The following is a 72,089-nucleotide window of genomic DNA, read 5'->3' as shown; positions in this document are numbered from 1 at the left end:
TGGTTTATAGAATGTTTAGTAGCATCCCTACCTTCTAGTTTTTTCCTGGCTCCTTGGGGGTCTCTTAGAAGGTTAAAGGGGCAGGAAGAAGCTCTGGGCTACAGTACTGTTCTACAAACATATCTCTACAACAATGTTGGGGCTGTTCTTTCTGGGTGAAGGGAGAGCCTTTGGGCAGAGAGGGGCTGAGATGACATGACTGGGTTTATCTCTTGGGACTGGGCATGGAAGCTGCCTTACTCCTGATATTGTGCCCCACAAATTCCTGGGCATGATTATGAAATGCAGATGGATTTATGAGAAGTAACAAGAAAATTCCTTAAAATCTCTCTTGATCTTAGAACAATGCAGACCAACTACTTACTTCATTTATGCTAATGTTCTAGAAATCCACAGAATAGAAAGATAAATACGTGATAAAGTTTTGTACGGTATCCTACAAGAAAAGGGTATTAATACTAACAAGTATTAAATGTATGGGGTTTTTTTTCTCTCACTCTCTTATTTAGTGAGGAAAAAGCCAGCTACTTCGTAATGTAGACCAGGACAGAAAATTATCTCAGAATTCTTTAGGGAGTATTGAAAAGTTTTGTTGGAACCCCTGAGTGTGGCCCTGGTGGCCCAGGGAGAGATATGGTACCAAACATTTTGTTGTTTAAGGGTTATAAGAAAATCTACGCCACCCTTTGTGGCAAAGACCAAAACCTGACGTGGGTTAGTACCTCTGAAGACAGCAGTTCAAAAAAATCTGAATAGTAAGAATTCAATCCTAGAATCCCAAACATGGAGCACAGGTTAGCTTAACACAGAAGAAAGAGAATCCCTGGCATGCCTGGGTGGTTCAGTTGATTAAGCGACTGCCTTCTGCTCAGGTCAGGATCCTAGAGTCCTGGGATTAAGTCTGCATCCAAACTGGGCTCCTTGCTCAGTAGGGAGCCTGCTTCTCCCTCTGCCTACAGCTCTCCCTATGCATGGTCTCGCGCTCTCTCTCTCTGACAAATAAATAAAATCTTAGAAAGAAAAAAGAAAGAAGGAAGGAAGAAAGAAAGAAAGAGAATCCTTCCAAGAACCTCTTCGGGGATTTGTATTCTCATTGCAGGACAGTGGCCATGTATCCATGAGATTGTGTAGCAGTAAACCTCATAACACTCCATGAGTCATCAAAAAGCAATAGCAAAGCCGGACTAAATTGATCAAATTCCAGTATGACATTCAAAGACAGCTAACAATTCGCACACCCTTTAGGTTGAGTATGCCCCTGAGACATCTGGCTAATTCTGGAGTGAAGCACAGAAAGTATCCCAAGGAAGATCATTGACTGATGACTGATATGGCAAGGAGGGCCCCAAAGGTGATGCTGAAAGTCAAACTGCTAAATCTCAAGGGACAATCCCAGCAAATTTTGGAAGGGGAATGGTTGTGGCAATAGCTTGGATATCTGCTGGTAGATCTGGCTTTATTCTTCAAATAAAGGATTAGATGCCTTCCTAAACAAGATTACAGGGAAGAAGAAAATAGTAATTCCTAGGTCTTTTCCTTTTAAAACTTTATTTATTTATTTGACAGAGAGAGAGAGACAGTGAGAGAGGGAACCCAAGCAGGGGGAGTGGGAGAGGGAGAAGCAGGCTTCCCGCCAAACAGGGAGCGCGATGCGGGGCTCCATCCCAGGACCCCGGGATAATGACCTGAGTCAAAGGCAGCCAGCCAGGCGCCCCCCGTTATTCCTAGATCTTATTAGTAATGAAATTGCTCATAGTGTTCTCATATTGTCTTTTTAATCTAGGCTATTTCAGCACATTTGTTCCCATTTCTAGCCAATTATTTATTTTCTTTTCTCATTATTAATATCACAAAGGTTTATCTAATTTGTATTTTTTGAAAGAAAAGTTTTTAGTTTTAGTGACTCACTCTATGGTGTCTTTTTGTATTTCACTTATTTCTGCTTATATATATATATTTTTTTTTAAGATATTATTTATTTATTTGACAGACAGAGTTCACAAGTAGGCAGAGAGGCAGACGGGGGAAGGGGGAAGCAGGCTCCCCGCCTAGCAGAGAGCCCAATGCAGGGCTCGATCCCAGGACCCTGGGATCATGACCTGAGCTGAAAGCAGAGGCTTTAACCCACTGAGCCACCAGGCACCCCTTCTGCTTATATTTTTATTCTTTTTATTTTCTTTGGCTTTATTCTGTCAATCTTTTCCTAATTTACTGAGATAAACATTTAGCTCATTAATTTTCAGGCTCTACCCATTTCTTAAATAAGCATGCAAGGCTATAAATTTTCCTTGGAGAAACATTTTCATTGTATACCTCAAGTTTTGATATATAGTATTTCATTATCATTTCGTTTAAGCATTCATTAAGTTCTAATTCAATTTATTCTTTGACATATTAGTTTACTTATAAGTATGTTTTCAACTTCCAAATATATAGAATTTCTAACCTATCTTCTTGTTATTTACTTCTAACTTAATTGCATTGTTCTCAGAGAATGTGTTCTATAATTCCTGTTCTTTAATATTTGTTTAGATTCGCTTTATGACTTATGTGAATCCTGTGTGCTGAAGAAGGATATGTGTCTAGGATGCCTGGGTCACTCAGTCAGTTAAACATCTGCCTTTGGCTCAGGTCATGATCCCAGGGTCCTGGGACTGAACCCCGAATCCATCCGGCTCCCTGCTCAGTGGGGAGCCTGCTTCTCCCTCTGCTTTTCCACTCCCCCTGCTTGTGCTGTCTCTCTTTCTCTCTCTGACAAATAAATAAATAAATAAACTCTACGGGGGGGGGGGGGGGGGAGAAGGATATGTATTCTTTAAGTGTTGGATACGGAATCAGAATCTGGAAGGATGAGATACTCCAGCTTCTCAAACTTGTCTTTCCTGATCTCCGTGGCATGACCTGCTTATAGTATCCTGCTGCTTCTCAGACCATCCTTTTCTCTCTTTTACATTGGCTTCTCTTCCTTCATTTTACCTACAGACTTTCTTTTTCTTCTTCTTTTTTTAAAGATCTTATTTATTCATTTGAGATAGCGAGAGAGAGCATGAGCAGGGGGAGAGGTAGAGGGAGAAGCCGACTCCCTGCTGAGCCAGGAGCCCGATACAGGACTTGACCCTGGGAGGATGACCTGAGCCAAAGGTAGATGCTTAACCATCTGAGCCTCCCAGGCGCCCCTACCCATAAATTTTCTAATCCTTAGTTCTATGTCTCATCTTTTCTTTGTTTTTGTTTGTTTGTTTGTTTGTCTGTTTTTACTCTCCTCTCTAGAAGATCCAATTCATATTGTCTTCAGATTCCATCTGTGTCATCATGGGTTACAAAGTAGCCTAATCCTGACCTTTCACCTGAGTTCCAGAAACATACTTGCAACTGCCAACTGGACAGCTCCAGCTGGCTGTTCTATGTCCTGGATTGCAAGATTTTCACTCTTGCCTGTATTCTTGCCCTTGCTAAGAAGACTTGCCACCCCTCTCCCTTACTGCCTGTATCCAGTGAAGCATCAAGTCCTGTCCATTCTCCTCAGGCTCCTGTCCTGCATGAGGCTCCTCCTTGGCATTACCACTGCAGCTTTTCTAATCCCAACACCCAATCTGTCTTGCCTGAACATTGCTGCTAGAGGAACTTTTAAAAAGTGCTTCCTTGGGCACCTGGGTGGCTCAGTCTTTAAGTGTCTGCCTTCAGCTCGGGTCATGATCCCTGGGTCGTGGGACTGAGTCCCGAGTCAGACTCCCTGCTCAGTGCAGAGCCCATTTCTCCCTCTTCCATTTCTCTTGCTTGTGCTCGTGTTCCCGCTCTCGTTGTGTCTTTCTCTGTCAAATAAATAAAATCTTTAAAAAAAAAGTGCTTTCTTGTTCTAAATTCTCTACTGACTCCCTGTTTTCTACCCACAGGACATAAGTGTGCCCCAGCTTGCTTTTCAGTTTTATCTCTTAACTCCAAACCACCACCCAATACACTGAACCCCTACAACACTATGCTTCTCGTAGATTCTGAAACTGCATAGGATGTTGATGTCTTTGAGCCCTTGGAAGTGGTTCCACCTAGAAACGTTGAATGCTCTTTTCTCTCTTTCCTCACACCCTAAGCTTGATATCCAGGAAAACAAATGTATGCATACACGGGCACGCACACACACACACTTAGAAAGACCTACTCATATGTAAGCAAGCAAGATTGGACTGATGGGGAAAGTATTTTAAAGTTTATTGTTCTGCAGATATTGACAATTAGGGACTAATATAATTTAGTTGGAGGAGAGTGGGTGAGTAGGGAGAAGTCAGGGAGTGGTTAATAATACCTTTACTAGCAAATCGTCCCCCTCTCTTCATTTTCTCTTCTGCTGACTTGTTAGGAAATTTTCTTAAGTCCCCATGAAATGATAACATGTTCATTTCCACTTCTCCTCAAACACCTACTTACCCTGGCATTTAGATGATTGGATGACCTTATCTCCCAATCCACTTTCATGTTACTTTCTCTTGGGATTGGTTGCCTGGTAACTCTGATACCAGGATTGCCTTCCTAATAATTATGCTTTTTGTATTCTCCAGTAATTATCTCCTGCTGAGCTTTCTTGTGGTTTACATTTTATTTCTAGATCTAAAATGTGTGGACCTAAAAAAATAATAGTATTTTCTTAGGACCACGTATGGAGTATATTTACGTAATAACCCTTACCAAACACTGTTGGTGGGAAGAACATTTCTGGGCTCATTTTCCATTTCCTGCCAGATAAAGTGCCCCTGCCCTTCACAGATCTCTGTCCTGGTGAGTATGGATTTACGTGAACCTGACATATAATGTGAGATAATTCTTAACCTTCCTGTGGGTGCTCAAGTGTAAGCGTCGATGTCGTTTCATAGATCCATATTAAAAGAAGATTTTAAAAAATTGACTTTAAAAACAGAAAAAATGTTTGAAATGACAGACTTTGTATATGTGCTGCCGAAGCGAGCACTGAAATGACAGACTTTGTTATACAGTGCCTTTTCTTGTGTCACCTGTCCGTGACATGAGTTCTTCCTAAACTATATTACCTGAAGAGTATCAGTGCATATACCATTTGGACATACGGTATATCCATGTAAAATGTAAAACCATATCACACATGTGCTAACATTCAGGGCTTTGGATTGTATTTTACTTTGTTGTTTTTTAAGGATTAATGTGAGATTTATTTGGACAGCCATGCATATAGTCATCATTACCACACTTAATATGAGGTGTTAAATATTTGATCCAATTTTCTTTCCTGAATGAATTTTTCTTTCCTATCTCAGTCAGTTTTGAAAACAATAGTAGAAGAAGAGCGGCCAAATTCCAAACTGAACTCCACAAAATGAGGTTTTGGGAGTGGGTCTGAAATTGGGGTAGATATTTGCTGATTTTGTGTGAATCGAGGAAGGATCTTCAGTGGGCCCTTGGTTGTTGAGGTCGTTGTACCAGAGCAGGTAGTCTTGTTTAAGTTGGGACCTCAGGCCAACCATGGCCTTGTGCCTTCCATAGTTTCCTGAGAGTCATCCTATTTACCTGAGTGGAGCATGTGGGGCAGGTGGCCAGGTGCAAGTGTTTGTCAGGACTTTGCATTTTAATATGTCATCCACTAACCTGAGAATATCTGTCTGATTCATGGACAGGTCACTCAAAGAAACAATTGGTCTTTTCAGCATTTATTCATCTATCCATTTTTGTTTATTCATTCGCTTGTCAGTTGTAGATGGACACAGAAGGGCCCTGTGAACCAATACTGTAATACAAAGTGAAAAGTGAGGCAACACAGGTTATTATAGGTTTGTAGAAGAAAAGTCAACTGCAAAGCTGTGCAATGATGGGGGAGGGTTTCTATTCTCAACATGTTTAAATTTGTGATTTTAGATGAATAAGACATAGTTGTACACATGTATACACTCAGAGATGAAACAAGTCATTCACAATTAATTTTTACTGCAAATTCTATTACCTTCTCTTGGCAGAAAACTGTATTTACATATAAGAGCTGGTCAGATCCCAAAAGCTAGATTAGAAATCACAATGAAATCTGTGGCATTTTGATATAGAATAGAAATAAATTTGATGCTGTTGTGTCGTTAAATTGAAATAAATGGTATTAAAAGATCACACTTGTGTGTATAAATTCAATAAAAATACTTTTCTTTAACCAAGCATAGGGAACGTAGGTAGAAAGAACTTACAAACATAGGATCTTTAAATTATTTGATTATGTCAATATTGCTTATTATCAATGCAAAGTATTAAAAATACCTGACTGGACTCTAAGAATCCCCTAAGTACAAAAACTTGATCCTGGCTTAATAGTTCTTGATAGAACTAAATTTACAATATCACTACTGCATGATAGTTCCATACAATTTGTTCAACCATACTCCGTAAGATACAGCTGTGGTAAATGTAAAGGAATAAATAAACTAGAATTGGTAATGACTATTACCTTGGTCATTCAAGTCACCCAAGCTAATATAATTCTAGGCATAAAAGCTAGTTTAACTAAAACATAACACAGTTAAAATACAACGGAATTGGAGAAAATATCAGCAAAAATAGAAATAATAGTTAATATTTACATATGAAGCACTTACAATATGTCAGGCACTGTACTAAGCACTTTAAAAAGGTCACTGCAATGGGCCCTCCCAACAAACTCATGCGCAGTGACTATTAAATCTCCAACTCACAGAACCGGAGGGTAGAATGATGGCCTCCAGGAGCTGAGGGAAATGGGGAGATGTTGGTCGAAGGGTCTATAAAATTTCAGTTGTGAGACAGATAAGTTCTGGGGATCCACTGTACAGCGTGATGGATTGTAGTTAATAATATTGTACTATATACTTGGAATTTGCTAAGAGAGTAGATCTAAAATGTCTTCACTACACAAACAAACCCACACACACACACAAAGATAACTGTGAGGTGATATGTGTGTTCACTTGATTGTGTAAACATCTCACAATGTATACATATATTAAATCATTACGTTTTACAATATAAATACATATAGTTTTTATTTGTCAATCATACTTCTGTAAAGCTGGGAGGAAAGATTGCTGACTTACTTATGATAGAACAGAAGCTAAAGGAAGGTGAGCAAGTCACTCAAACTCACAGTGATGAGTGGTGGAGCCCAAGCTCCAGGTACTTTTCCTCTCTCCTATTTTGTTCTTCTGCCTTAATGTATTGAACATAACAACTAAAATTTGATCTAGTATCAAAAGATGAGTATGATGGCTCCTAGAAGAGGAATGGGCATGCGCACTTTGCTTAGCCAGAGAAATCACTGGTGCAAAGACACAGAAGTGGAAGGGATTTCGTTCAAAGGAGAGCAGGGATATTATGCCTTGAGCATATAATATGATGATGCTAGAAAATGAGACCGAAAGAGATTTAACTTGCTTTGGAGTTGTTTTGCTTGTTTGGTTTCTGCTTAGGAGTTTTGATTTGATCCTAAAGGCACTGGCTAGTCAATGGAGGCTTGTATTTGATAATGGAAACTCAGATGTCAATGAGGAGGGAGAATTGGATACATACTAAGCATCAGTCCCTAATAATCCAGTCAAGAGGTGACGCTGTACTAATCTATGGCAGGAACTATGAAAGTAATAAAGATACGGACCTTGCAGGGGTAAGAGAAATTTGCTCTTCTCCTCCCCCAGGGCAAGAGACACGAGCACTTCAATCGACTATTGGCTATGTGCAAAAATGGAAACGGTCAGCAAAGGAATGCTGTCCTGAGTTTTTCACACATCAGTAATGTTTCCCACTGTGGGTTCTTCTTTACCAGTCCAGATGGGGAGTCATCATTTGTGGACTTCGGAGGAAAAGGTAATTATAAAATTCATTAGGCTTCCCGAATAAAGAAGTGTAATGTCTTCCAAGAAAATAATTAAAGTACCATGGGCAAAGAGCCTCATCTGTGTAATTTAAAGCAATGTAGTGGGTCATTGTTTAGTGTCTCAAATCTAGGCTACACGGAGCTAATTCATAATCATACTCCATCTGGCCAAAATTAGTCACATTATTCTGTAGGCCAAGCAAAAATACTGCTTTTGTTTTAGAGGTTTCAATATTCTATCTAATGTTGTCTAATGTGCATCTGGATCATCCATTCTCTTTTTCTCAATGTATTTGAATCTTGCTAGAGCGAAAAAAAATAGAATCTATAACATGTAGAATAAATAGGTCTTGTTTCAAGAGCCCAGAGCCGTTAGTAGAAGGAGTTTGGATGGAATATTCTTATACCTATTTAAAAGAAAAGGAACCCAAACAGATGTGGGCCAAACTGCCAGGTGTTGTAGTGGTCAATCGGGATGACACACTAAAATGAGAATAACAAGCAAACCTTATTTACTTACTGCAACAGTACAAACAAGAGGGAAAAGAGAAGGGCACCAGGGCACTAGTGTTCCATTTCTCCCCATGGCATGGCACCAGGCAGGGATCAAATGGAAGCACAGATGGGGGATATCATCTCACTGCCAAGGAACCCTGAGCAAAAACCCTTGCTTTTTTATGGACTTGCGGGGCCGCAGGAAGGAAGAGGGGAAAGGGCTTGGTGTGAAAAGGTCCTGAGTCCAAGTGGAGAAAACTGCCTTGGCCAAGGTCTTGGTGGAAGTGCTTGATAAGTCTCTCAACACCACCCCCCCCCCCCCGCCCCGTCCCCCGCTGCCATATAGAGGCCTCCAATAGAGGTGCCTATAGGCTGGGAATGCTGATATGCATATGAGTATGGCTGGCTCAAAAAGGGCCTGAGTCCTTGACTGCAACGCCCTCCAGAAGTACTGGCTGTGCACCAAATCTGGTATGGGGAGGGCAGCTTCCCCTGGGGAGCCTACCGGGCAAAGCCTTGTTATTGCCTGTGGTCAGACCTGACAGATCACACATGGGATTTTTGGCCTGGAGCCACAGTTCTCACAGGGAATCCAGGCGATCTGGTAGTAAATCGAGGTGGACTCAGCTGTCCAGCACACCGGTCTGCCAAAAGCCATAAATTGTGAATAGAGGGCATCAAGGAAATTTTCTGGTCTAATGTCATGCAATCACTAAAAGTTTTCAGCAGTCTTGATCTTATATATCTGGGAATCCTAAGACCAAAGATTAGACCCGGGGCTTAGAGGAGAAACTGGCATTTTCCTTCTTAGTTCCCAGCTCCACTGGCTTCTCACTCATCTGTAAAACCGACTTGGAGAAGAGAAGGGAAGGGAAAAGGAGTGGTGCTCTGAAAATGTTTGCCCTTCCTCAGCGCTCTGAGCACTCACTTTGTCAGGCTTCATCGCGGGAGAAGGCGACATCAGCGGCTACCGTGTAATTTCAGAACACCAGCAAGTCCCCCCATCTGGGCTGGAGGCAAGTTATATCTCAGATGTGTCTTAAATTTGTTCCCTCATTTCCACTCTCGCTGCCTCTCACTTAGAATATTATTATAGACCTCTGAGTACTGTCCCTACTTTTGGCTTATTTTTCCCACTGGAATATCTAGGAAGTAATAAAGGACTCAGAACCGAAGCCTCTTTGGAAGTTACTTCCGTAGAGGTGATCGTTGAAGCCCATGGGCATGAACAAGCTCTCCTAGACAGCGATGTAGGATTAAGAAACAACCACCAAACTCTTCCACTAATGAATTAAGGAAAGAGCACATGCCCAGTTTTTTCATTTATTCAATAAATAATTATCAAGAATATTTATTTTTATGCTGTTGCTACATGCTGGGGATTAAGAAATTCTTCCCAGGACATAATGAAGGCAATGGGGTGGAGTTTTCAGCAAAGCCTAATAGGCCAGATGAACAGGTTTTTCTGGATGGGGCAGAAAGGGGAAAAGGCGGGGGAGAAGGTAGGAGAAAGGAAGGGAAATGGAAAAATGTTGACATGAAGAAACACCCTGCCATATTCAAAGTTTTGCAAACATTTCCCTCTGGATATTGGGGCTTAAGGGGATAATGAGTAAGATGAATGAGTATGAGATACAGCAAGAAGCAAATTGCAGTGCAGTAACTGGAGGGCTCATATTCCACTGGAGAAATATATTAATTTATTTATTTGAGAGAACGAGAGTGCAGGAACGGGGTGGGGGGATGGACAGAGAGGGAGGGAGAAGTGGACTCCGTGATGAGCAGGGAGCCCCCCCACGGGCTGCCAGCTGATCCCAAGACCCTGAGATCATGACCTGAGCCGAAGTCAAATGCTTAACTGACTGAGCCACCCAGGCGCCCTGAGGATTTTCTTTAAAAGTTTTATTTATCTGAGAGAGAGAGAGAGAACACGAGTGCACATGAGTTGGGGGAGCGGCAGAGGGAGAGAGAAAAAGAGAGAGAAGCAGACTTCCAGCTGAGTGCAGAGGCCTGTGTGGTGCAGGGCTCAATCTCACAACTGAGACCGAGATTATGAGTAGAGCAGAAATCAAGAGTCAGGTGCTTAACTGACTGAGCCACCCAGATGTCCCAGAGAACTTTTTACTTAGAGTAATGAAAAGGTCAGATGCTGGCAGTTACATGAAAGACAGGTTGTAGGGTATAGTGACTGGAGACACTTCAGCCTACAGTCTAAGTGAAAAAGAACATGGGTCTGAGTAGGGAAAAGAGCAATGGCATCAAGAGGATGGACATTGGGAGGGTATGTGTTGTGGTGAGCGCTATGAATTGTGTGAAACTGATGAATCACAGACCTGTACCCCTGAAACAAATAATACATTATATGTTAACAATTAAGAAATAAAATAATAAAGAAAATTAAAAAGAGGAAGGAATGGATGTGATGGACATCCAGTAGAATTTAAAGGACTTAGTGGCTGAAAGGTTTTGGGAGTGAGGCAGTCCAAGGTGACTCCCAGTTATTTGACTTGAATGAATGGGTGGATATCATTCATATCTCTTTTGGGCCATTAAAATAGCCTCCTTATTGATCATCGGTCTTTACCCTTTCCAGTTTATCCTTAACATTCCCATCAGGTGATATTTCTAAAATACAATTTATATATATCCTATCACTTAAAATTTCTTGTTGCTACCTATAAGTCTGCAAAAGAAAATCTGTGCAGCTTACTTTGGGGTTCTTGGCAGAGAACAGTGCAGCCTCACTAAAAACACCTATTTTTTATAGCATACATCATAAGGACAGAACACTATACAATTATTCCTAGAGTACCTTGGAGAGCAGTTCCCAAACCCATATGTATTTTGATTACTTTCTGGAAAGACAATGACTGACGGTCAAAATATCGAGCCCCCCATATTCTTGACAAGTTGTCTTCTGTTACGGTAGGGTCCCAGACACACCAAGAATATAATTGCCTTTTCTTACCAACTATGGATCTGGCCCCAAACCAACATAAACACCACCTAGCACAGGCAGCTCCCAAAACTCTAGATGAAACACAGATGAAGGGACTTCTTTGGCTCCATACTCCTAGACCTATTCTCTAGTCATTACTCACAAATAGTTGTCATCTTAGAAACAAAGAACAACTAAAAGTGACCCAAGGAAAAGAAGCTTCTCCATGTCCCTAAATCTCTCTGATTTTATGGGCCAGAAATTTTACACTGGCAGCTGCTAGGCCAAATTCTATTTGCAAACATCTTTTGCCAGCCAACACACTGATGGTTTAAAAAGTGGTTTAAAAAAATAGTAAAATGGTTTTAAAAAAATAGTGATATCCTTATCCCTTCCCTACTGTCAAAACGTGAAAAATGAATTTGCAGTAGGGGTGGGGGCGCTCAGTACATTTTGGCATTCCCCAATCAATAGGAACTAGAATAGTATTCCTCTTTGGATGGAGTATTTGGCTTCCAATTCATCACCCCTGGCCCAGTTCCCTCATGTGGGTTAGGCCTCTTGATCACTGATGCGCATACAAATCACCTGGGAAATGTTGTTAAAATTCAGATTTTTGATTCAAGAGTTCTTGGGTGAGGCCCAAGATCTGTTCTCAGGTAATGCTAACACTGCTGGTCCAGAAGCTACTTTGGTGACAAGGAACTAGGTAGGTAACATGGTACCCATGTGCTCTCCTTTGGAGCCAACAGTCTGGTTTTGGATTCTAGTTCATCCACTTACTAATTGAGCCACTCCGAGAGAATTTCCTGCATTAAGGAGGGCTCAGCTTCCTCATTTAAAAAAGGATGCTAATAATAGTCCTTAATTCAAAGGAGTTTAGAAAAGATTAAGTGAGTCATTGTACATGACAGGCCTCAAAAGAGTGCGTGACACACAATAAGAAATAAATCAATGTTAATTATTATGATTCATTTTTGAAGTTATCACGAGACATTCCCTCCCTTAAAATTATGGAATGGTTTTCCAGTGGCCTCGGCTTGAATTCCAGACTCCTTCACATGGATTATAATGCCCTTCATGACCTGGCCCTTATTTTCCTCTCCATCCTCATCTCTCTACTTTTTGTTCCTAGCGAGACATTTAATCTCTGTCATCTTGATCCCACTGCCCTAGGAGTTCTCTTTACCTAGAATACTCTTCTGTTTCTTTATCCAGCCAACACCTAAAAGCCCTTCAACATTTAGTTGAATCGACTCAAGTTACTTGAGTTGGAATTCTTCCCAGACCCTTCCCATCACCACTGTGAGTTATAACGATAGCTCTCTTATGGGTCCCCACAGCATTGAGGGCCCATCTCTGCCACAACACTTCCGACATTATATTGTAATAGTCAGGTTGTCTGTCTCTCTTCTTTGGGGAAACTCCTGTGGTTATAAGCTTTCAATTAATGTCCACTGTGGAGTTAATGGATGAGCAAATGACTAAATACATTCTTGGTGCTATTGTAGAGCTCTGTTGGCCCAAATGCTTTTATGAGGCCTCTTAGTTCATGGGTCACAGATCTTTGACCTTTAGGGATCCAGACAGGCTACAGCCCCACCCCCTCCCTTCCCAGGGATGCACACATACGCACCACTGCCATGACCCCACCAAGTAACTGGTAACATAACAGCCCTAGACATTGCAGTAGTTCTTGCATTTTCAGATTCAAGAATACAGCCAATCGAGGTATGGATGTGGGGCTCAATCATCAGCTAAGCTACTAACCCAAAACAGTGATTTTAAACCTACATTCAACAGACTCAATTCAAATGCTAGGTGCTTTGCTTAAACCATATTCACTTAACCTTTTTAACTCATTTTCTGGCCTCTGAGACCTCTTACAATCTTGCTCCAACCAGGTCTTCTCCAACCAGGTCTCACTGCCCTCACTGTACTCCAGCCACACTAGCCTACTTTTGGTTCCTGAGGTATCCAGCTACCGTCTGTAGGATCTTCACAGCAGCTCGTTCCTTGACCTGAGATGCACACTCCTCCCAGCCGCCACTCCTATACACACATACAGACTCCAGACTGTCTCTGCCTCCTTTTCACCTCCAGAATGCAAGCTCCTTAAGGCCCAAACTTTGTTTCTTGTTTTAATTTTTTTTCCCACTGCTCTATTTCTAACACTTAGTGCCATAGGAAGAGCTCAATAGATACTTGTTGAATGGTGAGTGAATTAACACTTCCTGTAAGATCACTCTTTAACCTTGACGACACCCCCCCATGCTCACCCATTTAAGGGCAGCCTCCCCCGCCCTGCCCCACTTTAATTCTAGATGAGCTTCCTACTGGGTTTGTTTGTTTTTATGACATCTATTACTGATTATAAATATTTTAATTCACCTTTTTCTTCTCCTTGTATTATCTCCAACAGACTCTAAGAGGGAAGCAACGATATTAATTTTGTTCAGTGTCTGGCACCTAGTACTTAGTTGATAAATATTTTTTCTTTATAATTGTTCGGTGAAAATTAACTGGCCAAAGATGAATAGTGGCACTATTATTTCATTTTATTTGTCTGACATACAAAATCCTGCAAAAGTTTCAGGGCTGTTGTAGCTTTAAAATAGGAAGAAACCACTAGTATTAACTTAAGAAAGTCAGAATGGGGCAAAGCCTTAGATGTTATTAGACCCATTTTCCTTGCTCTACAGATAAGTAAATCCGGACACAGGAAAGGGAACAAACTGCACAGCTAGTTAGGAAGAAGACTGGAAATAGAACCTAGGATTTCCCATTGTACATGATTCATTCATCAATGAGGAATAATTTAAGTCTTGACTTATGTGCTCAAGATGAAGGTAGGCAGGCTTATGCAGTGGTGCTTAGCCCTGGCTGCATGCTGCAATCACCTGGAGAGCTTTAAAGAGTACTGATGGCTGAGACCCAACCCCAGAGATTTTCATGTAATTGGGTTAAAAATCCTGATGCCCAGGCTACAGTCCTAATCAATTAAATCAGAATTTCTGGGGATGGGACCTGAGCATCATCATTTTTAAAGATCCCCACATGACGCCAGCATATAGCCAGGATTGAGAAACACAGTTCAAGAGGAAGAAAGGGATGTACATATTTTGATTCATTTGAAAACGGAACTCAAGACCCTTGGCTAATATCAGTCTAATTTCTTGACCAGGTTTTCTTCCCTAATTATCACCTTGGCAAGTCATTTGTAAAGAGCCATCCTCAACTTATCAGAATAGAGCCAACTGTTCTTGCAGGTCTAGATCAGTTAATTTTGTAGATAAGGACTTTTGAGATGATTTTCATAGTCAAGTTCACAGTAATTCAAGGTAGACAGGAGGCAGGGTTGATTTCTTTGTGATACTCTCTACCCAGAAGAAATTTCCAATGGTTAAGAGGACAAAACATATAAACGTATAGGAAGAAAACAGCTACTACATAAAACAAAAACAAACAAACAAAATCTTATAAAAGGGAAGCTTACAGATATTTTAACACTTATTCAAAGTGTTAGTCATGGAAATAGGAATGTTTTTAAAACCTCAGATTATGTTTATTTCAAAGGGATTTAAACCACTTACTAGACTACCATCTTTTTCTTTCAAGTTCATTATGTTATTCTAAAATGTTTCCAGACTCTGGGAGGTTTGACTGCCAGATCTGATCACTCTGGTGACATCTTCAGGTGCTCTGCAGCGAAAATAGGCAGGACACCGGAAACTTTTCAGTAGGTCCATTCAAAGGCAGAGGGAGGTAAAAGACAAGTCCAGGTTGCTACTTTTTAGGATCAGATTTTTCCATTTATAAAGTAGTACTTGGGCTTGTTCAGGAAAAACTGCACTCACTTCTATTATGCTCATGAAGAGTTCACTTGTAGCCAGTTTCTGGACGTGGTGGTAGTAGTTAGACCAATTACACAAAGACCGCATTTTGATAATCATGGATTGTCAACAAATGACTCACAGTTTTGGTATCTGCAGCTGGTTAAGAAAATTCTGTGAAGACACTGTCACCTTGGCTCACGCCTTCTCATTGTAGGCAATGGAAACTGGTGGGGGTATAAAAAAGTCTTACTCTCTTTAGTCATAAAACACAGCTATACATGCAGTCCATAAAAAAATAAATAATATATCAGCCCTGTTAAAATTTCACAGAGACCACATATTATATGATTGCTTATATATGAAGGGTCCAAAAAGGCAGATCTATAGAATTAAAAAGTACACTACTGATTGTCCAGGACTGGGAGAAATGAAGGTGGAGGGCTAGGGGTAACAACTAGTGGGCACAGGGTTTATGTTGGGGTTGACAAAATGTTCTAATATGGATTGAAGTGATAGTTGCACTCTGAATATTCCAAAAACCATTGATTTGTATCCTTTAAATGGGTAATTGTGTGGTATGTGAATCATATCACAATGAAGTTGTTAAAAAACACTTTCCTCCTTTAAAAAAAAAAACCATGGGGGTGGTGACTACAGGAAAAAAAAAACCATCTAAAGAGGTGCCTTAAGGGGCCAACAATGGGTAAAAGAAAAGGGGGGTAGAAACTGCCTTCAGTCTCATTCCCAGCCCAAACATCAGCCACGATAGTTCATTTCATTAGCCTGAGCAGTTCCTTATTTGATCTTACCAATGCCAGGTAGTAACCCACATCTCAACCAATGGGTAGAGTCTGGAACTAGTTCTGCTGGCCAGAGTCTCTAATACCAGTTGGGCTGAGGAAAGGGGTTGGGGGAGGTATGCCTTATGCGGATCAGGTGTCATGGTTGCCTTGCAGGGGTCATATTAGAAACTCTTTCCTAAGAACTGAGATGCTTAAGACCACGAGAGGCTCCCTGAGAACTTGGCTCTTGAACTCGTGTCGCAGGGTGAAATTCTCAAGGATTTAACCTCTGAGGTGGTTAACAAACATGGCTTTTATGAGCGGATACTCTCAGAATCAACTCCTGTGGAAAAGAGAGGAAGGAAGCAGGAGTCCGTTGAGGGAAAAGTTGAGCTGTGATGCTGGCCTGGAAATGGGCTCAGCCAGCCCCAGGAGAAGCTCTGGAACTGAGACAGCCCTCCAGAGTTGTCCCAACAACTGAACTTCAGCCCTTCATTCCTGAAGGGATATCTGGAGGGTACATCAGAGCATTCATTGCACTCAACATCTTCTAAGAGTCAGAAGAACTCCAGCAGCGGCTCATGAGATATCCTGGTTGTGGCGACTAAGGCAGACTACAGAAAATGACCGCCAAGAGGAATCCATTCTTTCAGTCACAGAATCATAGAGAATGAATTTGTATAGCATCATAACGTATACACAATTAACATTAGCTAATATCACAAACTTATATTGATATTGACAAAATGCACAAACCAACGATCATCAAGGAAGCCACATCTGTCAATGTGGATATTTAGTAAATGCTGCCAATAATGTGCATTTCAATACCATGCATCGGTCGGTTGTGTTATCTCGCATGTAGTATCAGGTAAGATACACCATATCTGTAAGTCAGATTGCCACATGATAATATAAAAAACCATATAAATATGTTTAGCTTTTTCATATATGTATTTAAGAATGTACTCAGTAAGATTTCCCATGTTCTGTCAGATGTAGTTTTGTGAAACCCTGCTCTTATCAAAAGCTACTCCTCTTCCTAAGCCTTCCATGCTGTGCTCCTACTAGGTCTTTCTGGCTGTGATTGCTCTCCTTCTAGAGACCCCTATATTTAGAAGGCATGAAGAACCCAGACTGTTTGAAGAAGAGCTTTGGAGAGACTGTGAATTCCCTAGAATTGAATGAGAAGTGTGTGTGTCATGTTCTCTGTACATTTTTCCAGGACAAGAGTCCGTAACTCCCATAAGATTCTCAATGTGGCCATTCCTTTGAGTTTATTAATCATTCCATCTTCCATGATGCTCTTTCTACTGTTTTATTATATTCGCTGTGTATATTTGTGTTCCATCACATGTTAGGAACCAGATGAATTCCCATATCTCTTCTCTTCTGAAGTTCCTCCTTAAAAAAAAAACAAACTTGCTATGGGTCCTTTTTGAACAGATAACCTCTTAGCTGAAGGCTTATATTAATATTTGGCGCCTGATAGTGAATATATCCTAAGTAGGTCCATTTCTAACACATCCAAGAAGCTCCCTAGAGTGGTTGGTATGACTTCAAGATGAGAGCTTGTTCAGGGAGTTCCTTTCTTTGCCTCAATTTCCACTTATACTCCCTGTTCTGCTCTGAAGAGAAATCCACTGGGCCTGGGAAATACAAGCAAAAAAAAAAAAAAGGCATTGAATTGTCTTTTTGGTATAGTTACCATTTATGAGCACTTATCAAGTGTCAGGCAGTGGGCTAAGTGTTATATAAATAATTTCATTTAACTCATATAACAAGCCTAAAGTTGGATGTTACTGTTTTTCTCATTTTACGGAGGAGGAAACAGAGGTTGAGCAAGGTTAGAATGCTCAAAGCCACACAGATGGTGAGTAGTGGAGGCACATTTGACTCCCAAGCTGATTAACTCCAAGGCTCACCCTCTTGACCACTAATATTGACTGTCCCAAACCATGAAGGCTGCCTTTCTTTTTTTTTTTTAAAGATTTTATTTATTTATTTGACAGAGAGAGATCACAAGTAGGCAGAGAGGCAGACAGAGAGAGAAGGAAGCAGGCTCCCTGCTGAGCAGAGAGCCCGATGCGGGACTCGATCCCAGGACGCTGGGATCATGACCTGAGCCGAAGGCAGAGGCTTAAACCACTGAGCCACCCAGGCGCCCCGAAGGCTGCCTTTCTAACCTTGTTCACTGGAGGGGAGGAATGGATATACGTGTGCGTGTGTATATGTATATATATGTATATATGTATATGGGTGTATATAAAAAGTTACAAAGCTTAATTAATAATTACAAAAGGAATGCCATTTAACCACCACCTAGGCCAAGAAATAGAACATCGTGTCTCTTCTTATCCCTTCTTCTCATCCCAACTTCCGCCCTCCTCACTGAAGGTAACCACAATCTTGACTTTTATGATAATAGCTTCCTTGCTTTTCTTTATATTTTTACCACCTAACGATGCATACCTAAACATAATTGATTGGGTCTGCCTTTTGGGGGGGAGGTTATATGCATGAGCTCATACCATATCTCTTTTCATATCTTCAGTTTTCATTGACTCAACTTTATGTTTTTGATTGATCTAAATGCTTATAGTTGTATTTTGCTCACTTTTATTCCTGAATAGTGTTCAGTTGGGGTTATATGCCACAGTTTATTCTTTCTGTCGTCAGGAAACCTTTAGATTGTTTTCGTTTTGAGGCTATTTTAAATAATGCTGCTATGGACACTCTTGAAGCCGAGGTCTGGGGCACGTGTGCATGCATTCCTGTAGGATTTAAAGCTCCAGGTGGAATGCGGAGTCATGGGGTATACATGAATTCAACTTTAGAAGAAAATGCCAAACTTACTGGGGCACCTGGGTGGTTCAGTGGGTTAAGCCTCTGCCTTCCGTTCAGGTCATGATCTCAGGATCCTGGGATCGAGCCCCGCATCAGGCTCTCTGCTCAGAAGGGAATCTGCTTCCCTCCCCACCTCTCTGCCGGCCTCTCTGCCTACTTGTGATCTCTCTCTCTCTCAAATAAATAAATAAATAAATTTTTTTAAAAAAAGTGACTTATTACTCTACACTCTCACCTGCACAGTATGAGATTTCCCATTGCTCCCCATGATTATTTAAAAAACAGACTGCAACTTTGCTCCTTGTCTTCTTTAGGGAAGAATCTCAAGTCTTTGCAGCTGCCGCCGGTCTCTCTTACACAGTGTTCCCAGCGCCGCTTTGGTTATTGAACTTCCATTTTCCAGCCACATTTCCTTTTTCTACTTATATTCTGTCTTTTGGAAAAGATAATACTTCTGAATTCTTATCAGAAACAAATTCAGGGGAACTCATAGGAAGAACAGGAAAAAAGACCAATAATGGAAATCTCTCAGAAAGATATTCTGTATCAGTTTAGCTATGCTACACAAATGTCCCAGAAACAGGAATAATTGTCCTTTTTCCAGGTTATTAGAAATCCAGTCCCAAGTTTAAGGAGTGTTTCCCACAGATGCTACATTACGATTAGTAATGAAGATTTAGCAGGTTTAGTTTGTGAGAGGATTAAGTAAGCCTCAAGGATGAAAGGATTTTTGTCTGATGTTTAGAACAGAGTCCAGCACATAGTAGGTGTTCAATGAATATTTGTTGGTTGTTCAATGTAAGACTCATGTGTCAAATGTCATTCCTAAATATCTCAACAAGAAACCCAGAGACTATAATGGTTCTTGAATCTGTAAGGAATGGAACTTTCTTTTTTTTTAAAAGATTTTATTTATCCATTTGACAGACAAAGATCACAAGCAGGCAGAGAGGCAGGCAGAGAGAGGAAGGGAAGCAGGCTCCCTGCTGAGCAGACAGCCTGATGCAGGGCTCGATCCCAGGACTCTGAGATCATGACTTGAGCCAAAAGCAGAGGCTTTAACCCACTGAGCCACCCAGACGCCCCAGGAATGGAAACTTTTGACCGTTACCATAGTCAGCATTTCAACACTCCTGAATCAAGCACTTGGCTCACTCTCTTTTCTTTAGGCTACATGCATTGGACTGAGCATGTGACGAGATGGAAAGTCCCAATGATGGACTTGCCAAGGTGTAGATCAAGAGAGAACTTCAGGATCTTTCAATTTCCAATTACATGTTGATATCACCGACTGTAGTCGATCTTACCTTAAGAGAGCTGCAGTATACAAAAATGATATTTTGTGTTATTACTCATAATTCATTTAATATATATAGAATGTAACATTTATGCCAATCACTGTACGAGGTGACAGAGATAGAGACAGAGATGGTTTCCACATTTTGGTCTAGTGTGGACCTGGTAATTAAGCTACAGTGGAATTAGAGCCATGATGGAGAAAACAAAGTAGTCTGAGAGCATGAAATGAGGGTATAAAACACATGAGGGAAATGGGAGAAGGCTTCCTGGAGGAAGCGATATCAAGCCGAGTCAACAAAGAGGAGTAAGAGTTCAGCAATGGAACAAGAGAGGTAAGAAAATGCAAGGCAGAAGGAAGAGCATGAACCAAAGCCGAGAGGCAAGAGAGAACAAGAAAGTGAAAAACAACCGAAGCACAGAATATAGGGGAAGATTGGGAGAGAGAAGCCTAGAGCAGAAATCGGGGGCAGGATTATTGAAAACTACATCAAGAGGTTGAGAGCAGTGAGATACTGAACGAAGATTCTAAGGAGACCAGTGACAGAGTCAAATTTGGATTTTGAAACTTGTCATCATTATCTAAGCCTGAAAAGATGATGACCTATGCCAAGCAAATGATCGTAAGAAATGAACTATATGTAGGAGGTGTCATTGACAGGAATTGGTGAAAAGCCCAGGGTGAGGAGAGGGAGAATTCAAGAAACTTAGCTTGGCAGTTGGGTGAATGATTTACTGAGCTAGGAAACACAGGGAAGAGCCGTTTGGGGAACAGGGTAGAATAGCTGGGTTTTGCTTTAGCTGTGTTTGAAGTGCTGATGAATCATACAAGTGAAGTGTGCAGAGCAGATAAAACTAAGGGAAATCTGTGAGTCTCGTAGGCAAGCTTAGGCACTCTGGCAGCCACTGAGTATAGGGGCTGTGTCAAATTGTTAACGGAAACTGGTTTGGTGGATATTTTTTATTGTCCCACCATGGGCTTACATTGACTTAATCTTCTGTTCTGACTTCTCAGCCATGCTTGCTGAGTAAGGACCTTAAAGCCAGGTATTTCTCATGAAGCAGATTCCAAGTGCTAAAATCCAGATCCTTTTTCTTTCCAGGCAGCTCCCTGAGCTACGTTTCAGAGAGGGGACTCGAAGACCGTGGTAATGGAGGTCACGTTGTTTGAAAATAACACAAACAAGGACAACTAACTTTTTAAGTGTTTGGGAAAAGGTGGTGCCTAACATCCTTTATAGCTGCCACAGACACACAGTTCCACCGATTGCCTTCTCGAACTCTAACTCATCCACGCCAAAGACCTAGGCGTTCTCCCATGGAAGACCCAGCCTAGACTAGAATGATGGTAGTTCTTGTTGAAACATAAGTATCAGGCCTTTGAATTCAAATTTGAATGCCCTTACTGAGCTTTTTGAAACCCCAACCTCTTCTACATGCCTCCTCCTTTTTCGATTACTGAAGTGGTTTTCTAGTTGGACAAGAGACTCCTCTGTATCTCAGTTTATATCTCAGTTGGTCAGATACTGAGCTAAGGAGAGACTTTTTTTTTTTTAACCTGAACCTCACAATAATCCTATGAGAGGACACTGGAGAGAAGTTCAACAGCCTTCTCAACGTCACAGAGCCCACATTTTTTAGCAATGCTAGACTGGCTCCCATTTTCTACCTATTATCTTAACCCTGATGGTGACAATAATGACCACAAAAGTAATTAGCACGTATCAAGCATTTATTATGCCCCCAAAACTCAATGAGAACACTTTACATAGAGGTTGGCATTTCATCTCCACGATAGTTTTACGGGGACCATTGTCTTCACTTTTAAGATGGGGATTCTGAAGCCCAGAGAAGTTATCGCCTGCTGAATGCACACAGGTGACAAGTGGCAGAACCAGGATTCGAACACAAAAGGCGGACCTCAGAATCCTCACCTGTAATCCTTACACTTTGGTTGGGTAACCTCTTAGGTCCCTCTCCCAACACCCAACCTCCTGCTGCCTCCTGTTCAAAGTTTCAGTGATTTGTTTCTGTACAGGAGCCTTATCACATTATATTTGTGATGTGGGAGGCTTATCACATTCTATTTCAAGTAAGTTACATCGTTAAAAGTATGGTTCTGAATGGTCGTGTTGAGTTCATCTAGTATAACAAGTTTTTGTCTAGCTTAAGCGTTGGAAGTAGCTAAGGAGGAAGCAGGTGGAGCCAGTCACAGTTCGGCCCAAGGCCAATTGAGGTAGTGAGATTTATTTTTCAACCCTGAAGGTGCAGAGAAAGAGCTGTCTCAGCTTCCCACGCCACAGCTTGGGAGAGCCTAGTGCTTTGCCATTAGTGGAAGCCACCTTTGCCCTCAGAGGTCTCTGCTTCACAAAACAGTATCCTATTGGCTCTTTTGGATCCAGGAACAAGAGACTGGCTGGATTTTATTCTCAGCGCTCGGGAGGAACTCCAGAGTCCAGATTTACCAGGACAAAACAAACAAACAACCAAAATAAGACAATATTTTACCTTTACCTTTCTCTGACTTTTTTTTTTTTTGACTGAGAGAAGATTAGTAACAGGCAACTGTAATACCAAAAAAAATTTTTTTTTAAATTATTTGTTTGACACACAGAGATCACAAGCAGGTGGAGAGGCAGGCAGAGAGAGAGGAGGAAGCAGGCTCCCCACGGAGCAGAGAGCCTGATGTGGAGCTAGATCCCAGGACCCTGGGATCATGACCCGAGACGAAGGGAGAGGCTTTAACCCATTGAGCCACCCAGGTGCTCCCCCCAAAAAAATTTTAAGTGATCCTGAGAATGTTGCCCCCCTCCCAATGTCTTCAAGCTAATGCACTAGACTTGGAAATGTACATTTGGCCTGCTTTTTTTGTACTTGTACCCTAGCTATCTGATCATCCTCCGTTCCCACAATACCTTTGTCCTGCCCTTCCAGCCCCTCCCCTGCCCCAATTCAGGTCTGTCTGTTTTGATTCTGAACTTTTCTCCAGACCTTTCCTGTTTTCTGCCTCCTACTAAGGTGGTTTTGTTAATGCTGGTACTTTGCCAATAAGCCAACTGAAAACAACGTAGTACCTTCCTTCTCAGCACAAAAAGATCCTTGATGACTGTAGAACAGATGTATCAACTATAATGCAACCTAGTGGCTGGTAAATAGAAATAAAGGAAGTTTGGAAGGAGAGAAAAAGGAAAGTAGTGAAGAAGAATGAGAAACTATTGGGATACCTGGATGGCTCAGTCGGTTAAGCGACTACCTTTGGCTCAGGTCATGATCCCAGTGTCCTGGGATTGAGGCCCACATCAGGCTCCTTGCTCAACGGGGAGCCTGCTTTTTCCCTCAGCCTCTGCCTGCCACTCTGCCTGTATGTGCTCTCTCTCTCTCTCCCTAAAAAAAAAAAAAGAGAAACTGTTAATAAACTCCTCTATATGGTTGATATGTCTTTCACATGTTTCTCTCCTAATATTAGACTTAAGAAGCTTCTTGAATCTCCACCAGTGAGCCTGAACTTTGATTTGGGGAAGAAGTTCAGAGAGCTGTGAATCTCTGGGCTTGATAAGCCAGATATTTTAGGCTCCCAGTAGAAGGTTATCTGGGAAACAAGTGTAAATGAAGCTGTATATTCATCCGCATTCTTTTTCTCTGCCCTACCCACCCTATGTTCAAATACCTCCCTCCCAGGCTCTCACTTCAGCCCTGAATTTACTGACAGAGCCTCTGCAGCCTGTGAGTGGGAGAGCTGGGGCAGAATGTAAGAAAAGGAAATAAATAATGGATGATGAGCTTGGCTGGTGACATATTGTTGCAACAGCAGCGGAATCTGCAGGAGTGTAGATGCAATTCTGCAGATCTGAAGCGATCTTCGGTGCAAGAGAAAGGAAAGAAACTCTGGCTGTCTTCAGCAGCTCCATAATTTTAAGCCCACACTTCACAGTTATCGTAAGGCAACCCATGTGGTCCCACACATCCAGATGTAAATGGTGGTTGAAGGTGTGAGCTGAAGTGCGTGAAGACAGCTACCTGCTCAAGAAACAGTTCTCAGTTAGCCTGAAATGCCCCATTCATTCATCAAAAATTGATAGTTCCCTAGTTCTAATATCATGATGCCAGGAGAACAATATTGTATGAGTCAGGTACTCAAATTCAACTGATCTGAGTAAAAAGGGATTCATTAAAGGCTGTGGGTGGAGAGAAAGACAGCAGCATGACCGACTAAGAAGCTATAGGCCTTCCTTCTCCAAAGAGACATTCTGTTAACAGTATACTGACAAGAATACCTCTGTAAGAACTCTAGAGACCAGTCAATAAGCTACAGAACTCAAGGCATGGTAAACCAAGAAAGGGTTCCAACAAAAAGGGCAGGAAAATTTGTAGTATTTGGAACATTCATCCCTGTCCTTCCCTCATGCAGAACAGTGCTGAACAACTGGGAGGAAATCCCTCAGACCATCACGATGGAAACAAAAGAGTAGGCCATGTTCCCATCATTCTAGTTTGTCTGGGGATTGCCTGAGTGACTAGTTTCTGTCTTGACTAGTGACTTGGACCTTTTAAGAAACTGGTACCAGTTTGGAAGCCACTGAAAACAAGTAAGTAGGATGTCAGAGCTGCAGAACCACAGGTAAACACTAGGGGGAGCAATAGATCAGAAAAGGTTTGAGATGCCTTAGAACCTGCCTTGGAGCTGATGGGTGAAGGTTTTCCACTGCACAAAGATAATGTGAAAAGACCAATACGGCTGGGAGAGGTGTTTCTTTCTTTAAATGCCCAAATCCCAGCAAAAGATTATAAGGCAAACAAGAAACACGGGCCAATAAAAATAAAACCCCAGAAACTGACTCCTAAACAACAACAAACAACTCCAAAACCATATCTATGAGTTGTCTGACGAAGAATTTAAAATAAGTATCATGAAGCTTCCCAATGAGCTAAAAGAGAATACAGAAAACTAAATGAAATCAGGAAAATGAATAAAATAAGAATATCAACAAAGAGATAAAGTACAAAAAATAACCAAATAGAAAAGATGGAGCTTTAAAATACAGTAATAGTACTGAAAAAAATCACTGAGGGAGTTCAACAGCCAGCTTCATAAAGCAGAAGAAAGAATCAGTGAACTTGAAGATGAGTCATTTGAAATCATTGAGTCAGAGGAGTAAAAAGAAAAAAGAGTGAAGAAAAGCAGAGAAAACATGGGTACTTATAGAACATTGTCAAGAGAACTAACAGACATATTAGGGAATCCAGAAGAAGAGTCAGAGAAAGGGGTTGAGAGCTTACCTGAAGAAATAATGGCACAAACTTCCCAACCATGAGGAAAGAAATGGACACACAGATTCAAGTAGTTTAAAGTCCAATTATCAGGGGGCGCCTGCATGGTTCAGTCAATTAAGTGTCTGACTCTTGATTTCGGCTCAGGTCATGATCTCAGGGTCATGAGATCAAGCCGTACATCGGGCTCCACACTGAGCATGGAGCATCCTTGAGATTCTGTCTCTCCCTCTCCCTCTGCCCCTGCTCCCCCACTTGTGTGCGCACCCTCTCTCACTCTCTCTCAATAAATAAATAAATCATAGTAGACTATGTTAACTCAAAAGAGAACCACCCTGAGACACATTACAATCCAACTGTTTAAACTCAAAGACAAAGACAGAATCTTAAAAGCAGCAACAGAAAAGTAATTTGTAACATACAAGGGAGCCTCCATAAGATTATCAATGGAGGGGCGCCTGGGTGGCTCAGTGGGTTAAAGCCTTTGCCTTCGGCTCAGGTCATGATCCCAGAGTCCTGGGATCGAACCCCACGTCCGGCTCTCTGCTCCGCATGGAGCCTGCTGCCTCCTCTCTCTCTGCCTGTCTCTCTGCCTAGTTGTGATTTCTCTCTGTCAAATAAATAAAATATTAAAAAAAAAAGATTATCGATGGATTTCTTTGCAGATACTTTACAGGCCAGAACAGAGTGGCATGATACACTCAGAATGCTGAAAGAAACAAAACAAAACAAAACTGTCAGCAAAGAATACTGTATTCAGTTCAGAAAAACTGTCTTTCTCAAAATTTAAGGAGAAATTAAAACTTTCTCTGATTAACAAAAGCTGAGGGGATTTATTAATTACTAAACCTGCTCTACAAGTGTTATTAAAAATAGTCTTTGAGTTGAAATCAAAGGAGAGTAGACTGCAACACAAATATGTATGGGAAATAGAAGATTCTCTGGTAAAGGTAAATTCATGGATGAATATAGAAACCTGTACTACTGTAATTTTGTTCAGAGAATTTATATGACAAAAACATTTTAAAATAATTAAAAATGTATGTGAACAGGTATACAATATATAAAATGAGAAGTTGTGACAAAAATAATAAAGTGGAGGGAGGAAAGAGTAGAATTTTTAGATGCAATTGAAGTTATCAGTTTAAAATAGAATGCTGTCACTTTAAGATGTTTTATGTAATTGTCGTGGCCACAAAGAAAATATTCTGTGAGACAGCTAGTCAGATTCCTAAAACAAAGTGGAAAGGTGGCTGGGAAGAGGGGGAGGTGAGTTTTTTTAAATGGGTATAGTGTTTCAGATTTGCAAGATGAGTGAGTTCTGGGGATCTGTTTCACAGCAGTGTGAATATATTTAACACAATGGAACATAGATTTTAAAATGATTAAGAGGGTATATTTTATGTTGTTGTTGTTGTTGTTGTTGTTGTTTTTACCACAATAGAAAAAAAAAGACTACTGGGGATGAGGGGAGAGTTAGCGTTTATTGGGAACAGAGGTTCAGTTTTGCAAGATGAAAAGAGTTTGGGAGATGGATGGTGGCAATGGTTGTCTAACAATGTTTGTGTATTTAATGCCACTGAAATGTATACATACAAATAGTTAAGATGGTAGGTTTTATGTTTTGTATATTGTACCATAATTTAAAAAACCCACTAAGTCCAAAATAACTAGTAAGTGTGACTATATCAATGAATTCATTTCAGAATAAATTGTGTTCCACTTTCCCTGGCAGAGCACATTCACAATCCATTACATAATATTTCCAAAGATTTGCCAATAGAAATAAGTGAAACACTGCCCCAAAACCTGGTATGGGGTAGGTTACAGAATCACCGGGGCTCAATTCAGGGATACACAGGCAAGAACAATGCCCCCAGTTCATGCCATGAAATAAATGCACAACGTGGGCATCATGCTACCACCACAAGACACTAGACACTGCCACCTGACCGCTACCCCTAATTCTGTCACTGGCAACACTTGTCAAAGCGGTCCACAGCCTTCCCTTGCCAGAAGACTAAGAACCAATAAATTATAAGGTAGCAATTGACAGAATAATTTTATGGAAACTTCCTATTAGCAGAGTAGTAGAGGATATAGCTAGGTACAATTTAAAAAAAAAATATATATATATATATATATATTACCTATTTCTTGGGGCAGCCAACCTCCAAAATGTTCCTTTAACATTTATACCCCTGTGTCCTCCCTGCCACCTTGTACCAGGGTTAGTCTGTGGGACCAACAGAATATGGCAGCCATGATGGTATATCACTTTTGTGATTAGATTTTAAAAGACTATGGATCTCTTAGGGATGCCTGGGTGGCTTAGTTGATTAAGTATCTGCCGTCAGCTCAGGTTGTGATCCCAGAGTCCCGGGATCCAGTCCCACATTGGGCTCCCTGCTCAGCGGGTAGCCTGCCGCTCCCCCTGCTTGTGCTCTCTCTGTCAAATAAGTAAATAAAAAAAATTTTTTAAAGGGTCCAGATTAGCTCCGAATAGCTTTCCCTACTAACCTAAAATTTCACTAGTAGAGATACATTTCGCTGGGTCTTACAGTAGATGGTCTTCGAGAGTCTCCTGAAAGGCATAACGTCTTAAAATAGCATTTACAATAAGGTCATGACAAGAAACAAAAGCTAACTCTAATGATGCATCTAAAGAGACTCTTACCATGGAGGCTATTTACAAAAGGTAGGCATGGTTATAGGAACCAGGAAAGAATGTTGAATCTTCCAGAGATTAGCAAGCTATGGAAGATATTTGGGCAAAAGGCAGAAATTGCGTTAAGAGAGTCCACTGACAGGTGGACACCAGGAGTAGGGGGAGACCAGTCATAACATTTTAATGAGAGGACATAGCCACCCCCAGAACCATGGTGCCAAAGCAGGGAGGGAATGGAAAAGAAATGTATTAAATCTCTCTCCAGCCCCATCCCCCAGGCTCATGATGCAGGAGCTCTCCTTTGGGCAAACCTGAGCAGCAGCGAGAGGACAAAGAAGCCCACTTGGTGCAGGAGTCAGTCCCCCCAGGGCACAAAGACAGATAGAAAGGGGCAGAGAATGGATGGTGGAGTGGTACAGCATTAAAGCATTTCCCAATTCTTAAAGAACCCTAAAAGTTATCTAAGACAGTCCTTAGACTATGTGTGAAAATTGTCTTTATTTCATCCCTAGCAGAAGTCCAAAAATGCCAAAGGCATAGCTTTTGGAGTTCAGCCACCCTGCTCTGGCCTTCCAAACTATGTGACCTTGGGCCAATTACCTAACCTTTGAAATCTCGGCTCTCTTTTTTGTAAAGTGAGTGTCATAATAACCTAATAGGGTCATGATGAAATTAAATAATATACACAGAGGTGAAGAGACTTATAATACTTATAATTCAATATAGATAAGTAGGTAGGTAGACAAACTCTGGAGTGATGCATGAGAAACAAGTAACAGTGAATGCCCATTGGGAAGAATTTTGGAGGAATGAGTCCAGGGTAGAAGGAAAGTTTAATTTTTATTATATGCTCTTTTCATGGAGAGTACTGCTGGAATTTCCCCGTCGCATATGTACTATCTTTTTAAAAAACTCTTTTGATACCAACAGTCTTTCTAGTTGGTGTCTTGTATTCTGCTGCTTATTCCATTTATTCTGCAACTATTACTTACTAAAGTGCTTACTACTGTACTTACTAGGTGTTGGAGCTACAAAAAAATTAAGATACCATCCCTGCTTTCAAGTAGCCGAAGTCTAGTTACCGGTACAAAAAGCAAGTAGATAAGCATTATGGAGTGTAGTTAAGTGTGGCCTGATTTTTTTTATTTAAAATTTGAAGACACACACACACACACACACACACACACACACAATCCCCCTTATATGACCCCCTTTTTAGTTGTACTTATCTCATTCTAACATCCTACTTAACTTATTTATTTCTGGTGTTTATTCTCAGACTCCCTCTACTCCACAAAGATGAAAATTTTTGCTTGTTCATTGGTAGATGTCCAAAGCTTGAAATGGTGAAATTTTTCAGTAGGTATTTGTTGAATGAATAATTGCTATGTAATAGACAAGCATGAGAAAGGAACTGCCAGAACAAAGCATAAGGGCCACTGAACTTCTATATGGAGGTCATTGAGGCTTCCCAGGACAGGTGACACCTTGTGCTAAATCTTGAAGCAAATCTAGTGACTTTGGCTGAAAGACCTAATGTTTTAAGAACACGCAAAAGAGAAATGCAGAGATGAAACACACAGGAAATTCCAAAGGCATAGAGGTATAAGCAAGATTGGCACATGTGGAAAATCAGAATAAATATTTGGCAATAAGTATTGATTGCTGGTAATTGTTTATGCTGGCTGGGTGATGGGTTCTTGAAGATTTGTTATACTGTTCTTTCTCTATGCATAAAATTTTCCATAATACAAAGTTAATAAATGAATAAACTATTTTAATAAGTATAAAAGAATTTTAAAAATGAATGGTTCTAGGCAGGGGGGCATAGTGATATTTACCAGCCATGTGTAACAGCAGCCAGACTCGGATGGCCATAGGTGTGTGTGTCGGGGAGGTGGGGGAGTTAACTACCTGACAAGGAATACATAAATCAGTAGTTTTCTAATCATAAATGACAACTCAAACTAGCTCAAGCAGGAAAGGGAATTCATTGGTTCACATACCAGGGAGTACAGACAGGGTGTACCTGGCATTAAAAACTACTAGATCTAAGAAATTCATTGATACCACCAGAGTTCTGTCTTTCCTCATATCCTTTTTGTCTCTGTTCAAATTCATTTTCCAGATACTCCTCCAGGTGCTGAGTGAGATAGCCATTGATAGCCTCTGCCTCAAATCCTCCCCTCTTAAAGAGCTTTTCTCTCCCAAAGACTGTAGATCTCATGGAAGTCTGTGATTGGCTCTATTTGGGTCATGTGCCCCTCCCTGAACCAATCACTGTGGGACAGGGAGATGAAATAATATGATTGGACAAGCCTGGAATAAGGTGTAGCAAGTGGGGACTGGAGGGGGTGGGGAAGACACTGCGATTGACGATTGACGGCTCCACCAGGACCACATGGAATAGGGGAAGGGGAAGGATGCTGGCTGATTGAAACAGCTGACGTCACAGCTCCCACAGAGAGCCACAGCTTAAAATTGATGTTGGAGATGAGAAGGTTGTGGGTGCAGAGTGGATTGAGTAGTAGGAGAGAGCAGGGATAGGCAGAGAGACCTTACTTTTCTAAATCAGGCTACATTGGACTGGACACTGGAATTATAGAGAAATTTGTTGTTGGGTTGTGGGTGAGTGGACAGATGTGGGAAGAATGAAAACATAAGGCTCACATTAGCCTCCTACAGCAAACGCTACATCCAGGCATGAAGTGGTTAAACGTCTCCCACGCTTCCATGGAGGGATGATTGAAGATTGCATATGGATAAAAACTGGTGATGGGAATGCTGTAATTTTCTCAGGTAAATTGTGAAGTTGAACGCAATTAGAAAAACATCCCCAAAATAGCTTTGGTTTGGTTGGCATGTGACCAAACCCTGAACAGCTTAGATTAGTATAAAAGAGATTCAAATATATGTCTTTTGCATATGCTTAGGAAACTGAGCTGAAGGAAGAGGAAAGCAGCTCATGCCATCTGTTTAGGAGGTATGCAAGCTTCCGAGGGAGTTTGGAAAGAAAAGGGGCTTTAGTCTTTTAAGACCAGTAGGCAGTGAGAAAGGCACATGCTCAGAGAAACAGAAATAAGGTCAGAACCCAGGACAGACAGACAGTCTCAGACCTGTAAAGCCAGCAGGAGCACCATGACTTCCGCTGTGCTCCACACCAAGTTCTTGCCATCAGAATAGTTCCACACACATCTCCTCTAAGAAACCTCCCTGTGTGTGCTCGCTTCGGCAGCACATATAGAAACCTCCCTGTGTATCTCAGCAGTACTGAGCCGTTCCATTCGTGGTAAGGTCATTCATAGGATTCACTGACCTGCACCCAGAGCTTGCCTGTTAGGAGTGAAAGGAAAGATTTTGATGACATTGAGCCCAAGGACCACGAGTGCTGGAAACCTACTGTGGCTCAGTCATCTTTCTCCCCTGTGAGGTTCACGAACACGTGATACATTCAAGAGCCATCAACAGAGGAGAAATCAAAATACTCCTTTATTTTCCCATGAACAGATGCTCAATTTCTTAGTGCAGAGCTCTCTTGTAAAAACAAGGTCAGAGCAAGCAGCCGACAGTAAAGGCCTCCCCGAGCCTCTCCCTCCCCACTACACACTAAAATCTTCTCACCCTCCGTCTTGCCACACTAGATCAGAAATGGAAGCAATAAAAAGTATGCTCACCTATGCATTGGAGAAAGAGAAAACAAGATGACCAGATCCCAAGAGGGGGCCTTGGCTCAGCGTACCTATTCCTGCTGCATGAAGTAGAAGAAAAAGCTACATGGAGGTTCCTAACCCTGCCCTTGTTAAATATGGCCCAGTTAATTTCCTGGAATCTGACCGAGCTAATGAACACGTCTTCTCTCGGAGAAGGCAAAGTCTGGAGAGAAGGGAAGACGTGAAACTACCCTTTCCTCTAAATACTTTCTTCTCAAAATATGGGCCGTGGACCAGCAGCAGCAGCAGCACCTAGCAGCTGTTAGAAATGCACAATCCTGGGGGCGCCTGGGTGGCTCAGTGGGTTAAGCCGCTGCCTTCAGCTCGGGTCATGATCTCAGGGTCCTGGGATCGAGTCCCGCATTGGGCTCTCTGCTCAGCAGGGAGCCTGCCTCCCTCTCTCTCTCTCTCTGCCTGCCTCTCTATCTGCTTGTGATCTCTCTCTGTCAAATAAATAAAATCTTAAAAAAAAAAAAAAAAAGAAATGCACAATCCTGGACCCCACCCTAGATGAAGGGAATCTGGCAGTTGCATTGTAATAACATCTCCAAGGGATTCATATACACATTAAAGTCTGAGAAATACCGAGTTTCCGAATCCGTGCCCAAATTGTCGTTTTGATTTTTGCTCGCTTCCAAAAATAGGGCTCTGCATATGGTCAATAGTTAATGAAAGGATGTTTGAGAAATTCTCTTTGGCACCTATTTAATTCCATGTAAAGGGAGACCATTTCTGAGAAACCAGCACCCATTCACCAATGAGTGGCTTAGAGACAGAAGCACACTGAAAACAACCAAACAAAACAGTCCTAGACATACACGCACAGCTCCACTGCACAGGACAGATGGACATAGTAAATTTCCTCTCACTTCACCCCCCCATAATATTCCCTCCTTTCCTCACTCGCACTCTCCTTCATCCAAGCTACTATGAAGCTTTTGTGTTGGGCTGATTTCACTCACAGGCTAGTATCACCTGCATCATGTGTCTCTTGCAGCCCTGTCCTCAGACCCAAAATCTAAGAAGGAGACAATGCACCACTACGCCGGGACACCGTAGGCTAACAAAAAGCAATTTGTCACATCAGTATTTCTTCCCTTTAAACAGTTCTGACTGTCATGGCCCAATTTGTACCTTATCTCCAACAGTAGCAAAATCCCAGGCCTAGATCTTCATCCAACATGTGCCTAAGTAAGAAATTAATGATAAAAACTCAGAGCACTCCACCCCAATTTCTTCTCTTGGCTCTACCTTCTATAATCCCTTACAGGAAAAAGGGCCAGAGGCTGACAAGTATTTATGGGTTAACAAGCGTCTGCCATAATATTATTAGGGGATCCAATAATGACAGGATATAATGAATAATGATTAAATTACCATCTGCTGAGCACTTATAATGTACTTGACAACAACCTCATGAAGGAAGTAGTATTCCCGTGTAATAAGTGAGGGAATTTATTTTCAGAAATTGAATAACATCCAGGAAGCAGCCCAGATAGATACCCAGCATATCTCTTAAGGACAAAGCCTCTCAACCACGACAATAATACGATGTTTCACTTGTCAGAAAACATTGCAAACTCCCAGTATGAGTAAAGAATCATTTTCCTTCTCGGGGGGCTAATGGGAGGATTAAACGAGATTAAAGATGTTAACGCATTTAAAGAAAAGTAAGCTGCTGCAACATACAAGGTATCATTTAGTACATTAAGATCGTGTCCAAATAAAAGCCCTCCGTACTATACAAATGACAACTATACATGTGAAAGATGTTCACCCTTATAATTAAAAATACCCCAGCTCATTCACTATCCAGTTCTCATTCATCAAACTGGAAAATACTTTTCAAAGTTTAACCTTCACTGTAGGCAAGGATGTTGTGAAAATATACATTGCTGGTGGGAGTTCATGTTAGTACAACCTTTCTTAAAAAGCAAATTAGATATGTTTCAAGACATTTTTAAAAATCGACATAATCTCTTGTAAGGAAAAATAAATTAGGACAAAATTTTAAGTACAAATACAGTTGAGAGCATAGATCATGAAGCCAGATTGCTTGGATAAATCCCAGCTCCACTGCTTACCAGCAGTGTGCCCTTGGGAAAGTCTCTGTCACCTGGTGTCCAAATGGGGATAAGAATAGCACCTATTTCACTGAGTTGTTATGAGAATTAAATGAATTATTATACATAAAGTACTTAACCCAGTGCCTGGCACAAAGAAAGCATGAGATATAAGTGGTATCAATTATTTTTATTGTCTTAGCCCTATTTATAATAATTGGAATCACTGTCTGACTATAGAAAAATGGTTAAGTACACCATGGTACGGACATAAAATGAATATTATGAAGCCACGAGACTTTAAAAGACTATTTAACCTCATGGAATATAAAGTAAAAAGAGCAGGAAACTGTATCTATCACCCCCATACCATTCATGCTTGATAAAAGGGCACTTTGTACAAATAAGGATGTGTAGAAAACATCGAGTGGGGAATACATCAAAATATCAGCAAAGAGTATATGTGGGTGAAGGGGGTAGGGTTGGGGGTTCCTTCCCTTCCCTTTCTGGACTTCACAAATCTACCGCAGTGCTTCTCACAGTCTAATATTTTTGCCCCTTAACCCCAGCCCGATCCCAGCAGACAGCGGACACTCAGGCTGCCTGGAAGAGTGAGTGACTGAATGGAACCTCAGGACGAAGGGCACGGAACTGTCCTGTAAATGGAAACTGGAACGCATGCACCCCAGCCGGATGACCCACAGTAACAGGTGTTTTCCATCTCTGACCTCGGTGATTCATTCCGCACAGCTGCCCGCACACAGGGGTGTCCGCGGCTCCTAGAATACAACGCCCCACACCGGCAAGTGCGCAGTGTTGCGAACCCCTGGGCGGCCACACACGGAGACACACCTCGGGGACAACCTGGATCCACAAAAAAGAGGCCCTGCCACCTTAAATAGATGAATGCCTGACTGCAAAGAGCCAGAAGCTATGGCTTGTGCCTACGCCCCTTGCTCCCAAACGCACCTTTCTTTCTAGTTTTCAAGCAATCTATGGAGGGTGAGTCCGCATGCGTCCGGTCGCTGGCGGACCCCCTCCCTACACACACACACGCGCGCACACACGCACACGCGCTCCCCTTCCCCCATTCGTCTCTTTCAGACTAGGCGCGTCTCTGAGGGTTGGGTTGAATGGGAAAGAACGGGGCCGTCTTTGTCATTAATCCTCCCCTCCTTCGGGCGAGCCAAGCTTCTTCCGGGTCAGCGACAATCACCGCCACCCCGGCCGGGCCCGCGGTCCCCCATCCCGCTAGCCTCGCGCCCGCGGGGGCCAGGTCGCCACCGCCCGCAGGTTGCGGGAGGGGAGGAGGGCGAGGAGAAGGGAGGGCGGCGCGGGAGAGGCGGAGGGAGGGAGGCGGGGAGGGGACGGCAATCCGAGGAGGAGGAGGAGGAGAGAGCAGCCTCCCGCAGCTGGCGAGGAGAATGGGAGTGCGGGGCGCCAGACCGCCGCGGGGTGTCACGGCCGCGGCCGAGCTTGCCGTGCGCGGAGCCGGCGCCCGCCGCTTTTAAACCCGGGCGGGCGCGGCGGCGGCGGCGGGCGGATCGCGGCGCGCGCTGGGCGCCGGGCGGCGGCCGGATGGAGAGGAAGGGCTCGGCGGCCGCGGCCAAGGGGAACCCGAGCCCGCCCGCGGCCGGCGAGGCGCAGCGGCCGCCGCCGCCACTGTGCGTCCCGGGCGGCGGCGGCGGGGTCCCGGCGCGCGGCCAGGCTGGGGCGGCGGCCGAGCCCGCCGAGTTCATCCGGCGGGCGCACGAGTTCAAGAGCCAAGGGGCGCAGTGCTACAAGGACAAGAAATTCCGCGAAGCCATCGGCAAATACCACCGGGCGTTGCTGGAGCTGAAGGGGCTGCTGACGGCGCCGGGGGAGCGGGAGCGGGACTCGCGCGCGGCCTCCCCGCCCGGGGCCCCCAACCCCGGCCGCCTCTCGGAGGAGCAGAGCAAGACGGTGGAAGCCATCGAGATCGACTGCTACAACAGCCTGGCAGGTGAGCTGCGCCGCGCCCGGCCCCTCCGCCCCTGCCCGCCCGGCGCCCCGCGACGGACCCGGGCCCTCGGGTCCCAGCCGACCGCTGCGGCGCGCCCGCGCTGCCCACTTCCCCGCCGGCACCGTGCTGCTCCAGGAAGGAGGACCCGGGAGGGGGGCGCTTTGGAAAAAGTGACTTATACCTCCCCAAACTCGTCCCTTCCCCGTGGACACTCCCGTGTCCCTTCCCCCTCGTCCATCGTAAATCTCACCTAAAAATAACTGGACAGACAGAACGAGCCCGGCTGGCCTGGCGGCGATTGCTGCTGTTACTGCTCACCAGTGGACCTGGGTCCAAACGCGGGAAGTAGCGCCCCGGGTGGGCACCCGCACCCACCGCATGCCCAGCGGCCGCTCTCCTCAGGTATCACTGGCACCAGAGCTCGCCCTCACCTTGCCCTCAACCGACCGCATCCCCATGGGTAAGGTCCTTCCTGCCCCAAGTTCCCTTGGCCTCCGTAGCAAAGGGCTGTTTGCCAGGATGCCTTCCTTCGGCATCTTGAGCAAAATGGATTCCAGAATGCCACTTTCTTCTCTCTCAGCTCTCCTGGGGCCCCCGGTTGCCAGGTGAAGGGAGCGATCTCAAAGGGAAGCTGGTTCTTGGTTGGGCTTGAGCTGTGTGCGACATCCTTGCTCCTTCACTGGTCCTCTTCCAGCTGACTGCAGGGCCGGAGGCAAAGGGGGCCCTTCTGTTGGGATGAGAAAGTACATACATTTGGGGTGAGAAAGGTACATTCATTCCAGAGTTCCAGAGTTCACTTTGGGGATTTAGGTCACTGTCAGGCATTTTTTAAAAAATTTAACTTTGCCACAGGAAATCAAAATCTCTTTTAAAAAAAGGAAGAGCGTGGGTCCTTCCAGGGCCTTCCTGTGAGAAGGTGGGAGATGTGGGCAGGCGCGGTGGCCTTAGGTTTGGAGAGGCATTCTGTACTCCGCTCTCACCCCATTTGGTGGGATTTGGGCATGGTCCAATGCCCAATCCAACGGCCAAATAAAAGGCCATTACTCCTAGTCCCTAACCCTTGAAGTTGCCTAAACTAGCTCCGGACAGCTGGAGCAGAGTAGCTTGGGGAGAAGGACTGGGTGTGGCCACGGAAGGTGAATGTGTTTTGGGCACAGGAAGTTGGGGATGAAAAAAATATATATATCGATGATTCTGCGGTGTTCCCTTGGAGGTGTCTAGGGCCAGCCTACCTCTGTGTTCCCATAATGCCATGCCCCGTATCACCTTCCATCAGGCAAAACCCAGCCACTTTATAAACTGTGGTTTACGAATGGAAGGGATTAAGAGACTAGCAGTAGTAGCGGTTGTAAAAATGGTGGTGCCCGTAGCCGTCCTAGGAATAATGGCAGTAGGTAAAGTAGTCGTGTAGCAAGGAATGGGCTATCTCAATCCCACATCGCGCACAGCTTGGTTCTCTTTATTTCCTGTAAGCCTCTGGCATACTTGCTTCTGCCTGATGAATAGTTAAAGGGCAGAGTGGGCGTGGGTGGAGGGAGAGGCCGTCTGGATCACTAATGCGGTGATTTCAGAGTGGTAATGGAGTTTTATATTTAGTCTTATCCACGGGCATTCTAGGGTTGCCCCTCACCCCACGCTTTTGGCCGCTGGCCTGTGGCTAGGACTGCCTATTGCCAACCCGAGAGGCGGTTACATTTCCATGGCGAAACCAAAGATGTGTCCTTGGTTAGGCAAGCCCAGCCAGGGCGGGGCTGAGATCCTGCCAGTTCTTCACCCCTACCCTCAGCGCGCAGGCAACTTGGGAAAACTTCAGCGGTGAGAGAATGGAGACTGGCAATAGCTAGCAGACGGATTTCCCCTCTGCCGCCTTCTCTAGCCGCTGGCCCCTTCTTCGTATTAATAATTTATTGTGTGCACTGTGCTAGTTACCTTACGTACAATGCGCTTTTTAACCTTGAAAACAACTTGCTGAAAGACTGCAGAGAGAAAAAACAAAAACAAAAAACAAAACTGAGGTTCCAGAGCCATTCAACTCCAAAATCAATGATCAGGGTTCTCGCCATCACACCTTGAGTCACAAATTCAGTGTCCTCTAGGCATCTGGCTCCCTGAATCCAGTCTTAGGTGGGCTTCCATTTGGAGCTCTGAGCCCTGGGAACCAGGAGAAAGGAATACAGGACCTAATTTAAAACCCTGATAGGGCTCTTCCTAAACATTTTCAAGTTCCAATGAAAGAGAAAAGAAGAGTAATTACAAGCTGAGCAGTCATGTCAAAGCCAAAATCTGTATCCTGGATAGAAAATTCAATTGGGAGATGGGATCCTGGAAATCACCTAGAAAATAAGTAGAAGCCCGATGTTGGTTTCCTTTGGGATAATGCATAAAATCTCTTATTACTGTCTGAGAAGTCCTAGCTGATGGGAAAGTACCCTTTCTTGTTGGACAGCACAGTAATACATACCTTTAAAGTATATTTTCTTTTAGAAAATATCAAAACGTTTAAAGAGGAAAATGCAGAATTACTCTTAACCCGGCCACCTGCATTTCCTCCCTGCATTTTTTCCCTAGACATTCACGTAAACTGTTTTCAAAGCCAGGACCTCCTGTATCTGCTTTTGTTCCCAGTTACCATTATTATCAGAAGCATTTTTACATTTCTTTAAATGTGAAGATTATTTGAAGCGGCGACATAAAATTTTTAGCGTTTACAATGACCATTTGATGGAATGGGAAGAAAAGATCACTGCTACTGTTGTCAGAGCCAGAACAGTGCCGTGAAGCCCATAAGATACCCTGTCCCCCCTCGTGCCTGCTGATAGGAAGGAGACAGCAGCTGCATGTTCTTTCTGGCAGAAAGGCAACTGACCCTTCCATCCGGGCTACGGTGCCGGCTGAGCAGCCCAGCCAGCTCCTGGTGGGAGCAGTCTGAAGACGTTTGTGCTCTCAAAGATCTGTCCTTCTACACAGCTGTCCATAGAGAGAGACAGTTGGGGTTTGAAAGGAACTTGGACCAGCCCAGAAGTACCCGGAGGATTAGGCTATGTTGCTAAGGGCATCTCGGCACCTAAGAAAAGGCTGTTGGGAGGCTTCTGGAAAAAACCTAGGTCTGGTTGGACCCTGGTACTGTTCATGGAAGGCTCCAAGAGAATAGCAAGAGGGCGGCGAGGATGTGCAGTGTACTAAGAGATGTTCGTCTAAAAATCCATTTGGATGACTTGATGGGGTCACGTGAAGGGTGTGCAGACAGATGTCAGAGTGCCCACGGTTGTGGTCTGTTCTGGCTTGGAGTTCCTCCTGATTAGGAGGGATCTGGCCAGTACTGCAAGACCCCTGGACTTGATTTTACCCGTCTTATTCTTTATGGAATTAAGAAAAAAAAAAAAGATGGGAAGTATCCCATTCTTTCAGAATTTTGAATGACATTGATACAGTGATTGAAAAGGTATTCTGACCTAACTAGGGCAATGTAGGACTCTGCTCCTTGCCAAAGCTGCAAAGGAAGCGCGTGTTGGCCTGTTGATCAACTCCTGTTGACCTTGAACAAGACACAGGACTCCCCTGGGGCCTTGGAATGTTTTGTGCGGAGTTTCTTGCAAGACAGAGCCTTTTGCTTCCCATGGTTCCCATGGGGCTGTGGTGGCCCCAGCTGGGTGTGATCAAAAGATTACAACATGTAATGACTTTGTTGGTATTTTCAAATGACATTCAAGACTCAAATGCCCGCAGTGTAGATGAGTGCCTACAGGCCGTGGCACTGGATGTAGATGAGACTCAGCTTGTGCCTCTATCCCTGGCATACCCTGTGACTTTGGTTAAGCCCCAACCATGTCATTTTGCCCATTTTCCCATCCAAATAAGGCTACGTTTAAGAGATTTTTTGTTGTTTATTTTACCAAAGGGACAGATAGTATCCACTGATCCTATATGAAGCCCCAGGACAAGGGTATGGCAAGGCCTAGAGAGGTCATACTGGGAAAAGACCTGGGATGGACATGTCTTAAAGCCATGGCACCAGGGCTGGCTACATAATTTGTCCATCCCAGTGCAAAATGAAAATGGGGAGCTCCTTATTCAAAAAATGTGTGTGGGATGGGGAGAAGTATCATGAAAGGTGTTGAAAGGTAAAGCTTTTCTCCTTTCTTTCGTGATCTTTCTCCCTCTCGATTTGACATGGTGCTTTTATTTGCTATTTAATGTCATGATAAGAAAACGAAAATTTTAAATTATTGTCATGAATTTTACTGTTCATCTTTATATTGTGCAAAGCTAGTTTTAAATGGAAACGCGAAAGGACTTACCTTTTATGTGAATTCACATAAATCACACAATTCACATCTTGTAGCTTATACGTGCATATGTGGTCTGTTCTTCCTAGAGCAGTGGAAATGCTGACAAAAACAAACTCAACTATTTTTATTTCATTTCTTTACATGCATTCTTTATGGGGCACTTTCCACCAAGTTTGGCTTTCTACCGAGTCAGGAGAGGAAAAGGCACTATTCCCTACTCTTACCCCACTCTTTCCTTTTATGTCATCATTTCCAGCATAAGCAGTTGGCTAGCACAGGGTAGAAACATAAACAGGAGAGGATACGATGGGGCTTTAGGTCATCTGTGCTTCTTACTGCTTTCTTTCTGTATTTGAAGCAATTTCTGGGTTGAATGGAAAGCATGCCTCTTGGGGCTGAGAGCATGTCTGCCTGCTTACTTAGTCACAGACCTGACAGTCTTACCTCGTACTCAAGCTGGGTCTTGCTGAATTCTCACGCACTGTGGGTCCACCGGAATTCTGTGCTCATGGGGCACCCTGAGTGCTACGTGCAAGTGGGGTTGCAAAGAATGGTTGTGCCTCTCTCTTCTGCTCATGTTCGTGCACCAGCGTCCCATCAAAATTCACTTACAAAACACAGCTCCAAGATGAAATTGTTAGGAATTTCAAGGAAGCAATAACAGAGCATTAAACCAAATACAGGGCCCTTCTGACCACATAAGGCACCCACCCTTGAAGTCACCCCCAATGGGATACCAGAAGCTGACTGGGTAGATACATCTAAGGTGGACAAAATTAGACATAGACTCTGAGGCAGGTTCTAAGACCAAGGGTACTCAACAGAAAGGAGTTGGAACTAGAGAACCAAGCATGAAGATGGATGAATTACAAATGCAAGAACTCAGTGGTAAGAAGGAGATGAAGACTAGAGACAACTGGTAACCCAGTAGCTAGAAGATAAGTTTTAGAGGTAAGAACTGGTCAAAGAAGGGAAAAGAAGAAGGGCTTCATGCTAAGATGCTCAGCCAAGAGCTTGCCATCTGAGAGAGCTTGACTGGCCATGCCATTGTTTATCCAAGGCTGTTCCTTGGGCAGCACCTTTGCCAAGAAATCTCTGCCTATAAATGTGGCCTCTAGGATCATGTAGAATTGAAACTTGTAGGATGCTTTCTAGGAAAGAACATTCTGAATGTAAACTTCTGGCTGTTTCTAAAGAAGATTCTGAAGGTCCTTAGTCTACCTCCAAGGGAAGTGAATTGGGTGGTTCTTAGCCAGAAACTCTTTAGGATGTCCCTATAGCCACAATACACGGGAGTGTCCTATCCAAGACCAGGGGACGCAGCTGCAGTGAGGACAGGAAGGCCAAGATCTGGAGCAGCCAAAAGCTGTTCCCAGAGCTTTGCAAGTTAGGAGGGACCTCCAAATGGGACAGTCTCTTCTTATAGCTATTCTCTCTTACCCCCAGCCTGTGCCTTCTCCAGATAGCTAGGATGAAAACCAAATGTCTCAACCCACCAACCATCAAGTACCTAATTCCCAGGTGACTTTCGGAGGTCAGAGGTTCAGTTGGGAACAGAGTTTTCCATTTTCACCCAGAGAATTAGTCCTGCCCCAACCACATAGCAGAAACCTCTAGTACCATCCATGGTATCAGACATAAAAAAAAGCCAAAGATAATGCTATCAAAGATTAAAGGAGTTTAGTTCCTGGTGGTATTCATGTGGCCTGGAAATCATTCATTAGCAATGTAAAGCTCATTCATTACCTTTCTCTTGTACATATACATTTTCATATCAGCCATAAAATGATGCCATGTCTAATAGGACCCAAACCAACAGTGCCCAAATATTTTTGAAAAGGAGGTGGGATGTGTAGTGCCAAGGAAGGTTGATCTGAGCTGAGTTGAATCTCAGGTTGAAATGCGTCCGAGTGGATCTTCCCTTCCCTTTCTGCCAAAAAGACTTTCAAAGAACACTCCAATTATAGACGATGTTTACATGGAGCAAGCTGAGGGGCAAAGGTTTCCCTTCCATGGTGTTTCTGTGTGTAAAGAACAAAAGTGAGAAGCGGTGCTAACTAGCTGTCTCTAGAGTTATGTAATCAGTTACGATTTCAGATTCGGATGTGACCCCAAACTTCACACAGGTGTGTGAATTTCCTTGGTACCATAACCAGCTTGGCCTCTAGCATCACCTTAGGCACCCCCAACAGTAGAGACACACCACCACCTAAAGTGACCCATTTAATAACTACCACCACAAAACAACAACTATAATAATAACAATTATAGTAATAACAATAGTAACAATTATAGTGGCAGTAAAGACCACCATGACCAGCCCAGTTCCCAGCACCCAGTCGATGTTTCATGAATGAGTTAGACATGAATGAAAATGCTTATTCCAGCATCTGTCTCATATTAAAGATCCTGTAAATCCAATCATTCCATTAATATTAATTGTGCATTTAACATGTGCTAGATGCTGGGCATGGGGCCCGAGTATACAGGAGTAAACATGAAGGACAAGGTCCCCGCCTTTGATGAATACACACACACACACACACACACACACACACACACACACACACACACAAAATACATATGTGTACATGAAAATAGAAAATGATATATAATTTATACATATAAATATATATACTTAATATATATAATTTCATTTGCTCTCACTTTGTGAGACAGAAAGCTTAAGCTTGGAGCAGTTAAGTCACTCACCCGTGGTCATGTGGCAGTACGTGGCAAGCTGGGATTTCTCATCTGCCACTCTGTAGTTCCACAGCCTGTGGTCCTAACCATTCACCTCGCAGCCTCCGTTTTTAGGAGTTTCCTCCTTAAATACTAAAATTCACCTCTGTGAAATTTCTGTTGATCCATTCATATTCTTTTTTAAAATAATATTTTATTTATTTATTTATTTTATTTATTTGAGAGAGAGCATGTGTGGGGGATGGGGGAGGGGGAGGTGCGGCGCAGAGTGGGAGGGGGAGAGACAAGCAGACTCTATGCCGAGCTGGGAGCCCAATGTGGGGCTCGATCTCAGGACACTGAGATCATGACCTGAGCTGAAATCAAAAGCCAAATGCTTAATCAGCTGAACCACCCAAGTGCCCCTGATCTCGTCATATTCTATCTACCCTTTGAGGCAACACAGACTACATCTCATCTCACAGACTACATCTCATCACCCATGTAACGAGGACAAGCCTTGGCATTTTTAGGGCAGCTCAGTTGCCCCTCGTGCAGTCTTGTATTCTGTAGGTCAAACATCCTTTTACTGTGATTGTGCCTTGTGTGATTAAAAGTCCCCTTCCATGACCATTCTGGGTGGTTGAGACAAGTGTCCTGCGTTCTGTAACCGGGTCAGAATTTCCCTTTTGTCGCCAGGAAGATGACCTGAATTTGTATGGACAGAGAGGTGCGAGGAGCTGGTGAGTTCTGATCTCCAGTGAGCTGAGAGGCTGCAGGAGCCTCACCCACACTTCCTCCTCCTTTCTGTCCCCCTTGCTTTGGAGCAAGGACCTCTTAGGAGGTCCTGAGAAATTTGAGTGGAAGTGTTAAGAGCCGGAATTCCCTTCAGCCATTACTGTCTCAGTAATCACTCTGTGGACACCGTGAGCAGAAACGATACACTAGATGGATAATGTCTGGAATTATCCAAATGCATTACTCTAGACCTGGTAGGTTCTAATGTCATGAGAGCGAGGATGCCATCCTTTAAAATCATGTTTTCGTTTTAATGCCAAATGAAGTTGGGCACATTATTATTATTATTTAAGTGGGCAGGGATATATAGGAGAAAAAAAAGTAGAGGAGAAATAAAAAGTGAGACCTGTCCAATGAAGGAAAATGCTCACCCCCAATGTTAATAATTTGGGGATAAAAGGAATACTTGGATAGTATCCACTAGGAAAACTCACTTGATGCCCGTTTTCTGTATTAAATACCTATCCACACTGACTCTCCCATAGTGTTTCAAACACACATACTAAAATAGTCCCCCAAATACTGCTTTCTTCATAGTCCACACACAAAAACACTTGCTTAAAAAAAAATCGTCTAATGAGAACACGAGGGGTGTTCTCTGAACTAAGATTTCCCTGCTTCTGACATCCCTACCTTTGAGAACAGAATGGAAGTTTGGCTTGGTGAGCAAGGACTTGGACTCCAAGTTCTCCACGTGCTGGTGCTTTGTGTCAAAGACTTTTCTCTTTTGGGCTATCGTCTTCTTATTTACAAAGACTAGGGCTGGATTCCAAGATCTTCAAGGTCTTTTCCAGCTCTTCAAAAAGGTCATCTTCACGCCACTGTTTCTGAACTGTGTGGTCATTACACGGGATGGGGTCGTTCTGTGTGTGCAGGTATATACCAGTCTCCAAAAGCTGTTGTGACATGAAAAGGCAGAAGGAAGGCCACTCTTTAATACAAGTCCCTTGGGCAAGTAGATACAAGCTAGCATCAATGTATCTGTCAGGAAGATCATCTGAAATCCTTCAAGTGAAGCTGTTAACCTCACTTGAAAAGGGGACTGGGCAGATAAATTAACTTTAACTTTTTTTTTTTTTAATTATCAAGACTTCATTGTTTGTAGGGCAGTATTCACAGCAAAATGGAGGGGAAAGTACAGAGATTCCCCATACAGTCCCTGCCCCCACGCGTGCACCACCTGCCCCATTGTAAGCCTCCCCCACCGTAGTGGGACGTTTGTTACAAAGGATGAACCTACGCCGACACATCGTAATCCCCCAAAGTCCGTAGTTTACATCAGAGTTCGCTCTTGGCGTTGTGCACTGGATGGCCTTGGACAAATGTATAATGACATGGATCCACCATTGGGGTATCATACAGAGTGTTTTCATTACCCTAAAATTCCGCTGTGCTCTGCCTGTTCATCCTTACGCCCTACCCCACAACCCCTGCAACCCCGGAGCTTCTTACCGTCTCCACAGTTTTGCCTTTTCCAGAATGCCATGGAGTTGACATCCTACAGGACGTGGCCTTTTCAGATTGGTTTCTTTGACTTAGCAATACGCACTTAAGGTTCCTTCATGTCTTTTTTAACTTTTTAACTTTAAATCTTTCTGTAGTATTTGACTTTTCTAACTATATATGGATGATGGCTATTATTTTTTAAGAAAAATGATGACAGGGTTATCGCTTAGAGAAATCATGGGTAATCTGGCTTTCTTCTTTTTATTTTCCTGAAGAAAAGCCACCTCATAGACATGGTTTTTAGTGCCATGCTAGATAGTTTCTGTCTTGTCTAACCTTGTCAGGCAGTGACACCAAAAATGTCAAGCAAAATGATCCCAAGCCCTCCCAATTTCTCTTAATATCCCACAGTCGGATTCATCCCCCTTTCTGCAGTGCCTGCCACCCCAGTCTGCACACAGAGCTAGATCCTGACGGCCTGGAACCCCCGGTGGGAGAAGGCCCCTCAGTAGTATGTTAGTGACAGTTCGAATCCGGCAGTGAGGCAGGGAAGGGAGTTTGGTCAGATCTTGTGATATGAATTGGTCCTGAGCTTTAGCGATGTGCCTCTGGTACGGAAGAAGGGGTGCCATGTGTCATCAGTATCCAAGACTCTTACAGGCCCCTGGATTTTGAAATCCTGGCCATTGGTATCTCAGATACAGCAGCCTGAGCATGGGAAGGCAACTCGCTTATTCACTGAGTCTTTCCTGGGCACTTTCCTGGGCTCCTTACAGCCCAAACCCAAACCTTCCCTGTTCTCCTCAAACATGGCACAGGTGTAATGGGAACTGGAGTTCTAGTCCAGAATCTGCTGCTAACTTGCTCTGTGACTTGGGACAAGTCACATCACTCTGAGCCTCACTTTCCCCAAATGTAAGCAGTGGGGGGTTGGGTCAGTGCCCTCCAAGTGTCCTCTCACGAGGCTGAACTGTTTAGGATTTTGAAGACCTTCTAGCTACCGGCTCCCCTGGCCTCTCTTTCTGGGAGCAGCCGGATTTAGGAAAGAGACAAGCAACAAGCTCGCTTTTATTCTAGTTTACTGGTATGTGCTGACAAATAATTGTTAAAACATCTCTCTCTCCCTCTGCCCCTCTCCCCACTGTCTGTCTAGAAATAAATAAATTTTTAAATAAAGAGAGAAAGAAAGGACAGAAGGAAGGAAGAGAGGAAGGAAGGAAGGAAGGGAGGGAGAAAGAAAGAAACACTGTTAAGGCCAAAAGTTACAGGCAACAGGTGCTGGCTGAGTGTCTCAGACAGTTGCCACCCTTGGCCCAAAGCTAAAGATCCCTCAGGAGTCCAGCCACATCCAGGCATTTAGGGATGTGATTCTGGGCCTATTGCTCTCACCCTGAGTCAGAACTGAGCTCCTTCCTCTAATGGGCCTGCACCCTCGGGCTATGGAGGGAACTGGCTCACTGGGAAGGTGTGTGGCCCCATCCCTGACTCCTAGATAGTGAGAAGGCCTGTTCCCCGAGTTTGCCAGTGAGGATGGGAGGGAAGAAGGAGAACACAGAGGAACAGACAGGCAGAAAACCTGCAGAGCCACGTGGCCTAATGGGAGAGAACTTTGCTTAGCATAAGCAGGTCTGGGTTTGAATCCTGACTTCCCATTGACTCCGCCATTAACCTTGGACAGGTCCTTCTCTCGGAGTTTGTTTCTGTGAAGGGTGGGAGCAATGATGTGCCCTGCACAGGATTGTGATGGTAACTGACATGAAACGATACATGCACACATGCCTAGCACAGAGCCTGGTACACAAGAAATGCTTCATCAATGATGGTCTCAGTAAATCTAATCCCCACTCCAGAAGGAACTAAGACAACATAGCATGTGAGGGGGAGGAAAAGGGACTCCGCAAAGGAGGTTATGAGGGACTGTAGGAAGCAAGGGAGCACACGGAGGAGGACAAAAGAGTCATCAGTGACTCCAGGGCAGGGGAGGTGAGTAAGGTGTAACCCAACAGCCTCCAGTGTGGGTGTTTCCGACCTGGTGTGTTCAGTTGGGTTCCCTGGGGAGCCTCACAAGCGAGCAAGCTTACTGGCGGGAAGGGGCAGTGGGGGAAGGCAAGGCCTCTGTGAGAGGGAGCCATCTGAGCGAGAGGCTGTGAGGCGGCAGCCTGGTGCCTGCCCTGCCTGCCCCGTTGTGCTGCATGCCAGTGGCGCCAACTTCCTGAGCCTCCTCCCTGGTATCGGATAAGGAGAGCCTTTGGCTGAATCAGGTGTCCTGAGAGCGAAAGCACCAGCAGGGGTGTCCCTTGGAGCCTCCTTGTAAATCCCGCCCTTGCAGGTGTGCCTCTGCCACGGTGCCCAGGACCCTCTCAGGCCCCCAGGTCTTCCCAAGGCAGGGGCCCTGGGAACAGGGAATGCTCTCTGCTCAGGAGACCCTTCAGCCTTCTCTGCAGCCCTAATGCCAAGTTCCATCCACCCCTGCTCTCTCTGAAGACATAATGGGCGGAGAGGATTTTTAACATAGTTTCCTAATTACAGAAGTAAGACGTTGTAACTGTAGAAGATATTGCAGATGAAAGAAATTCAAAGGAGGGGCCCCCGGGTGGCCTGGTCATTAGGCGTCTGCCTTCAGCTCAGGTCATGATCACAGGGTCCTAGGACTGAGTCCCTTATCTGGCTCTCTGCTCAGTGGGGAGCCTGCTTCTCCCTCTCCCGCTCCCCCTGCTTGTGTTCCCTCTCTCCCTGTTTCTCTCTCTGTCAAAAAATAAATAAATAAAATCTTTAAAAAGAAATTCAAAGGAGAAACTAAAACTCACTTGTTATCCAGCCATCCAGCCAACTCTTCCCTGTTTGGGTTTATTTCCTTCCAGTCTTTTCTTCTCTGTCCATATAAATATGTATCAGCTAGCCCACTTCAAGGTCTACGTTTCTCCAGTTTATTTAGGAAACAAAGAGTTTGGGTCTTTTGTGCTGGGGCCATCACCAGTCTCCTTCCCAGTACCCCCAGGATGCCACTCACTCTCACTCTCCCCAGGGGTTTGCCAGGGGGGATCAGTTCTGCTTCCCCTTTTTGCCCGTTCACTTTCACACCCCCGGGAGCACCACTTGGGGTTGTAGAGTTCCTGAAGATTATGGGATACACAAGGAGTTTACATCTCAAAAACTGAATATTTAAAATTCTTCTTCTTAGCATTCATTTGGCTAGCCGACTACCAGGAGTTTCTTACGGACCGCTGAACTTCTGGCAGGTTCTAACAACCTGCCATGCTTCTCAGACTCTTTCCCCCTCCATCCCTTCTCTGTCTCTTAGGCTCTTCCACTCTCAAATTCAGGTCATTTCAAACACAGAGCAGTTTGCTTATCTTTTTTTTTTTTTAAGATTTTATTTGTTTATTTGACAGACAGAGATCACAAGTAGGCAGAGAGGCAGGCAGAGAGAGAGGAGGAAGCAGGCTCCCCGCTGAGCAGAGAGCCCGATGCAGGGCTCCAATCCCAGGACCCTGAGACCATGACCTGAGCCGAAGACAGAGGCTTTAACCCACTGAGCCACCCAGGCGCCCCAGTTTGCTTAGAAAAGATAGTTTAGATCGTTTGCTACCTTATTTGCCTCCGACTGCTCTCAAAGCTTCACCTCACCCCCTAGAGCACTTGATGAAGGTGTTCTTTAAAAAGGATACTTTCGGGGCACCTGGGTGGCTCAGTGGGTTAAAGCCTCTGCCTTCAGCTCAGGTCATGATCCCAGGGTCCCGGGATCGAGCCCAGCATCGGGCTCTCTGCTCAGCAGGGAGCCTGCTTCCCCGCCCCCTGCCGACTTGTGATCTTTGTCAAATAAATAAATAAAATCTTTAAAAAACAAAAGGATACTTTCTTCCCTAAGAAGAACTCTGATGCCCCCATTACAGTTTTTCATTGTGACACACACATTTATTTTTCACAAGATTCCGCTTCTACCACGTACACGCTTACCACCTTGATGTTTCCACCGGTTTTTCCCACTAAAAACATTTTGTCAGTGTCACTAAGCATTTTTCTTCAGCATGATGTCAATGTCTGCGTTCCATTGTACCCGCGTCCCGTTATTTATTTAACCAGTCTCCTGCTGGTGTGTATTTCGGTTATTTCTAATACTCAGCTATTACACATGGTGCTGCCACCGAGAGGCCACAAAGCGCTTTTCAGTGACGTGTGTGCCTGTTAAGTAACTCATCCCCAAAGTATCTGGTGACGTGATGTTTGCGCTGGTGCCACGGAAGGACGGTGGGAAAGGCCATAGGAATAGGAGAGATGTTGCTGGGTCACGAAGGGGTGGCTGGAGAGGTGATCAGACCAGGGACAGCGTTCTTTAAAGTCCAAAAAGAGAACAGGTTGGGAATTTGCCTTCTGAGATTTCCCCTCGTCCTGGCTGAGAATTCCTGCCAGTAAGCATGACCATGTGTCTTGCTTGGCCAGCATCAGCAAGGTGAAGATGGATTTCTGCTATTGCTGGGTATGTGCTCATCACCACGTTCTCAGTGACCCAACTGGCCCCACCAAATCCCACTTCCAGCCCAACGAAGGGGTCTTACGCAGACTCCAATAAGCAGTAATCCTGTCCTGCTTTCTTCCTACGACCCCCTTCTCTCTCTGCGTCCAGCACGATGAGGTCAAGAGGAAGAGTTAGGGGCCACAGGGGAGGGATAACTTGTTAGCATGCTGCCAGAGCACCGACAACCTGAACTGACCCCAGGCTTTGCGTTGCTGTTCTGTGGAGCAGACTCTGATGTCCCTTAAAGGACTGCCAATGTGAGCCTGCAATGTATAGGATTTTCGATCGGTTTTTCCACTTGAGCTCTCTCACCTGCAACTTCGCCACCTTAGTGCTGGCCAAGAAAGAGTGAAAAAGAAGAGGATGAGCTCCTGGAAGCTATCAATATCTTTTCAACGCTCTCCGTTTTCCTTTCCCATGGCATGGGCCATGATGAATAAATCTTTATCAAATACGTTTACTAAGAGCCTCTGCCCAACATTGTGTGGCCATGGCGAGAGGGATGCAGCATCCCTTGACTGCTGGGGGGGACGTCCACGTGAAGAACTCAAAGGGTGAGCAAAGTAGACATCTCCAGAAATGGTTGCTAGCACAAAGAAAACAAAAGAAATCATTGGGGGTGCTTGTTTGAATCAAATGCAAGCATGTGCTGGATTGGAAAAGCAGAAGGTCAGAAGTGAAGGTGATGGTGTCAGGGGACGTTCAGCCCACTATACAGAGTCACACGACTCGTGGTAGTGGGAGTCACGGCATCAGTTTACGGGAGAGGTCTTGTCTGGGCACCAGGCAGGGCAAGTCTGGTGTGAACAGATACTGCTGTCTTCCTGCTTTTCGTAGAGCTTCCCAGGGCCTTGCACTCAGAAAAAGACCTTTAGAGATCGTGGAGTCCAGGTTTCCATTTTTTCCCACCAGCTCAGCTGGAGTGGAACCAACATGGGACCTGGGTTTAGATAACCCTGGCCCTTTCCTTACAAGTCAGATGGCCTTAGCAAGTCACTTAACTTCCTTAAGCCTCAGCTTCTGGAAGCAGAGCTAATAATACCTATTTCCCACAGTCTTCATGAAGGTCAAGTGAATTGTTAAACAATATAAAAATGTTAGGTATTGCTGCTTACCGAGCATACAATGTATGCAAACCACAATGATGTCATTTTGCTGTGTGGGGATTGAAAGATGCCCCACACAGGGGCACCTGGGTGGCTCAGTCCATTAAATGTCTGACTCTCGATCTCTGCTCAGGTCTTGATCTCAGGGTCCTGAGTGTGAGCCTCAAGTTGGGCTCCATGGCGGAGCCCTACTGAAACAAACAAACAAATAAACAAAAAGATGCCCTACAGATACTTGTCTGGAAGGGCAGAGGAGCCGTGTTTCATGAAGAGCTACAGTGATGGGCGTGACCGGAGCATGTGGCTGTGAAAAATAATTTTATTCTTTGGAAAACTAAAGGGTCCATTTGATGGTTGTACCTGTAGATCTGACCTCATTGGAAAAAGACTACCCAGCATGACGCCATGACCATCAGGTACTAGAAAAACCATAATTTCCCAGCAAGTTAAACATAGAAGGAAGTTACCTGATCTTGGTAAAGAACCTCTAGAAAACAACTAAAGCTAACACCAAGCTAAATGATGACTGATTGAACGTTTTCCCTCCTGAACCAGGAATTGCCCTCTTGGGCATCTGTCCTAGAGAAATGAAAGCTGTCCGCGACTGGTCGTAGCAGCGTTAGTCTTAATAACCAAAAAACCAGGAACAGTCCAGATGTGCTTCCTCAGGTGGACGGTCAGACGATGGCTCCGTCCACGTTGTTGAATACTACTCAGCAGTACAAGGAACGAACTATTGATCCATGCAACAACTTGGATGCATCTCAAGGAGATTATGCAGAGTGGGGAAAAAAAAGCCAGCTCCTAAAGGCTTCATACTGTATGGCTCTTTTTATATAATACTTTGAAATGATAGATTTTAGAAATGGAGAATAGATGAGTGGTTGTCGGGGGTAAAGTAGACTTGGGGATACAGGAGGGATTTGGAGGTAGTTCTAAAAGGGAAATGGGAGGGATGCTTGTGGTCACGGAACTGCTTTGTAACTTAACTTTGGAGGTAGATGGAGGAAGCTACGTACGCGATAAAAATGGATAAAACCAAACACACACACACACACACAGAAGCATGAGCAAAGCTGGAAGAATCAATCTGTGGGTTGTATGAGTGTCAATCTTGTGGTCCATGAATTGCACGATCGTTTTAGAGGATGTTACTTACCATTTGGGGGAGACGGGGTAACGGGTACAGGGGAGCTCTTCATATTATTTCTTGCAACTGTATGTGAATTTATAGTTAGCGCCACAAAAATTTCAAGTCAAAAATCAGGCCATGGGGGTTAGTCTTAACAAACGCCAGCTGAGGTGGGGATTGTTTCAGGAAGAAACCTGAGACTTGTCGTGTGAGCCCTACGAGGATAACCAGGATAACCGTAGACTCTGGATGGAATTGGAGATGCTGGTAGTTTTGGAATTTCAAAACAAAACAAAAAACCTTGGTGGAAACCCTGCACGTGGTTTTGTTTGTTTGTTTCCCTCTTCGATGCAGAGAAACAAGGAGGGTAGAGGGTCCTAGAGAGTTACATAGGACGCTTCCAGATGAGAAGTCTACATGTAAAGTGAGCAATCTGGCACAGCCAGGACTTCACGCTCACGCCTCATGAGAAGCCGACCTCACACCTCGAATCTGTCCGTGAAGGACATGAGTTCAAATGCATTCTAGGCAGTTGAGCATCCTAGGGGGGACACTGGGTCCAATGCTTTAGGGGCACAGTCTCAGGAGCCGGATGGCTTAGGTTCAAATCCTAACCCGAACACTTAGTCACTTTGTGACCTTGAGCAAGTGACTGAACTTCCTTAAGCCTCCGTTTCCTCACCTAGAAAATGGGTGAGATACTAGAGTCTACCTCTTAGGTTGTGATCAAGATGAAATGAGTTAATGCTTAGAATAGCACCTGGCCCATCAAAAGAAATGAAATCTTGCCATTTGCGACGACGTGGATGGAACTAGAGGTTATTACGCTTAGCGAAATAAGTCAGTCGGAGAAAAACAACTATCATATGATCTCCCTGATATGAGGAAGTGGAGATGCAACGTGGGGGGTTTGGGGAGTAGGAAAAGAATAAATGAAACAAGATGGGATCGGGAGGGAGACAAACCATAAGAGACTCTTAATCTCACAAAACAAACTGAGGGTTGCTGGGGGGAGGGGGATCGGGAGGGGGGGGTAGGGTTATGGACATTGGGGAGGGTATGTGCTATGGTGAGTGCTGTGAAGTGTGTAAACCTGGCGATTCACAGACCTGTACCCCTGGGGATAAAAATACATTATATGTTTATAAAAAAATTAAAAAAATTTAATTAAAAAAAAAAAAAGAATAGCGCCTGGCCCATTTAGGTTTAGTAAAACTTATCTGTTCTTACTCTTCTGGAGGGATGGATGAACACCGCCTACAGGACCAGATTCTCTTGAGCTCACCCTGGAGCATCTCAGGCCTTCCGCTCTCTTTCCCCATTTCCCTGGCCTAGGCTGCTGTTCTCCAGGCAGAAGTCTCTAATCACCAAGAAGAGAAAAACCCCAAAATGTCACAACTGATCATCTGTCTGAGAACTCTTGTTTTCCCACATGTGCAGATTTTTTTCCAGCTCTGGGACCTGTTTGGCCTTGTGGGTAACCCTGAAGCTGCTCACAACTTTCCTGGGCTCTCACAGCTGGTTTAACCGACTGCACTAAGAAACCTGCATCCAAAATGCTAGAATATAAAATACCAGCTCGGGAGGTGAAGGCCCCTACAGACGCCCACTGGGGACTTCTTAGAAATGTGTATTACTGGCCTCCACCCTGGCCCTTTGGAATCTTCATCGCTGGGCATGAGGTCCAGGATCTCTATGTTAAACGCGTTCAACCCTTTGTCTGTAGGGTTCTCACCAGATGTCAGACTTACTGCGTCCTGCCAGCAAGCCTGCGAGGAAAAGGTAGATAGCCACCATAATTATGTTTATGCTTATGCACCAGAAAGTCGAAATCCAGAGAGGTGAGGTGTTTTAACCCAAGGACCCACGCGTGAATGCCAATGCCGGGGACATTGTCTTGAATCAGCTAGCTCAGAGGCACTGAAACTGGCCAGCAACTTCTCTGCTAAAAATACTTCCCTCTTTCCCTCCCAGACTCTCTAAAGCCCTGCAGAGGCAGGAACCAGGCCTATTCATTTTCCTGCCACCGCTGGCGTTTCAAGCTCCTAGTTCTCCTGAACTATGACGACCCCAGAGGAGCTCAGCTACTTTGGGTCCATCCCCTCCCCGTCCATAAAGCTGTCAGCCAGATGCTGCCTGGGGAACCAGTTCCTCTATGGGCAGTGAGAGAGCACGTGCAAGCAGCACTCCCGTTTGCTATTTGGGGGTGTAAAGGGCTTGAGGGTAAAACCACTTGTTGACTCAGAGGCCGGCTCACGTGTGAGAAGAAAATACCCCCGAGCCCCACCCCCACGCCATTCTTTCCTTTAAGCTCCCTTTCCTGGCTGCAAAGCTCCTTCTGTAATGTTCTCTGCATCTCCCCAGCTGCTCCCAATAGAGAAAACACACCTTCAAAAAGGAAAAGGGTCCGGGAAAACCAAGCATCCAACCTGCGTTTGGGAAACACTCGGAGCCAGTGTGAGTTTGTGTGCGTCCCCGACCATGAAACAGAAATGAGAAATCCAAAGAAGAGAGTTGTGTTCAGACTCTGAATGCAAGCATCCGTGTACACAGAGGTGCAAATCAGTGCTCTCAGGGAAAGGTGGAATGGGGTGGGCCGTGGCAGACCTGGACATGGAGCCTCAGGAGGAAGATTCCAGTCCTCTCGCTGCCCAGGTCGCATTCCCATTGCTCTGCCGCAGAAAGACCCTCTAGATCGCCCTCCCCCGTGTCTCTGACCTAGTCTTGAAAATCTGCTTTAAATCAAGCTCTAGCCCCGTGTATGTGTCATACACTGTGTGTAGGACTCAAATGGAAATGGAAATTTTCTCTGGTGAACGTGCGTGTTGCTGGGGAAACCGTATTTGACTAGTGGTTTCCTAAAGAGAACCCGTTTCTGTGCCCAGCATGGTGTGAAACATAGAACATAAATTAATTAACTCATTTTATCATCACAAGAGTTCCCACAAAATAGGTATTATTATCTCCATTTAATACACGAGAAGACCGAGGCCAAGGGACATGAAGCGACACGCCCAAGGGCCTGGGCTTGTAGGTGGTAGAGCTTGGATGACGGCCCGGGACTGTATCTCCAGACCCAACGATTGAAGTTCAGCCAGGACACCCCGAAACTGGCTTGATACTCCATGCCTCTTCTGTTTGGCTATGACCTATCCCAGTTGTTAAATATGCCCAGTGTCACTTCTGTTCACCAAACTCCATCCACTTGACTACTATGCCATGGCCCCTTAAAATAAATAGGAAAACCAAATAATTTTGTCCCCTTCATGGAAATTTTCCCCCAGTAATGTGATAGACACTTGCCGAGCCCGCCCCTCAATGGAATGACCAGCAGGGCATGTTAGTTTCCTAAGGGTGTCCGTAACCATCACAGTTCTGGAGGCTAGGAGTCCAAGGTCAAGGTTTGGGTAGCGTTGGTTCCTTCTGCCAGCTGTGAGGCAGAGTCTGTTCCATGCCTCCTCCTAGCTTTGGTGGCCTGGGGTTCCTTGGCTTGTACACGGCTACCTTCTCCCTGTGTCTTTTCACATCATCTTTCTTAGGTGTGTGTCCATCTCTGTGTCCAAATTTCTCCTTTTTATAAAGACACCAGCTGTATTGAACTTAGGGCCCATCCTAGTGACCTCATGGTCACTCTTAACGACCTCTGCAAAGACCCTTTCTCCAAATAGAATCAAATTCTAAGATACTGAGGATGAGGACGTCAACATCTCTTTTGGGGAGGACACAATTCAACCCATAAAGTGAGGCGACCTCCTCCTCCTCCTCACTTCCTGGCCCCAATCTGGCCTTTCCTTCCCCCACATCCAGCCCGTGCTTCCCTTCCGGACAGCCGGTACGGGCAAACTGTAGCGAATCACCGGAGGAAGAAACCCAGTGTTTGTATGAACTTGTTCTCCCCCTCTCATCCAGCGACCCTTCATCTCCCGCCAGCGAGTGGCACCTTGCCAGGCAGTCACTGTGCCCTGCATGCACCAGGACAAACAAAAACAGAGCAGGTACCAGAGCCAGTACAACCTGACTGTTTTAGCCTGAGGTCTCGGTGAGGTTGTTTGGGGAACGTCCAACATAGGATTTCCACTGTCCCGAGCGCACAACCGTGCGGTGGGGTTCTTTCAGTTGCTGATTCTCCGATTTGTTCCTACCACAGACCCCTTTGCGGAGCTAAGAAAGCCTGCCGGCTCCTTTTATAAAACCGTACCCTAACCACCCGAAGTTGACTGTGGAAGAGGAATCTCCACGCGCGAGGATGGCTGGACACCGGCAGCCCAATCCTGGTCCCCCAGATGTACTTTTCTCCTGTAACTTGCACTGTCCACCACTCTGTCGCCACTGTAGGCCTGGGGAAGGCTTTTCTCTTCTAGTCCTTCTTCCCAGCCATGACTAGCAGCCTGTCTGAATCCTCCATGGCTCGGCTGGGTCCAGGCTGTAGCATTTATTTAAACATGTCAGAAGACCCAGAGACCAGAAGGTCCATAACATTTCTCTCAAAAGGGCTTCTGGGTGTGGTTGTCTGGGAGCCCAGGCCCATCTTCTGATGTCTACTGCGGACACGTCTCCCCACTTCGTACCCCTTCTGCCACCCGATGACTGCATCTTTGAATCCAAATATATACCCACAGTCAAGGCCACGGATGGGAACAAGCTCCCTCCCCATCTAGCAGGAGACCAGCCTTCCTGAGTTCTCAGCCTTCTCTGCTGAACCTGACGGGCAGAGGCAGACCTTATTCCCTTCGAGGAAGATCTTGTCCTGGAGCCTGGCCTTGGGGAAACCACATAATTCAAATCTGTGCCATGCCCCCAAAAAAAAAAAAAAAAAAAAAAAGTCTCTATGTAGTCAGAAAGTTGTCTTACAGAAGCCCTTTTGATCACTGCCCTACAAGTTTTGAGTGTCATCTCCAAAAGAAGATGCCTCGCCATAAGTAGTAGGGAGAACAGAGTTCCTTTTGAAGAGGAACTGGTGAAACAATGTTGTCCTTCTAGTCGGTGGCCAACGATTGTATTCATTGGCTGTTCGATCCAAATGGAGAGTAGAGATTATTCAGCCAAGTGGAGGTCCGTCCTTTTACAGAAAGGAAACGGAGGCCCAGAAAGGGAAATTGATTTTCACACTATTGGCTAGTGGCAAAGGTGGGACTAGAATCTAGCTCCCCTGATTCTCAGCCCAGTACTCTTTAAAATATGGACCCATTCCATATAGCAGAGCACATAGGCTGTCGTCTTATAAACCCTAATTCAAACCCTAATTCAGACCAGGTTACAAGAACATGGAAGAAATTTCTGAATCGTCAGTGAATCCAAAATGACAATCTGAGCCCTCCTGGATGAAGGGCTCTAACCACATGAGTGTAACAGGAGAGGGAAAATATTTCAGGAGTTCCCTAATGCCAGTCAGTTCTGTCTCCTAGATGCGTCTTAAACTGCTCCCTCTCCCCTGTCTTTTCTGCTTCAATCAACCCAGTCAAAGCATTTCATCATCCCACTGTGACTAAGAATAAAGTCCCAGATCCTTAACATGAACCAGAAGGGTGTAGGTGTCCGGGTGGTCTCTTGCTTTTCTACCTTCCCTTCCTTTCACCCTTCCCTTCAGTCTCTCTGCTCCGGCAGACATAGTTCCTCAAAAATCCTCAAATAAGTCAACTTCCCCCATCCCCCCCACCCCCGATCTCTTTCTCTGTTGGTTCTGCCTAGAAAATATTTTCTCTTTTCCACCTAGATCACTGGTTCTCAGGGAGGATTTTACTTCCCCCCCGGGACATTTTGCAGTATCTGGAGATGTATTTTTGGCTGTCATGACTGGCATGTAGTGGGTAAAAGCCAGGGATGTTGCTAAACATCATATAATGCACAGCACAGGGCATCCTCCTATGACAAAAAGTTATCATCCTAAAATGTTTATAGTAGGGGGATCTGTCAGTTAAGCAGCAGCCTTTGGCTCAGGTCATGATCCCAGGCTCCTGGGATCGGCTCCCACATCAGGCTCCATGCTCGGCAGAGAGCCTGCTTCTCCCTCTTCTCTGCCTGCTGCTCCGCCTACTTGTGCTCTGTCTCTCTCTGTCAGATAAAGAAACAAAAATCACAAATAAATCAATAAACAAAACATTTATAGTGCTAAGGTTGAGAAACACTCAGCCAGCTTAAATGCCACTTCTTCCATGAAGCCCTCCCGTGATACTTTGTATTGGCGGAGGGACCCCCTCTGTCCGCTCCCTCTCTTCCCTTCTCCTTGTCAGTGTTGACACATGGGAGTCTTCAAGATAACGGAACATCTGCCTCCCCAACCAGCCCATTTGCTCCAGGATGGAGGGGAGTGTTTGTTCACAACTGATCCCAGCGCCCAGGGAAGTTAGCCATTGCTTTTTGCCTTGTTGACCCTGGAGCACAGAGAAACGTAGTTTACACAGGCGATGTGACTTTTACCACGGGTTACGTTGGTTTTGAAAGGCTTCAAACGCAGACCCACAGAGACCCATAGTCAAGAGCATGCTTTGGGGTTCCTGGCAGAAGTGGGTAGATGTCATAATTCTCCCACCTCCTAGTTGAGCGACTTTGAGCAAGTTACTTAATTTCGCTGGAACGGGTTTCATCGTCGGTAAAAGAGGGATCAACATTGAACCTGTGTCATAGGTACCGTGAACGTGAAAAGGCATAGCGTACATAAGGTACTGAGTGCCACCTCTGACACAGGGTAAGGGATTAACCGCGGAGAGGAAGCAAGGGCACTGGGATGATGGGACCACAGCCTACAGGCCCTGGATAGTGGGCCTAGCGGTGCGGCAGGAACTTCAGGAGACTGTTGGCCAACCTCTTCTTCTGAACTTTCTCTACTCTAAGGATGTGCCTACAAATGTCCCATCATACCTCTCCCCTGGGCTTGTTATGTGAACCCCAAATAGCTCCCCACCCAAACTACAGGGATGCCTAAAAATCACCTACAGGAAGGGCTGAGGGTAGCTTTCCAGACTTTCACTTACCCCCTCTATCTCAGAGGAGCTCTGGCTAACACCCCGGGTTTCTAGCCTGGCTTCCCCAACCTCCCCCGGCCCGACACACAGCCTTCAGGATGGCGGCTCCTTTGGACGCACGCTGGCTCTAGATTGCTCCATCTTCCTGGGCTCTGCCTGTGGTGCCAGCAGGGGCACCACACCCTATAACCTGCCTGCCTCACCTCCCACGGGTTCTGAAACCCGGTCTGCTGCCAGGTGGCCTCGTCGCCACTGGATCTGGAGCCACAGGGAAATTCAAAACATGTTCAGTGAAGGATTCCCAGAATCTGATGGCTAGCCTTTCCTCTCCCCTAGGGGAGGAGGATCTGTTTCCATTTCCAGGCCTTTTTGCTTCCTTGCCCCATCACCCCACCCTCATTTTAATCACTCAAAAGCTGTTTTTAAAAGAGACAAAGGTCCATTTCCTTCACTGCTCAGGTCAGCCAACAGAAGTGTCTGTCTGAAGATGGACGGGAAGAGGTTTGCCCGTCTGGGCAGAGAGGACAGCAGATGAGGCACACGGGAGCCCAGATGGGAAATCCTTTAGCTCTGGGAGCCGGTGTTGGAGCCAAGACCCACACAGGTAGCCCGGGAGGTCCATGCACAGGAAGCTCTTGACAGAAACGTCTCCCTGTCCACAGAGCTGTGTGAGCACCGGGGCGGGATCCAGCAGCTTGCGGGGTGGGAAGAGGTCCCCACAGCCAAGGGAGGAGAGGAGAGGGAGCTGGTGGCATCAGCTCAGCCCAATGCCCGATGCCCGACTGTCAGCACGTCCGGGTTTTCTGTGACTGTAGCCACCCACGCCCAAGGGGGTAACAGCCCTCGCTTCTGTCTCCTCCTTTGGCTTTCTGCCCTGGGGCCTGTGAAACCCGATGGGTCAGTTTCTAGATCTGGGCTGATTCACTTCCGCTTCCTGGTTCTCACACCTTTTCCGAGACTGTGTGGTTCACCTCCCCCTCAGTCGGCCAAAAGGATGTGGGTGAGTATTTTTTCCTTTTTCCCCAAAATGGCCAATGAAAGAGCTGATCTCCTAATCAGCGATTCTTATCCCTGGGAAGTTATTTATGGGATCAAAACAGCTGAAGCTGGACCTCTGAAGAGTTAAATCAGTGATTCGCCTCTAACCCAGAGAGAGGACGGTTCCTCCCCTGGAGGAGGAATCAGAGCTCAAGGAGCAGACGTCGGGCTTCTCCCCCACCATCCAGTCTGGTCTTGGCCGGAAGGGCACTTTTGCCTCCTACGTCTCTCTCTCTCTTTTTAAAGATTTTTATTTATTTTAAAGAGAGTGAGCATGAGCAGGGAGAGGGGCAGAGGGAGAAGCAGGTTCCCTGCTGAGCAAGGAGCCCACGGCAGGGCTCCATCCCAGGACCCTGAGATCATGACCTGAGCCAAAGGCAGACAATTAACCCACTGAGCCACCCAAGTACCCTTGCCTCCCACATCTCTTTTTAGTCACTTTGAAGAAGCGGAGAGGTGCCTTTCCCTGCCCCTCCCCCTTTCTGGGAATCCCTCCAGCACGTATCACACAACTTCCTTCAGCGCCTACTAAACATTGGTATGACCACAAGGAGGGGGAGGTAGCTCAACAGGGCGGGGAGTTGGGTGAGGGAGGGGAGGCCACTGGGCACCCAAGGAAAGGGGGCATCACTCTCTAGGGTCTCGAGAGCTTCCTGGCCCTGCAGCTGATGGCCGGTGAGAGAGAGCTTCTTCAAGGAGAGGCGGTTTACTCAGAGATGGCTGGGGGCCAACAGGAAGGGGCCCCACCACGGGCACCTGCCAGCCTCAGCTTCCTCTTGCCTGGGACACAGGACCTCGCAGGTCCCGAGGTGTGCTCTGTGCGGGCTTTTGCACTGGCCCCATCAAAAGGCCCCTGGTCCCCGGAACTGCAAAGACAAACTTGCATGAATGAGAACTTGAAGAAAATCAGAGGCAGTTGTCACGGCAGAGGCCCAGGGCTGAAAAGAATTATAATAATATTAAATGACACTCGGGGTGACTTACCCTGTGCCAAGCCCTATGTTAAATACTTCATGGCCATTATTTTGGGAAATCCGCTCAACAACTCGATAAAGAACTTGGGCACTGAAGCCGGACAGCTTTGACGTAAGTCCCAGCCTTGGGACCCCCAGGTGGCTCAGTGGGTTAAACGCCTGTCTTCGGCCCAGGTCATGACCAATCCCCACATCCGGCTCCCTGCTCAGCAGGGAGCTTGCTTCTCCCTCTGCCTCTCCCCTCTGCTTCTCTTTTCTCTCTCTCTCTGACAAATAAAGAAATAAATAATCTTTTAAGAAGCAAGCAATCCACCCATCCATCCATCCCAGCCTTGCCTCTGTCATGTTGTGTGCCCTTGGGCAATGACCTCATCTTACCGGGCCTCAGTTTCCTCATCCGTAAAGTGGGAATAACAGTAGGCCCTACATCATGGTGTTCTGAGGATTATGTCAGGGAACACAAGCAGAGCAATGACACGAACAGCCTGCACCCAGTGGGCACTCGACAAGTATTAGCCACAGTTAGCATTGTTAGGGCCTCTTGTGGCTTATTTCTAGGGTCACCACAACGTAAGTCTCATAAAGTGGCAGCTTGAACAATAGAAATGTGTTATCTCATCGTTCTGGAAAGCAGGAGCCCAAGACAGAGGTGTTGGAAGGTTCGGTTCCTTCAGAGGGCTGTGAGGGAGAGTCGGTGCTGTGCTTCTCCCTCACCCTGCGGGGCCTCCGGCGTTGCTCGGCTTCGAGACGGCCATCTTTTTCCTGTGTTTCTTCACATCGCCTCACCTCTGTGTGTTTGTCTGTTTGGGCTGCTATGTCAAGAGCATAGACCCGGCGGCCCAAACCACACAATTCATTTCCCACAGTTCTGAAGACTGGAAAGTCCAAGCTCAAGGCAGGAGATTCAGCGTCTGGGGATAGTCTGCTCGCTGGCTCACAGACAGCCGTCTTCTCACTGTGTCCGCATGGCAGAAGGCGAAGGGAGCTCGCTAAGGTCTCCCTTGTAAGGGCACTAATCCCAGTCACGGGGATTCAGCCCTCGTGACCGCGTCACCTCCCAAAGACCCCACCTCCAAATACCGTCACACTGCAGATTGGTTTTCAACATACAGATTTTTCGGGGAACATAAACATTCAGTCTATAGTGTATGGGTTGTTTTTTTTTTTTTTTTAAATTAAAACAACTCTTTTAAAATTTACTCATTTGAGAGAGAGAGAGAGAGAGAGTGAGGGAACAAGAGCAATGGAGAGTGTTAGAGGGAGAGACCCTGAGATCATGACCTGAGCCGAAGGCAGACCCTAACTGACTGAGCCACCCAGGTGCCCCTATAGTATGCGTTTTTATAAAGACACCCGTCATAATGTGTTAGGACCCATTCCAAGGACCTTTCTGTAACTTGATTACCTTTTTTGTAAAGATCCTATTTCCATATAAGGTCACATTCTGATGTACTAGGAGTCAGGACTCCAACATATCTTTCTGGAGGGGACAAAAGTCAACACACAATACAAGGCTAAGTACCTCACTCAAGGTCACACAGCTTGCTGGCGATGAAGGTGGGTCCTGGAACCCTAGATCACTTGGTGACAAATCCCATAGCAATACACCCCAACATAAAGCCCCAACACTACTCCACCTTTTCTGGACAAGGAGAAAGAACCAAAGAGAGACACTCAGAGTCTGCTGTATTTTAGCCCTTTTCCTTTTTCTCTCCCTTCCTCCACAGCCTGCCTGCTCCAGGCTGAGCTGGTAAACTACGAGCGAGTCAAGGAATATTGCCTCAAAGTCCTGAAGAAGGAAGGAGAGAACTTCAAGGCTCTTTACCGGTCTGGTGTAGCCTTCTACCACCTTGGAGACTATGACAAAGCACTCTACTACCTGAAAGAAGCAAGGACCCGACAGCCAACAGGTAAGGTGGCAGTTACTGTTTTCTTACTGGCGATCCCTCTGGCAGTCTCCCCATCATGGCGCACAGCTGTCATGGCGGGCGGGGCCAGGTGTGGGCTAGGACCTGAAATGAGGAGCATGGACAGTCCACGCATTTGCCTGGGGTCTTGGTGGCAGGAAGCTTGGGCACCTCTTTTCAAATAGAATATGGAATTCTCTGGGGTTTTTTTCCCAATCCAGAAGCCAACTCTTCCCACGTACTCAATAAATACATATTGAGTTCTTAGTTTTGTGCCACAGTTCATGCTGGGTGCCAGGGATGTAGATGAGAAGATGAGTCCCGGCTCGTGAGGACCTCACACTCCAGTTGGTGAGACAGAATGCAAATGGATGCTCTCGGTGCTGAGCTCAGCGACTTGCGGGAAGGGTGCTCTGACTTCTCTGGTCAGCTCCCTTCCTTAGAGCCAGCATTTCCTGCACCGTTCGCTCAAATTCCTGTCCACCGGCTCAGCCGCTCATTCATCCCACAGACATTCACTGAGCAGGTCTGGATGTGTTCTAGGAGCTGGGTAGACAGCGGGGAACTAAAGGAAGCTGCTACCTTCCAGGAGTTTGTGTCATGACAGAGGAGGATGGACAGGAAACAGTTAGGTCGAAAATACAATATTTAGTCGTGGTAAGTGCCGGGAAGAAAATAAAGCAGAGTAAAAGAATCAGGAGAAAAGGGGGTTCTGTTTTACACCAGGGGATCAGGAAGAGCCTCTCTGAGGAGGTAACATTTATTTATTTGTGTGTGTGTGTTTTTATTAAATTTTTTAAAAATTTTTAAAATTTTAATAAACATATTATGTATTTTTATCCCCAGGGGTACAGGTCTGTGAATCTCCAGGTTTACACACTTCACAGCACTCATCATAGCACATACCCTCCCCAATGTCCATAACCCAACCACCCTCTCCTGACCCCCCTCCCCCCAGCAACCCTCAGTTTGTTTTGTGAGATTAAGAGTCTCTTATGGTTTGTCTCCCTCCTGATTTCATTTTGTTTCATTTATTCTTTTCCTCCCCCCAAACCCCCTACATTGCATCTCCCCTTCCTCATATCAGGGAGATCATATGATAATTGTCTTTCTCCAACTGACTTATTTCACTAACCATGATACCCTCTAGTTCCATCCACGTCGTCGCAAATGGCAAGGTTTCGTTTCTTTTGATGGCTGCATAGTATTCCATTGTATGTATATACCACATCTTCTTTATCCGTTCATCTGTTGATGGACATCCAGGTTCTTTCCATAGTTTGGCTATTGTGGACATTGCTGCTATAAACATTCGGGTGCACGTGCCCCTTCGGATCACTACGTTTGTATCTTTAGGGTAAATACCCAGTAGTGCAATTGCTGGGTCATAGGGTAGTTCTATTTTCAACTTTTTGAGGAACCTCCATGCTGTTTTGAGGAGGTAACATTTAAACAACGAATTTGAACTTGGTATTACCATTGTTGTTCACATGGCTGATTTTTTAAAAAATCCAATCCTCCTTCCAAGAAGAATTTAAGAACTTCACGATCCGTTTGCAAAGACCCAAATGTATACTTTTTTCTATATTCTTTTTTTTTTAAGATTTTATTTATTTGACAGAGAGCGAGCAGGCAGAGAGGCAGTCAGAGAGAGAGAGGAGGAAGCAGGGTCCCTGCTGAGCAGAGAGCCTGATGCAGGGCTCGATCCCAGGACCCTGGGATCATGACCTGAGCCGAAGGCAGAGGCTTAACCCACTGAGCCATCCAGGCACCCCTTTTTTCTATATTCTTAAAGACTGCCCATATCTTTATTTTTATGTGTCACTGTTTTGCTTATTGGGTTTTTTTTTTTTTCTGTATATAAATGTGTTCTAGACTCGAAGCAGCTTGAGAACTAAGAACTGGACTCATCTTACAGAATTTTCTAGAACGCGTCCTATCTGCCAGCACTGCTGGATGCTACAGCTGGCATGTTCGAGTGTTAGACAGTATTCGTTTCTGCTTCCTGAAGTATAACATTAACATTTAATGTTAATTAATAACATTTAGAACATTTACATTCAGTTAGTATTTACTGCTCATTGGATGAAGCACCTTTGGACGTCTCTATCTTGTATGAAGAAGGTGGATGCTCCCCGGGGGAGGGAGACCCCCGAGGCGGCTCACCCCTTAACCGTGGCCCTCCCTGGGCCTCTTCATCTCTCCAGGGTCTCAGTTCTCCCTTCTGTCACAGTGAGGACGAGGATCCGGACTTGGCATGATTGTAATGAGGTGGAAATAGACGATGACGGGAACAAGCGTGGCCCTAAGTAGGATTCCGTGTAGACCCGACCGTTCTCCTCCCCACGCCCGCCAGGTGTTCCCTAAGGTGTGTTTCTCTCCTCGCAGACACCAACGTGATTCGGTACATCCAGCTGACGGAGATGAAGCTCAGCCGATGCTCCCAGAGAGAGAAGGAAGCCCTGTGACAGCCGCCGCCACCCCGGAGGACGGACTTCCAGGCAGCCCCCGGCGAAGGGCCCCTCCTGGGTTTTGCTCCCTTCTCCCCACTTCTGCCGGCTCCCCCTTTCTTCCTCCGGCTGCCCCTCAGCAATCTGTCTGCTCCCAGTGGGCAGGGAAGGAGAGGCAGATTTGGAACCTGGCGGGTTGCCTGCCATGGAGACACCCCTTCTCTAGCAGGTCCGCTGCTGAGAGGGACCTCACTTCTGCGGGGACAGCTGGAGAGAGGACTCTTACGGTGCCCAGAATGCTGAGGCAGCTGTGACTTCGGCCAGTGCTCCCGACAGAGGCAGAGCCTGGTAGATGTGCAGGCACAGAGCCCGCGGGCTGGACCGCTGCACACTTTCCGGACAGACCGGAGCATCTCAAGGCAACCGTGACCAATCCAGGAATGCGACAAACGCCAGAAGCATCAGGTTAAACCAACAGACCGTGCATTTGTACACTGGGTCCCCCCCAACCCCCACCCTGCCACCTCAGCCTCCCTTCCCTCCACTTGTCTCCGCCCCGCTTTCTTCTCTCCCCCTCGGGGATCTGAGACTGCCAGGATTCACATGCCTCTGAAACCCACTCTCAGTGCCCTCGGGTGACCACACATACCATTCTCCCATACTCCCACCCAGCAGGCAGCTGTGAGGGCAGAGGGACAGGGTGAGGAGGGCCACGGGCTGAACCCGTAGGTGATGGAGGGGAGGGGAGATGACCTCTAGGGGAAGGAGCATTGTCTAGCCTGCGGCATCGAACTGTGGACTCAGTAAGTGTAAATAAAAACAAATTAACAGGAAACAGTTCCTGTCATTTCTGTTGGAAGCAGCCCACTCCCTCGCTGTCACTCCCTCCCCCAACTCTGAGTCAGAGCTACTTCCAGCTTCCCCCAAAGCGAGGGCCCATTTGTCCAGGGGTAAACAATGTTGGCTGCCGCCTCTGTGCGTTGGAGTGGGCTGGCCTTGCGGAGACTGTCCAGGGACTTGGCCTTGTGGGAACTTGTAGAGCCTCCTTTTGATGAAATTATCTGGACTCAATATCCAGCACATAGAATGTGTTCAACAAATATTTGTTGAATGAATAAATTATGACTGCAGACTGGCTCTCCTGCCTTAAACTAATTTTAGCCCAGCCTAGTCTCCTGATATCTATACTCTTTATGCTCTGCCGTGTTGCTTTAGTCAAATAAGAAACATTTACTGAGGGCTTATCGTTTGCCGATGGTTGTGCAATACGCCGTGGGACGGAGGACGTAGTCCCGGTCTTTAAGGGGATGGAAGAGTTGAGAAATACTCGTATGAGATTATCACCAATGACACCTTTAATTTATATGATGCTTTAAACTTTTCAAAGCACTTTCGTGTATTTTTGTGTGATTAGTGAGACAAGATTGTACAAATTAAAATATATACAGATGCAATAATGTTAATAGTTAGCATTTATTAAATGCACTATCCTCAGACCTTTACATGTATAATCTCATTTCTTTCCTGCAATTACCCTCTGAGATACTATTCCCATTAGGTGGGTAAGGAAACAAAATCCAGAAACATTCCCTCCCCCAAGGTGATAGGGCCTTCAGTGACGTGGCTAGGATCTGAACCAGGTCTGTCTGACCCAGAGCTCTAACTGCTAACTACCCTAGTTAGCCTCTCTCTACGAAGTAGTCTATCGAGTGGTTCTGATCATTAGGGAGCAGGACAGTGTGTATTCCGTCGAAAAGCCTTACTAGGCCAATGATGGTATGTGGGCTGCCTCTGTATTTAGCCCAAGGTTTAAAAAGGTCCCTAACGCCGACTCCCTAGTGGTCAAGGCAGTGACGGGCCAGAAAAGACAGCTGAGAGCTAGCAGTTACTTCTGTGTATGATTCACTGTACTTTCTGATGTCAGCGCATATCCAAACCCACCCTCCATCCCCCCAGCCTTGGGGAAGGTTCACAATTATAGGTAGAGATCGAAAGGAAACACAAAGTTAATTATGGGTTCTTTGTGTAACCAGAGACTCCAACCCTGCAGGATCCAATCCCTGCGGAGAGACCCAGAAGCCAGCAGTCCAGGTTATAGTCCCATAGCGGCTGAAAGGCTTCCAACAGGGGTGTTAAGAAGGTGCTAGAAATACCCAGGGGCCTGCAGTTGCCTGTCTATAGCTCACTTCTGGGGAAGAGGAAAAGGAAAATGCTGGTATCGCTGCCACATTCTCCCCCCACTCCCCACCAGATCCTTCCCTCTGCCCTTTTCTTCCAGAACGGGTCCACATTTCCCCAACTCAGAACCATCCTGCGTCAGACACAGCATGGGCATATGTGCGAGTCTCCCCGTTCCCAAGCCTCCAGCCCAGGAAGCTTGCGAGTTGGCGAAGTGCTTGTCAGGGTCTGAAGGATGCGGAGGAGTTCAGAGGGGGGAGGCAGGACCGGTTCAAAGCAGCAGGGTCTTCCTTTCGTCTTCATGCCATCAGGAAGGACTCGGACTCAATATCCCCAAACCAGAGCAGGAGAGAGGTCTTGCTTCAATGAGTAAGTTGGGGCAGAGCCGGACTGAGGGGGATAAGATCGTCGCCGTCCTTCTAAAGAGGAAGGCGGAAACCTGGAACTAGATGAGCACGGCCCTGGGCACAGATCCCCTGCCTGTCTGGCGGTTTGCGTACACTTGCTTCCTGGAATCCGTTCAACTGTGACCCGCGTTAAGTGATTCCCAAAGTACAAAGTTGCCTGGGAGTGTTGTCCGACATTTGGGGTGGAGGGATTGAAATTGCTGTACATTTTGTCCAACAAAAACTTCAGAAAGCTGTTAAGCAAGATCAGGTCTATTCATCTTAGACGACCTTCAGCTTCCTGCCCCCCCCATCCCTCCTCAAAACACGGACTGTGATTTGATGACACCCTTTGATTGCAGACATCACTGCTGACCTGGAGCACTAATCCTGGATCTGACCTGCTTTGTCATCTCCTGCTTGGACTTTTGTGATACACTCTTCGGGGGGGGGGCGGGGGGGGAGATGATACTTTTCTTGTTATTGTTATGAAAGCCTCACATGTGTATTGCAGAAATTTCACGGGAGGTGGGGGGTGGGGAGACAAACTCCAACCCGTCATCCTACCACCCAGGACAAACATCACTGTCCTTGCAGACTTATCTTTCAGTTCCTTGGGGTATAAATGTACATGTGCACATGCAGGGTGTTTTTTGTTTTTTTTTTAACAAAAACTGGATTACACTGTATATACTCTTTAGTAACTTACTTTTCAAAATGTGTATTTATATTTTAGAATATGTAAGACACACACAGGTAATGAAATTCAAAAAGGACACAAAGCTCTAGAGTAAGAAATAAATCTCCTTCCCCTCCCAGTCTACCAGCATCTAGTTTCCCTCCAAATACTTGTACTGTACATCCTTACAGAAACATTGATGCATTTTCGAATATATGTGTATATATTCTTTCGTCACAAATGGTAGCATATCAGACACACTTTTTTTGCCTCTTGTGTATTTCACTTACTCGATCATGAACGAAACGTTTTATGTGGGTGTCACTCGGACTTTTTCAACAGCATCTTCATTATGTGGATGGACTCTCACTTGGTAGCCTGTGTCTTTACACGGATTATTTCATTTGTTCCCATTCTTTATTGTAAATATAAGGTTGCGGCAGACATTCTTGTCGCTAAATTTTGCACCCACCTATGGCTATTTCCTTGGGATAAAATCCAAGAAGGAAATTGCTTGGCTCTCTTTAAGAATTTTGATATATGTTGCCAACTGCCCTGAGAAAAGTTTGTACTAAACTTCACCCGCTCCTGTTTGCAGGCTTGAGATCGCCCTGTTCCCTGCAACCTCACTAACAGTGGCTATGGTCACTTACCAAACCTTTACAAGTCCAGTAGGGAAATAATAGTATGTCAGTATCACTGGAACTCACACTTCTTTGATTATGAGTGAATAACATCTTCAAATGCCTATTGACCTTTGTACTTGTTTCCTTGTGATTTTCTGTTTATTTGATATTGGTATGTTTACCTTTATTCCCAATATGTAATTTTATTAAGAATATTAATTTTGTCAAGAAACATTGCAAATATGCTTTCCAAATGCTTTGCTTTCAAATTTTGTTTATGGTGCTTTTTGACACACATAAATTCTTAATTCTACAATTGATTTGGATCTCTGTTGCCGGCTCCTTCTGCCTATGGGTCACCCTCTCATTGCTGTCAGAGCTCCCCCTCTCAACACAGTCTGATTTTGTCACTCCACATCTTAAATATCTTTAATGGCTCCTCACCGTTAAAGGCCAAACTCGGCATAACACACAAGGTCCTCCATGTAATTTCTCCTGCAGACTCTTCCCGACTTCCCTGCTGGTCCTCTTCCAAAGGTACCCTACATTTCACCATTGTTCAGTTCCTTGTGATTCCCCAAATCCATCGCTCTGGGTCTCTGGGTCTTTCCAGGCTGTTCCCTCTGCCTGGCTGGCCACGCCTCACCCCTCCAACCCCCTCTTTGCCTTGCCAACTCCTATAGGAATCGACCAAGGAATCACTGCTCCAAAGCTTTCCTTGACCCCATGGTTTGTACTCCTAAAGCAACATGAGCCTGCCTCTGTGTAGCATTTGCTCCAAGGAATTGGAACTTCCTATTTATGTTTGTCTCCCCCACTCTCTGACCGTTCCTTGAGGCAGTCACTGGGGTTTACTCATTCTTTGAAGCCAGCATCTTGAGCACAGTGTCTGGCACACAGTAAGTGCTTGATAAATGCCACTGAGCCCTGAATCTGAAACGAATGAACAATGGCAAATGAACAGCGGCAAATGCTACTTGGGGAAAATGCAGGGTTGAACTGGATCTGTGCTTCTGAGAACCGGGAAACCCTAGGAGACTCGGTGTGGAAGACAAGCCACGTGCTCCAGCGTTGTGCTTTCCAGAACATCAGAATCACTTGGAGTGGCTTTTTAAAAATACACAATCTCAGCCCCTGCCTTAGACCCATTGGTTCAGACTCTCAAGACACTATAGTTTTTTTATTTTTAATTTTTTTAAAGATTTTATTTATTTATTTGACAGAGATCACAAGCAGGCAGAGAGGCAGGCAGAGAGAGAGAGGGAAGCAGGCTCCCCGCTGAGCAGAGAGCCCGATGCGGGACTCGACCCCAGGACTCTTAAAATAATGACCTGAGCCGAAGGCAGCGGCCCAACCCACTGAGCCACCCAGGCGCCCAACACTATAGTTTTTTTAAATGTCCTGAAGTGTTTCTGATGACTAGCCAGGTGAAAGAGTGCGGTGAGGTAGACCAGCAGACAGTGCAGAGCACCTGGCATTTCTAACCATGTGATTTCTAGGAGTGGACAGACAGAGCTTTGTTTGAACACCAGCTCTGACATCCACTAGCTATGTGACCTTGAGGCTGTTGCATGACTTTTCTGACCCTCATTTTCCTCCCTTATATATGAGGATAATTTTATATTCCTTCATGGGCTATTGGGAGGATTAGGGAATAACTTGGCTCTTAGCTCTGTACCCTGCACCGAGGAAGCATGCAAAAAACATTCATTTCCTTCCCCCAGCCTCCTGAGCCCCAGTTCCTCAGTTATGGTAAAGTAATACCTTGACACTCATCCTCCGTTTTCCCATGTGCACTCTAGAAGGAAGGAACTTCCAACAGGCCTGCGAATTACTCTCTCATCAAACAGGACAAGGACTTGGTTGGGGAGAAGGGGCAGAGGAAGCCACATACTCTCTCACATGTCCTCTCCCAACATGTCAGAGACTCCCCAGCAATTGCTTGGAATAGTTCTGTTGGTTGGCAGAACCAAGTGTTTTCTAGTCGCATCCAAAGATCAACCCAGTTTTCTTCCCGTGGTGGCCCACAGAGGCCAGACCCTTCTGTGCTGCAAGAGGAAGGCGACCATCAGGAAACAGAGTAGCCATTGCCAGGTTCTTCCCAGGGCCCTGGGATCCTACTCACATGCCTCAGGGCAGGAAAGACGAAACTGGCTATAAGGCAGTAATAGCTGATTTGCACTTGCTCTGATTAAGGTGCCCCTGTGTCCTGCTCCCAATACCTACTTGCCCTCTCCCCCCGGCCCAGAGCGGACCACACAGACAGGGAAAATGCATTCAGCCCATCAGGCATGACAGAGTTCAAATTACCAAGTCAGCATGAAAAGTCCCACTCTAAATGGACTGAAATTGGATTCTATTAAAAACCACATTCAGTGAGGCCCTTGGCTATTAATATTTGTGAAGACGTGGAGGAGGGAAAGAAGGCAGAGGCTCCTGCAAAAGGTTGGGGATCTCAGCTGTTCAGTTGAATTGCTTGTCTGGAAGCAAGCCCACAGCTGAAAGCCAGTTTGCTGTTTTCAGCATCTCACGACGTATTAGGACTGGGAGGAACCTGAAAGCTCACTAGTTTAACCTTTCATCTTACAGCTGAGGGATCAAGTCCAGAGAAGGTGAGTGTTCAAGGTCACATAGCTCATCAGTAACAAAGCCAGAACTAGAACTGGGTCAGTTTTCTGACAACAAATGTAATATTCCGTCTACTGAGCCAAAATACACTTACACAGCACCTGTCTTTAAAAAAAAAATTAAAAAGTAATGCTGTAAGTTATTATCTTCTAGGGAAAGAAGGAACAGAGTGCACATTCATTCATTCATTCATTTCCTTGCTCAGTATTGATCATTCCACTCCCTTCATTATAGGTGGTTCGAAGGTCAACAAAGTATTTTCCTTGCTTGAGAAGCTTCGAATCTGTAAAGAAGAAAGAAAAATAAAGAGGCACCTCTGAATCTGTGTATGCCAAGGGCATCCATGGAAGAGGCATCTGTACCAATCCTGGGAACAGTGAAGATTTTCCTGAGGGGGTATCAGCCAGCAGAGCAGAACAGATGAGAGATGAGTGAACTTCAGGGTCAAAGGCAAGGCTCTACTGCTCCTTTTCTTGGATATGCTATGAAAGGATTTGAGACAGTCATCATAAGTTATCTTTTCTCACCCTTTTCCCAGTGTTCCAAGCCTGGGCTC

The 72,089-nt window shown here is 45.2% G+C and overlaps 1 protein-coding gene across 2 annotated transcripts; it reads left to right on the top strand.

Annotated features, from left to right (window-relative positions):
• The first annotated feature begins 34,867 nt into the window (after nt 1-34,867).
• On the top strand, nt 34,868-69,189 carry TTC9 (tetratricopeptide repeat domain 9). Of its 2 annotated transcripts, XR_006818862.1 has the most exons (4): nt 34,868-35,736; nt 62,407-62,589; nt 64,975-67,583; nt 67,963-68,075. XR_006818862.1 is itself a non-coding variant. In XM_046010356.1 (3 exons), exons 1-3 carry the CDS (start codon nt 35,331-35,333, stop codon nt 65,052-65,054), a joined length of 669 nt encoding a protein of 222 aa, XP_045866312.1. In that variant the 5' UTR covers nt 34,868-35,330; the 3' UTR covers nt 65,055-69,189. The 2 variants fall into 2 exon arrangements, 1 of the variants encoding a protein (XP_045866312.1); XM_046010356.1 differs by having other exon boundaries at nt 64,975-69,189.
• Nucleotides 69,190-72,089: the final 2,900 nt, after the last annotated feature.

The sequence above is a fragment of the Meles meles genome, chromosome 6 (assembly GCF_922984935.1).
Source record: "Meles meles chromosome 6, mMelMel3.1 paternal haplotype, whole genome shotgun sequence".
Classification (NCBI taxonomy): Eukaryota; Metazoa; Chordata; class Mammalia; order Carnivora; family Mustelidae; genus Meles; species Meles meles.
Note: the sequence above shows the minus strand (reverse complement) of the source record. Positions and strands in the feature narration are given on the sequence as shown.

Excerpts from the sequence above, each read along its gene's own strand:
- TTC9 (XM_046010356.1), top strand. The coding sequence starts at position 35,331 with ATGGAGAGGAAGGGCTCGGCGGCCGCGGCCAAGGGGAACCCGAGCCCG. Across the intron at positions 35,737-62,406 it reads CTGCTACAACAGCCTGGCAG|CCTGCCTGCTCCAGGCTGAG; the intron begins GTGAGCTGCGCC and ends CTTCCTCCACAG. Across the intron at positions 62,590-64,974 it reads AAGGACCCGACAGCCAACAG|ACACCAACGTGATTCGGTAC; the intron begins GTAAGGTGGCAG and ends CTCTCCTCGCAG.